Genomic DNA, 53,655 nt, shown 5'->3' on the forward strand with positions numbered 1-53,655 from the left:
TCTAATAAGGTGACTTTACCTGTTTGTTGTGAGATGTGTGACACAGGTCTCGTCCAGAGATTGGAGAACCCCTACTCCCCCGCAGTCCACACGGATGCACGTGTCTCCGCGTCTGGGGCTGTCCAGGTGCCTGCCCAGCCCCGCGCGCGCTGGTGGGCGGGGCCGAGGGTGGGGTCTCCTAGGCACCGCCCCTCACCGTCAGTGGCGCTGAGGGACCGAGAGCACGCAGATGCCGCCGCGGGACTTGGTCTCCGAAACACCTCGCAGAGGTTGAGCGGATCACAGGCGCCAGGCCAGGCGAAGACGGTGAGGACAGGACAGTGAACGGGGGAGGGATCAGAGCGGGGAAAGGGGAGCCCTCTGCGCCTGGCCCATCAGCCTAGAAGGGATTCCCCACTGGCCCCTTGCGGAGACCGATCGCTCAGCGGCTGCCAAACTTCGCGTCTCTCTCTTGAATGCCAACGAGTGTTTGGTGAGCAAGGAAGGTGGGAGCCAAAGAGCCTGTGGGGGCAAATAGTGGCAGACGTGAATAGAGGGGTGGGGCTGTCAGCAGTCACCGAGCCCATGCTGTGTGCCCTTGCCCAGGCTCTTAAAATTCCCCTCCGACGTGGGGATGGGTGTGGGGCCCTGGTGGACGCAAGTGCTGTTTGAAAGAGGGGAAAGTGACAGTAAATTGATGCTTTTCAGAGTCCAAAAAGTGTAAACCTCCGTGTCCTCCCGTGCTGGGACATGTTTGATTTTCATGCTTATAGGCTTTATCTGGGAGAGAGGAAAGGGTATGAAGTAGCATTTGTGATAGCTCCAGACTTCCAGGTGGCTGGTGAGACGCAGTGGGGCATTATTTCACTTCCAGTATTTTCTGAGACCCATTTGTGCCTGGCCAGGACTCTCCTTGGCCTCAAGCCCCCCTAGGCTGAAAAGAGCAACCCCCAAACCACCTGCGAAGAGGGTCTCCATAGCTTACTACAGCGCCCGGCGGGGGTGGGCCTGCGGTAAGTGCTGGGTGGATGGAATGACCCCAAGCTGATCTTGTAGGTGGTGCCTCTGAGGGAGTGGGAGGCTGGTCTAGAAAGGAGGGACAGCACCGCCAAAGGTCTGGAGAAGGGATGCTGCCTGGGGAAATGCAGCAGCTTGGGGGGTCAAGGGAAAAGGTGGCTGCGTGGGGGAATGGTGGGACTGGTGAGGCCAGAGAGCTCAGCAGAGCTTTGAATGCCAGGCTAGAAGCCCAAAGAACACAGGGGAGCCTACAGGGCCCAGAGCTCTCTCCCTCCTGCCCTGGAGGAGAACCTGCATTTTGTTTCCACCCTCCTCTGGCCAGTGGACTGCTGCCCTCCCCTCCCCACTCCCCAGCTCACCAGGGCTACAGTGTTTCCCAGCTGCGTCCTGGAAGAGGCTCCTGGAGACCATCCCTTTGTGCAAGTAAATGTCATCCCCACTGGGTGGGCCATCCCTTCTTGGGCTTCCAGCCCAGTGGGGTCTAGGAGCCAAACAAGGGGAAAGATGACAGAGTGGGTAGTAACGCAAGGCAGGACACTGAGCTGCTTTCCTGTGTTTTTTTCCTTCCTCAGTCCACGGTGGCCATTCTCATGATCCTGGCTGTTCCTCGCCTGCTCCTGCTGGATCCAGAATGGCCCTCTGGTGCTACTGCCTCCTAGCCCTCCTGGTACTTGAACTTCTGGGAGGCAGGACTCAAAGCTGCTAGGGTTCCAAGTGGCCAACTCACATCACGAGGTCAAGGCAGAGGTCACACACGCTAAGCCCTTGGCATAGAAATAGAATAAAAACATCCTTTGGGTGCTAGGAAACAGGCTCAGGGCAATGAAGTGATCTGCCCAAGACCACACTCTGGGTGAACCCTGCAGAGCCTGCAGCCTCCACTGCACTCTGCTGGAGCACACAGTAGGCAATCAATAACTGCACAGATGGAGGTAGGAACATGACTCAGACACCACCTGTCTTCTTCTCTCTCAGATAAGGAGTCTCACTGGGACCCCTCCCAACTCCCCAGGTGAATCAAGGAACCCTTGGGTCACAGGTTGGTATGAGGGATGCCTCAGAGAGGCTCCCCCTTCCTCCAGCTCAGCCAGCCCGTGGTCCATGTGCTGCACTGGCCTCAAATGCAAAAGAAAGGAAGAGATGCCATTTTGTTTTGCTTCACCATACCAGGCCCTGGGCTGAAAGTTTCACTCATGTCCATCTCATTCCTGCCACTATACAGATGACAAAACAGGCTCAGCAAGGGGACAAAACTTGCTAGGTCACAGAGCATAGCCATGTTTCATCCATCCCCAAATGACTCCAGGCCCTGTGTTTCTGGCCCTGCCCACCCCACTCACACCGCAAGGGTCGGATGCCCACACACTGCTCTCCCACACAGACCCTCCTTTTGCTCTGCAGCTCCAGTGGCCCCTGGAGAGGTAGTAGAGACTACAGGCGGGGTGTGCAAGTTTCCAGGGCAGCGACTGAGCTGGTGGCAGGCCCAAGAGTCTTGCGAGCAGCGGTTTGGCCACCTAACACAGCAGCACCCAGATGAGGTCTTCGCGCGACGGCTGCCCGACCCCATCTGGGTGGGCCAAAGACAAGCCCCTCTGCGAAGACCCCCACAGAGGCGTGAGTGTGTTATGGGGTCTGGGAGGTGAAGGTGTGCGGGGAGAGGTTTTGGTTACCTCGAGATGAGAACCCACCGTGACAGTCCTTGCAGACTGAGCCCAAGAAGAAGCGCGTGTCGCATCTCAAATTCCCTTGTCTAGGACTGAGAGTAGAGGGTTGACTCTGAGCACGGGCGCTGGAGCCTGCCTTTCTTCCTTCTTGAGGAAGGGAGGCACCTGAAGCCCAGAAGGGGCCCTACAGCTGCGCCACAGGGTCGTCGGAGGCAGGACGGTGTGCGCAGCTGGGGGAACTGAGGTTGCAGCCCGCGTGTCCCCGCAGGCGCGCGCACCACGTACGCGCTGATGTTCGGCGAGAGGACCGCGGACAGGGCGGCGCGGCTGCGGACGCCCCTGCCGGCGCTGGGGGCGCTGACGGCGTGCGTGCACGTGCAGTGGGACGCCGCCTCGCCGGACACCGCCGCTCTCTTCTCCCTCGCGGTGCCCGCGCTGGCCAACGCGCTGCAGCTGCGCGCCTTCGCCGAGCCAGGCGGCACCGTGCACGCGGCGCTCGTGGCGCGTGGGCACCACGCGCCCTTCCGCGCCGCCTTCCGCTCGGATGGCCGCTGGCACCACGTGTGCGCCACATGGGAGCAGCTGGGCGGGCGCTGGGCGCTGTTCGCCGACGGGCGGCGGCGCGCCGGGGCGCGGGGGCTGGGTGCGGGCCACCCGCTGCCACCTGGCGGCATCCTCGTGCTGGGCCAGGACCAGGACTCTCTGGGCGGCGGCTTCTCAGCGCGTGACGCTTTCAGCGGCAACCTCACTGACTTCCACCTGTGGGCCCGGGCGCTGAGCCCCACGCAGCTGCACCGGGCACGGGCCTGTGCGCCACCCCCGGGCGGCCTGCTCTTCCGCTGGGACCTGGGCGCCCTGGACGTCACGCCCTCACTGCTCCCGCCGGTGCGGGTGCGGCTCCTCTGTCCGGGTACGCACCGCCTAGCCTCCTGCTCGCCAGGCACCGCCCACCTTTTGACTCCACCTCCAGCCCCCTGGCTCCCATCAGTTTCCCTTCCGACTGCTGGACCCAGCCCACCTCTTGCCAACCGAGCCACGCCCAACTCTGGACACATCCTCTCCAGGCCTCCAGTAACTTGGCCTCCTCCCAGTCCCAATGGCCTGAATGGGCTCGCTCCCTGGCCACCTTGCCCTGCCCGGTGCTGGCTTCAGTGCTTCTCCCCCAGGTTCCCAAGTAGCCCACTAACTCCCAGACCAGGCATCCTGGCGCCCCTTCTGGTGTGCAGGCGCCTTCAAGGCCCTACCCAGCTGTGGGTCAAGGGGACCCATGTGGAGCCAAGATGCGTCCCCGACATATCTCCCACCCTGGCCAGTGCCCTCAGAGGAGTGCCCTGCGTGGGACCCAGGACCCCGCACGGAGGGCTCTTTGCTCTGCCTGCAGCCACTGCCATTCCTCTGCTGCTACCGGACAGGTGCGCCCTATCTGGCTGTGCCTTGGGCTCTGCTGAAGTGGACGCTGGGTGTAGACCAGTGTAGGCTGAAGGGGGAGCAGTTAGCAGAGTCCCCCCGGGAATTTAGAATCTTCTTGGACTCTCAAGGCCTCCATGGAGTCTGGATCACAGACAACTGGGCCAAAGGACCTGGGGGTGTGAATCCCAGCTGTGTGACCTCAAGCAGGTGATTTTGCCATTCCGTGCTTCAGTTTCCTCATCTAGGACACCCAAGGCTCCAGACACACAGACTTCAATGTATTCTTCCTCCCTCAGCAGCACGGGGTGGATGGGGCACCTCTGGGCAGGGTATTGCCCAGGACTCTGTCTGACATCCACTCCTTTGCAGAGACCTACCAGCGGCTGCAGGATGCCCAGTCATGGCCTGGCCAGGATGTTATCAGCCACATCAATGCCTTAGCCAAGGCCATTGTGGTGAGCCCCCTCCCAGGCGGCTGGAGAGTCTGGCACTCTGGGTGGCCTCCCTGCACCTCAGTGTCAATGGTAAAGGGGACACCCACCTAATGTGTGTGCAGGAAGTAAGGTTGTTCATGCCCCCTATTTTTGAGCCTTTGAGAGCTGGGGACTTGTGACTAGTTAGACCAGCACCCACAAAGAAGAGTGGCAGAAGCCAAGTATGGGGAGTCCTCTCGTGACAGCCAGACCAGCAGTCAGCGGCCCCTCTGCCCACAGCTCCTCCCTGACCCTCTGTCTGAAGCCCACGGAGACCTGTCCCCGGCCGAGGCCTCCAGCTTCCTGAGTATTCTGGAGAGAGTCCTGGCAAAGGAGGCAGCTCCACTGGGACCAGCTGCGCTGCTGGCTGTCGTGCAGTTCCTGAAAAGAGTGACAGCCCTCGGGGCGTGGGAGCCAGAGCCCATGACAGGGCCCTGGGAGCAGCTGGGCCGGGCCGTCCTGTCTGTGGCCAGCCTGGTCCTAGAGGAGCAGCTGGCTGGTGCGTGGCTGTCAGTCAGCGAGGTGAGGTTGGCAGGGCTGGGTGGGGCAGCCATCTGGGCCAACCTTGCCACCAGTTTATGTCACCACGGGCGGGTCAGCACCCACCTCTGGGCTCCATCTCTCCATCCATCAGGAGAAGTTCCTCTTTTGTCTGTTTCATAAGTTGAACTTCCATATACAATTGCTCTTGAACAACAGCTTCTACAGTTAAAAATTAAGAGCCACTAGTCAATAAGGGCCTCCCCATATCCAACAACCCTCTGACCACCTTAAGTGGGAGGTCCTCTATGCTGAGTGTTCAGCCCTCTTGTCTACCAAACAGCCCAGCTACTCTTTGGAACAGAAGAGACAGATGGTGAGGCTGTCGGAAATCTCATCCTGGCAGAAGTGGCTGTAGGCCTGGGAGTGATCAGCCCAGAGAAGGGAGAAAAATGAGTCCTGAACATTGCTGAAAAGCTCTGGTGCTGAAGGGACAGACATGGTCCCCTGTGACCTCAGAGGACAGAACCGAAACCCAGGCTTAGGGCTAGGGCAGGGATGGCACAACACAGGAGTCTGGTTCTGTGGACTGTTCCCCCGTTCAAGTGGTGCTCCCCATCCTGGGAGGGATGTAAGCCCGCATTTCACTGGGGATCTGAGGCATCATGGCAGACTGGGGAAAGCTGGACTCTGAACCTCAGTTTTCTTGTCTGGAAAATGGGGATGAGCACACCTGCCATGCTTAGACAATGGAGGGGGGTAGGTGTTAATCAGGTGATTTGCCCAGCACAGAGTAGGGGTCCCATCAGTGCACGTTCTCCCCTCCCCGCCCTGTGTTCACCCCCTCATATGGCTTTCCTTTTGGAACCTAAAACTAAAGCACCAGCTACAGATTTAACACCAAGTAACACCAAAGAAGGGAGAGGCATGGCCCTGCCTTCAAAGGGTGCTCTGGTTGGCAAATGACCAGCCAGCAGGCCCAGAGCCCTGTGAGGCCCTCAGCTTGACTAGAGGGCAACATGGTTTAGGAGAGTGTTGGAGCGGTCAGGGAAGACTGGTCAGGCAGGTCCTCAGATGCCAGTCTGAGGAGCCAGCACTTGATCCTGGAAGCCCTATGGAGCCACTGAGGCTCTGGAACAGGCAGGCCACTGCACCGATCATTAAGAATGGTGTTAACCCCAGCAGCCATGGAAGGCGGCAGTGCAGGGGCGTGGAATGTGAGAGAGGGCTAAGATGTGGCCTCCTCCCAGGTGGTTGGAGGACCCATGGCCCTGGTGGCAAGCGTGCAGCGCCTGGCGCCCCTGCTGAGCACTGTGCTGACCACTGAGCGGCCGCGAATGCACGTCCAGCACCGCCACGCTGGTGAGTCTGCCCCCCCACCCATCAGATGCTCCATTCTGTTTCCTGCCTTTGCCCATGCTGTCCCCTTCATCCTGAATGCTCTTTCTCTCTTCACCTCCTAGCAAACTCCTGTGTATCCTTGAGAACCCTGCTTGAGCATCAACGCCCCTAGGAAGCCTTCCCCAATTTTAACTCTCTCCTGACAGTCAGTTCCTCCCTCCTCTGCTACCCCAGTGTCTTGAACGTATCTTTTGTTGCATTTGTGGTCATGACATAACTCCACCTGAAGCTCCCTGAGTGCCAGGGCTATTTCTGAGTCATTTCCGCATTTCAGGGCCAGACCCAAGTACACACTCAGTGAATGTCTGTAGATTGAGTGGGGGAGCACTTACGGTGCAACTTCAGGCAAAACTTGGGTCCTTCAGGTGGTTTCTAGTGGCTCATTGATATTCAGGTCCTGCCCCCCTAGCGACTCCCCCCTTCTCAGTCACCCCCTCCCCCTAGACTTGGAGAAGGCATATTTACCTGGGGCAAGTTGCTGAACCTCTCTGAGCAGCAATAGTGGCCTCCTAGGTGTGCAGCAGGGAGAGAGGAAGCAGACCCTGCCACTGGGCCAGCTCAGCAGAAAGAGCTCCCTCTCAGGGCCCGGCCACTCAGCCCCATTTGATCCCAGGCCTGGAGGTGTGGCATCTACGCTTGAGAGAGACCAATGCGGAGGGCATCGTGTTCACAATGCCTGGTGGGCATCCAGAGGGGCCGGGCCACATCCGCATCCCCACCGTTGAAGTGAGGCGGCTCCTCCAGAAAGGTGAGAGATGGGGACAGGTCGTGGGGGGAGTCGGGTGGTGGGGCCCTGCTGAGTCTGGGTCCAACCTCAGCCCTTACAGTTGCCACCTCCCCATCTTTCAGCACTCTTTCCTCACCCGATGTGAGGTTGTCGCATTAGTCATATTAGTACTTGCCTTATGGGTTGTTAGGAGGTTAAAAGCACCTACCACGTAGTAGGTGTTCACTTAGCCTCCTCCCTGAACCCCATGCATTTTCCTTTGGTGCCACCCAGCGGTGGAGGATGAGGACACGGGACAAAGGGCTTTGAAGATGTGGGTTAAGCACATCAGCTATGGCTGGTTGGAATTCTGACTCCACCATTTATTAACTGTGATCTTTGGGAAGCCTCAGTTTCCCTGTCTGTAGGGTGGGCAGAGCATTTCCCTTGGGACCAACCCATGGTGCTTGCTCAGTCACTGGGTGTGTCCGGGGCCCCCTCCTCCTTCATCCAGGCCTCTCTGGAGTCACCGTGATCCACTGTTGGTTCAGCTCCAGTGTCTTCCAGCACACCCGGGGGGCCCCGGGCCAAGAACCTCAGACTCCTGACAGCTCTGAAGAGGCGAGCAGGATGCAGAGGTGGGTAGGCTGATGCGGGCCTGGATCCCCTCCCGAGGAAAGGCCAGGCCTCCATCCCCTCCCAAAGCCCCAGTTCTGGTGGGTGAATCGGCCCTTGGCAGCCCAGAGCCAGACGCTCTCACCCCTGACACACATGAGTTGCTGGGCCTGCCAAAGATGTGCTGGTGGGAAAGCAGCTCAGCTCCTACCAGGGCTCCTGCTTCAGTGCTGAATCTCAGGGAGGGAACAGGACTTATTCAAGTTACCAGCAAGAATGGAACCCAGGTGCCCTAATTCCCAGGTGAGATGTCCCCAGCCATGTATGACTTCTCCCCCCGCTGACAGCTGGTGCCCTTAAAGCTCCCTCTCTCCCAACAGGTTCCTAAGCACCCAGGTGGGGTCAGCCATCATCTCCTCTGAGGTGTGGGATGAGACGGGGGAGGCCAGCACGGCTGTGACCTTCCACCTCCAACACCAGGTACTCGGTGATGCTTCTGGGAAACAGCCACCTGGTAGTTATCCTGATTTGGTGCCCCCCACATCCCGATATTTGTTCACAAACAACCAAGATCCAAAACTGTTCAAGAAAAATACACATCCACAGGCCATCCCCTTGTCCTCGAGGGAGGGGGAGGGGAAGTAATGCATCACACACTTACGTGACTCGAAAACTGCAAGGAGACGTACAGAGGCTTGCAGTGCAGCCTGCTTCATAAGCATAAAAATAACCTTAAAAGAAAAAAAAATAACCTAAATGTCCATGAGTAAGGGGACTACTTAAAAAGCCATGTAGAGTTACACAGGGGAACAGTCAGCTGAGGTTATGCAAGGAATGAGGTATTTTGTTATAAACTGACATGGAAAGATCCCCAAGATATGTCATTCAATTAATTGCATGTAATACACAAATGCCTTCTCACTTTTGAAACTTCAGAGCATTCCAGGGAAAACAAAAGTCTCTCTTGCTCATAATCACTATTCCTGGACACAGACACACACCCCACAGCTTGTCAGTCTGTTGTATATCACTCCAGACTTCTTAAAAATCAATTTGATTGAAGTATCTAAATCTGCATACGCTGAAGCACCCACCTGAAGTGTACAACTTGATGGGTTTTGACCAGTGTGTGTAATCACGCATCACCGCCCCAATCAACATACAGAACTTGCCCACCTTCCCAAAAGTCTTTTTCATGCCCCTTCCCCAGCAGCCTTCCCACTCTGACCCAGGAAATCGCTGCTCTGCTTTCTGTGACTGTAGATTATGTCTGTCTTTTGTAAAGTTTCATATAAATGGAATCATAGAGCATGTGCTGTGGTCTGGCTTCATTTGCTCAGGTGGTGTTTTTGAGAATCTGTATTGTTGTCTGTTTTAATAGTTTGCTCCTTGCTACTGCTGTGTAGAATTCCGTTAGATGGGTAGACCATAATTTGTTTTTCCATTTACTTACTGACGGAGATTTGAGTTGTCTCCAGTTTGGGCTATCATGAATAGATCGACTGTGAACACTCATATAAAGTCTTTTTTGTGGACGTATGATGTCTTTCTACTGGGTGAAAACCCAAAAGCGGACTTCCTGGGTTGTACAATCAGTGTATGTATACATTAACTTCCTAGGAGACTGTCCAAATGCCTTTTCCAAAGTGGCTGTACCATCTCACGTTCCCACCAGCAGTGTGTGAGCGTTCCAGTGTCCTACACCTTTGCTAACATCCTTGACTGCCATTTTTATATTATCCATTATGATGGTTCTGTATTGTTAGCTCACTGTGGTTCTAAGTTGCAATTCCTTGAAGACGAATGATTTTGAGCATTGTTTTTACATTTATTGGGCATTCTTAGATCTTCCTTAATTCCTTTATTCAGTTAATATAGTAAACTGCATTGATTGATTTTCAAATGTGAAACCAACCTTGGATTCCTGAGATAAACCCCACTTGGTTATAGTGTATTATTCTTTGTATATATTGCTGGATTCAATTTGTTAATATTTGTTAAGGATTTCTGTGTTTATGTTCATGAATAATGTGTTCTGTAGTTTTCTTATACGTCTTCCTCTGGTTTTGGTATCAGATTAATGCTAATCTCATATAATGAGTTGGGAAGAAGTCTCTCTGTTTTCCGCAAGAGTTTTGCAGGATTGGTGTTATTTCTTCCTTAAATGTTTGACAGGCCAGTGAAGACCAGTGAAGTCTTTTGGGCTTGGTGTTTTCTTTGTGAGAAGATTTAGAAGTATGAGCCCCTTTCTTAAATTGATATAGGGTTATTTAGGGTGTTTCATTTATTCTTGAGATGGTTTTGGTAATTTGTGCCTTTTAAAGAATTTGTTCATTTCATCTAGGTCGTTGAATTTCTAGCCTTAAGTTGTTCCTAACATTCACTTATTAGCCATTAACATCTGCATGGTTTGTAGTGATGTTTGCCTTTTCTTTTTAGATCGCTCTAGCTAGAAGTTTAACAATTTGGTTTATATTTTCAAAGGACTAACTTTTGAGATTGTATTTATATATTAATTATGATTTAAAATACACTACAATGAAAAATAAATACAAGTAAGGGATTGCTCATGATGGCAAATTTGGAAAATGCAGAAGAAGGATCAAGAAGATAAACCCTATTATAGCTTCTGTGAACTTTTTCATATATTCCTCTTCAGCCTTTTTCTGGGTACATAACACTATATATATATTTTTTTCCCCTTTTGCAAAATCAAAGCCCATTCAGCTGAGCCAAGTAAACATCTGTGTTTTTCATTTTCCCTGCAGGTGTTTTCTGCATGGTCTCTGTCACAGATACCCCTTTGCCATCCTGTCCTTTCTCACTTGCTATTTGATCCTAGATTTGTAGGCCTTGACTGTGGCCAAGTCCAGAACCACCGCCTTCCCAGGAGGTGGTCCAAAATGAACGTGACCTCCTCCCAGTCATGTGTCCACAGTATCTGCAGATTTTTTAAAAATTACAATTAACCCTGCCTAACCCTGTGAAAATCCTCACTTATAATACATTTTGATTCTGGTGACTGTCTCCTGGGGACATATGGCCAGATGTGGGGCTCCTGGATACTAACAGTTTTTGACTTTTGAGTGTACAGCTGCACTGATACTTCAGTTTGTACCATGTGAAAATGCTACCAGTGGTGTAACGGCATTTAAAAAGTGAACGGCAGGTTTCTTTGTGTTCTCAGCATCTAACATAGTACCTGAGACCCAGGAAAAATACTATGAGTGAATGAATACAGGTGATGATTATTCAGCCAACCCAGGAAATAATGTTTCCCAGAGGCATCGTCACGGAGTGGTAGAAAGAGTATAGAGTGAATCAAGTCACAACCCAGTCTCAGCTCTCTGCTGTGTGATCACAAACAGATTAATTCCCCTCTCTGAGGCTGTTTCCTCATCTGAAATTACGTAACTTCATACCTGTCTACCAGGTTGCTATGAAGATCAGTCACAATAAAGGACATGAAAGTATTTTGCAAAACATGAAGTGTCATATTCTAGTGAGGTGACATTGCCGTTACCCTCCCCATTCGGGACAAATAGCCTGTCCTGGGCTCAGGCTACCTCCCTGCCTGGCCTGGGACTGGTACCACCTGATGTCCCCTTACTGCTTGATGACATCTTATAAAGTCTATATTGCTGTCATTGATCATTACAAAAGAACAAACCTGTGCATTATAACACATTCAGACTGAGATCTAACTATTGTTAAGTTAGCAGCGTGTGTGATTCCAGACTTTTTATGTAGACATTTTCACAATTACATAGAACCTTATTTTTTTCAACCATAAATGCACTCCTACTACACGTAAGGTCATGAATCTTTTTTCTATACTAAACAACATATGGCGAGCTCTTCCCCCGCCAGCAGAGACTAGTATGTGCTTGCCACACAGAGCATCCTGGAGGGAAGAGTTGCTATGATTGAATCACCCCTTAAGGATGGACATTTAGCTCGTTCCCAGGATTTCTATATTAACCACAATGTTGGCATGAACGTCTGCTGGCTTCACCTTCCTCCAGCCTCCCCACCAGTATTTTGCTGCAGCCCTTACACCATGACCCATGCTGGGCAACCCTCCGGTCCCTGAAACACACGGAGGCCTGCACAACCTCTGCATGCTCTGGTCTCTCTCCTGCCCACGTGCACTCACACACCTGCCCACGTGCGCTCACACACCTGCCCACGTGCGCTCACACACCTGCCCACGTGCGCGCTCACACACCTGCCCACGTGCGCTCACACACCTGCCCACGTGCGCGCTCACACACCTGCCCACGTGCGCGCTCACACACCTGCCCTGTCCCTGCTGGCTGCCCTTAGGCTTTCCCTCAGAAGCTGGTGGAGCCTGTCTGTGCTTTCTGGAACTTCAGCATCAGGTGAGTTTCCATTTCCAAGTTCTTTAAATAAGGCACTTTTAAAAAAAAAAAATCCATTCTGCTTGAGGATGAGGCAGGACTGAAGTGTGTCTTGGGCCTCTACCACCAACTTCCTTGCGGGGGTGGCTCCGGGCCCCACTCAGCTGGGGACAAGCTGGGGCAGGAGAGCCTGTTACCCAGGAGGTAGTGAGCTCCCTGTCATTGGAGGTATGCGAACCTACTCTGTGGGGTACCTAGAAAGGGATTTATCTATCAAGTGGGTGTTAGAGTTGATGTATCCAAGATCAGGGAATGAACATCGATTACTGTTGTTCCGTAATTAATGCAGTTAATCAGTGGTAATCAGCCCCATCCTCCTACCCTCCTGAGAATGCTGAGTACATTTTACAGATGGGGACCTGAGACCCAGAAGGGGCAGTGACTTGCCCAAGGTCACATACCTGGTTAGAGGCAGGGCACAGAGGGACCCTAGGCTTTAAGGAGAGGCTTTTCCCTACTTGCCGCCTCCCCACCGCCACCCCCACGTTCAGCCCTTCTCAAGAGCCCCCCTGTTCCGTACTCACCCCAAGCCCAGACTCAGGGGGCTCCTGGGCCACCACTGGCTGCTCCGTGACTGCCCTGTATCAGGACTCGACCGCCTGCTTCTGCAACCACAGCACCAACTTTGCCGTCCTGTTGCAGGTGTACGACGTCCAGGTGAGTGCTGGGGAGGTGGGGAGAGCAGGGAAAGGTGAGGTCAGAACTAAATTTTAAAGGATGAACAGGAGCAGAAAGGCATTCCAAGCAGAGGGCCAGACCGAGCAAGGCAAGGAGGCTAGAAAAAGCAGACATGTTACAATCTGCACCTGCGATGTGTCTGGGCTTCCAGTGAGACGACCAGGATGGAGGTGGATGGGGGGGCAAGGTGGACACGGCTCAGATCACGCAGGCCTGGAACGGCTGGCTCGCGTGCTTGGATCTTGGTCCTGTTGCAGAGAGCAGGTGTGGAGGAGTGTGAAGAAGGCGTTAGATTTGCCACGAGGGAGCCCGCTGGTGCAGGCAGTGAGGCTGGAGTAGGGTGGGGGGTTTTGGGCCTGGCCTAGGAGAGCGGAGAGGCCCTGGACCAGGGAGAAGTGGGGAGACTGGGAGACTGAGCTGAGGAGGGAGTGGCCTGGGCCACTGGGGGATGAGGGACTCACCTCTGAGGAGGCACAGGTGGGCCACAGCTTTGGGTGGGTCCCATGTGTGGGGAGCTGTGAAGTCTGGGTCTGTCTGGTGGACGGGGTGGGCGGGGTCTCAGCCGGAGGTGAAGAGCCCGTAGGTAAAGCCATGGCCTAGATGAGGTCAGAAGTAAAAGGAGATGTGACCAAAACAGGCCCCTGACAGGCACCATCATTTACAGATTTGGGGGGAAAAAGCCAAATTCCAGGAGGGGGCCTAGAGAGGTGTGCTCGCTGGAGCCAGCCAGGGACTCTGAGTGGTCACTTGCCAAGAGATTGAGCAAGACAGTGTCCTAGCCCAGGATGCTGGGGTCACTCGGCATGATGGGGAACACACTAGAGAAACAAGCTCCCTAACACATTTTTCCTGTGAAAACAGAGCATGGACATTTGGCACACCATGAATAATCCATGCCAGCCCCATATACCCCCTCAGTGTTGCTGTCACAAGCCATCCCCTCCCCGTGGGTGTCAGTCACTTCCAATCTAGTGCTCTTAGTGGCTGTGGAATCAGTGAAACCTGGGCCCCAGTTTAGGGACAACCAGCAGGAGAGGACGTGCAAATGCTCCCTTATTAAGTGCCTACTGTGTGCAGGCCTCATCCCTCTGGCAGAAGAGGAGGCAGCGTGGGGAGCCTAGGATTAGCCGGGTGGGGGCAGGTGAGGCCTGGGCTCATCAGGTCAGTGTGATGAGGCTACTGTACTCTGGGGTCTCTGTCCCTCCACAGAGGGGCCCCGAGGAGGAGTCACTGCTGAGGACGCTCTCGTTCGTGGGCTGTGGTGTGTCCTTCTGTGCCCTCGCCACCACCTTCTTGCTCCTCCTGGTGGCCGGGTGAGGCAGGCTCTTGATTAGCCCATTCACCAGGATGCGGGTGGGGATGGGGCTGACAGAGCATGGGGGCTGGTGGTGGCTTCCTGGTTAACCACCTCCTCTGCCTGTTCAGGGTCCCCAAGTCAGAGCGAGCCACCATCCACAAGAACCTTACCTTCTCCCTGGCCTCCGCCGAGGGTGTCCTCATGGCCAGCGAGTGGGCAAAGGCCAGCGAGGTGGGCGGCCAGCAGGTGGGCTTGTGCGCTCAGGGGGCCTGGGAAAGCACCTTCAGCCTTTTCTGGGTTGCTGCCCACATCTTCACTTGGCTCCACTTCTGGGGAGGAGCGAGGCCCTGAGGCGAAAGGCCCTGAACAGTGGAGCTGGGCCCAGGGCGCTGCCTGGCAACCTTTCCCACTCATACTGCTTTGGGTTGACAATGCCAGGGGTGGGCAGGGGACCCAGGGTGGGCTGCACCCATGACTGGCCTCGGTGGGGGTCCCCTACCCCCCACACAGGTGGCGTGTGTGGCTGTCACTGCAGTGATGCACCTGCTCTTCTTGGCCGCCTTCTCCTGGATGCTAGTGGAGGGGCTGCTGCTGTGGAGCAAGGTGGTGGCGGTGAGCATGCGCCCGGGCCCCAGGCTGACGCTGTACTACGCCACAGGCTGGGGTGAGGCCCTCAGCTCCCCATTTTCGCTCTGTTCTCCTCAACTCTGCTGTGTCCAACACCAACCACCCCACACCCAATGCCGCCTAACACAGCCCAACACCCACCTCTGCCAGCTCCCTAATCCGCGACCAGCGAACTCCCAGGCCAATCGCCAGTTTCCACCTCTGTTGATTCCCAACTCTAAGGCCTCAACTCAGTCTCAGCTCCTCCAACTACTTAGGGCTCTAATGCCACCCCAGAAGTATCAGGCCCACCCAATCCTACTCCCCAGATCTCCGAATGTTGCCTCTACGCCTCCTCCTGGGACAGCTGGGGGGCTGCAGCCCTGGGTGGGGGCTGGGTCCCAGAGAGGACAGGATCGGTGGCATGGTCCTGAGGTCACTTCCTCTTCCCCTAGGTGTGCCCGTGGCCATCGTGGCCATCACCCTGGCCATGTGTCCCCATGACTACGTGGCCGCAGGGCACTGCTGGCTCAATGTGCGTACAGACACCATCTGGGCATTTGTGGGGCCCGTGCTCTTCGTGCTGACTGTGAGCGGGGAGGCCTGGTGGCCCTGCAGGGGAGGGACATGTTGGGGGAGGGGGACTCTTTCACCCACTGACACCAGGTCTCCAGGCCAACACCTGCATCCTGGTCCGTGTGGTGATGGTCACTGTGTCCAGCGCCCGCCGTCGGGCCCGCATGCTGAGCCCACAGCCCTGCCTGCAGCAGCAGATCAGGATCCAGATGTGGTGAGGCCGCAGCTCGGGGGAGCAGGGGGAAACGGGGGAGACAGATGTGAGGCTTGCTGGGCATGAGCAGGTGTGAGTCCTGGCCGGGTGTGTGTGTGGTCGGGGTGCTCATGGGTGCAAGGCTGCAGGTGAGCCTGTGTGCAGTGTCTCCCTGCTGTGGGTGCCCGCAGGCTCATGCATGTGGCGCGTGGAAGCGTGTGCCCATGCGTGTTGTCTGTGGGGATGGTGATCAAGCCTGTGTGTATGAGGGGTGGTTAGACACCTGCCACTGTCCTGGGGACTCACCATCTGCAGAAGGCACTGATGGCACATAGGGACAAGGTAGGGGAGCCCCCAGATCAGACAGTCCCAGAAGTTCAGGTTCAGGGTGAAGATCTAAGTCTCTGCTCAGAACCCCCATCACTCTCCAGGGCCATATCCTGCTGGAGGGGGCATCCCCTGGCCTTCCTTTGCCCTGCCCATCCTCTGCCAGGGGCAGGGCAGCCCAAGCCAGTAGGGCCCTGAAAAGCCAGGCAGCCCCAGGGGCCCCTGAGGAAAGGGAAGAGGAAGCCCTTCCAGACTCCATGTCACCTGGACCCCCTGTCCAGGCCTCAGCCCTCCCTCTGGGCAACTGCCACCCCTTTCTTTTGAGTCAGGTGTGGGCCTGGGACCCTGTCTCCCCAGTGTCCCTACCCCTAGGTCATGACAACCTGAGTCACTGAGAAGAGGCTGCCAAGTCTAGCCAAAGGTTCCAGCTACACCTATGTCCTGAGAAGCAGTCCCTGGTCTGCAGCTCTGGCCCCTCTCCAGGCGCTTTCCAGATGCTCCCTCCCCAGAACCCTGTGGGGAGTGCCCTGGCCGCCCTCAGCCCTGCCTGCCGTCCCACAGGGCCACAGTGAAGCCGGTGCTGGTCCTGCTGCCTGTCCTGGGCCTGACCTGGCTGGTCGGCGTGCTGGTGCACCTCAGCCCTGCCTGGGCCTACGCCGCCGTGGGCCTCAATTCCTTCCAGGTACCCTGGGCCCCGGGCCATGTGGGACCAGGGCCCTGACATGCGCTGGAGCTCAGAGGGCGTGGCTGGTTTGTCAGGGGACTGGGGAAGGAGTGTCCTCTTTGCCAGAGGAGGCACCAACAGCAAACGGAAGCGTGTCAAGGTGGGCGAGGGGCGAAGGGGAGCATGGGGACAAAACCTTGACTCGAAGAGCAGTACTTCGGGCAGAATTCTGTAGCCCATTTGACAGCTGGGGAAGCTGAGGCCCAGAAAGGGGATGGCTTGATAGGATGCCTCGCGCCCTGACACTCCAGGGTGAGACAGAAGTTCCAGAACCCAGGCTGTGCTAGAGCCCCGTCAGGCCTCGACAGGAAGCTAAGGTTGGGACGTGGGGCCCCGGGGACCTCTGCCCCCGGGGTCTGTGGGCGGCCTACCGCGAGGCAGCATGAGCCGTTCCATTGTCGAGGACAGCAGTTTAGAAAAGGTTTTGGTTGGGAGGACATGATCCACATAAATGAAGCAGTAACGGTAGGACTTCAGGAACCTTCCTGTGTGCTTTCGGGTCCTGCGTCCTGTCCCCAGAGATGGGTCAGACTAGGTCCCTGTCCTCAGGGAGTTTGCAGATCTATGGGGGACCTGGGCCTGGACACAGACAGCCACAGCCTGGGGGCTGAGTGCTCAGAGGGAGGTGGGAACACGTTATCTGCACCCACTCCTCCCAGCTCTGCCCAGCCCAGGTCCCTCTCAGGGCTGAGAAGCGGGGTGGTCCAGGGGTGGCCAAAGTCAAGCTTAGGAAATCAACTGCAAACTTCATCCAGGGTCCACATGCCCCTAGAACTGGCCCTCCTGGGGACCTCCTATCCTTTCCTCAGAGAAGGAGTGCTGAGGATCCCCGGGGACTGAGCCCTGGACCAGGATTACATCTCTTAATAGACCTTACAAATGGGGAAACTGAGACACCATAAAGTCACTTGCCCAAGGCCTCACAGTAGGAAGGAGCGGTGCTGGGGCCGGAGTCCGAGCCTGTGTGCTCAGCTATTGGAATATTCAGCTTTGACCGCAGATAGGCCTGGCTTGTTCCTGGAAGAGCTGCCGAGGCTGAGGGTGGGAATGCGGAGCCGGGGTCGCAAGGGGCGCCTACACCTAGCACCCAGTTAGTCATCCATGCGTGCAATATTTGTTGAATGCTCACTAGGGGCCAGGCATTGTTCCAGATGCTAGGAACACGGCGTCAAAGGAGGCTGCACAATGCCCTGTTTTTGTGGAGCTGACATGCGGGAGCGAGGCAGACATGCCGCAGACCAGAGAGTGAAGTGTTAAGGGAGGGATGAGGCAGGGAGCGGGGAGGGGTGCAGAGGGGTTTGGTCTCCAGGGTCCTGGTCCATGGTATCATCTCCCCCTGGGCCTTGGGGATGCAGCACTTCTGCCAGGCAGCTGTGGGAATGGAGAGAGGAAAGAACTGGAAGAGAGGGGACAGCTGGGGGAAGATGGAGGTGGTGCCCGGAGAGGGGCCTGGAGAATGAAGGAAAACTGGGCTTCCAACGCTCTTCTCAAAGCAGCACATCTCCTAGAGACCTGGGGGGGCCTGAGCAGTTGGGGACAGAGATGGACACAGAGAAGCCCTTCTTCCAAGCCCCACTTTCCCAGAGCTCCATGGGCTGGAATCCAGCTCAGCCCACTTAGCAGAAAGACCCTGCCTAGGTCTCTCCACCCTGCCAGAGTGGCAAGGGAAGCAGCATCACGTTGCCATGGCAACTACTCCAGCTCCATCCCTGCCTGTGGCCCTCAGGTGAGCAGAGCTGCAGCCACAGAGTCAGAGCTACCATCACCGCCCTTTCTCCCTCCCTCTCATCCTTTCCTCTCTCAGTGTCTCGTTTCTTCGTCTCTGTCTCTGAATTTTCCCTGAGATTCTTTCTCTGCCTCTCAGGCTCTGGCTCTGTCACAGTCTCCTCTCCCTGTCCCCTTCTCCTCTAGCATGGACCCACCTGCTCTTCCTGGGCTTCTCTCTACCTCTCCCCTTCTGTTGAGCTCGGACCCCCTGCCTCTTGGTCTCTTACCCTGCCTCTCCCTCTTTCTGAGTGTGCCCTCTCTTGCCCACTCACAGCCAACCTCAGACCTTCAGATCTGGTGAAAGGAGGGGAGAGGATGTCTTTGGGGTTGGGGGAGGTCAGAAGGCATGAGACCTGGGCCCACTCTAATGTTCCTATGACTGTCAGGTCCTGTGACTGTCGGGAGGGTCCTCTGGGTCCCTCCCCACCACTCCCCTCTCCAATCCTGGCCTCTTCTCTCTCTTCCATCAAACCTGCCATGTCCCTGTGCCTCTCTCTCTCCCTGCCCCACCTCCAGCCCCAACCTTCACTCACTCTGTCTTGGGCATAAGCTGGGCAGTGCCAGTGCAAGGTGACCAGGGAGCAGGCCTGGGGCTGGAGGGGCTGAAATCCCCCCAGGCTCATTCACTCTTGGGGGTGATCTGTTTCTGTCTGGCCCCCTGTGCCAGGATTTGTGGTGGAAGAGCCTCACTTACCCTGCCTGAGGGTCTTGTGGGGAGGCCTGGATAAGTTGAAACAGGCCTCGGTTTCTACATCTGTATAGAGAGGGTCATATTCTCCACCTCATGGGATCGTTGTGGGTTCTGTTGAGATATTGGCAAAGGGTAAAGCATAAAACCTGGCACACGTCAGGAGCGCGGAGAGCTAATTTGTTTCATTCGGTCATTCAGCGTGTACTTACTTCCCCAGCGCCTCCCCTGTGCCCGTGCTGGGCTGCAGACTGGAGAGTGTAGTGGAGCAACAGGATCAAAGAATCCACCCTTGGAGGTCTCGGCCTGAGGGGCCAAAGCCACAGAACCCCAGTATGGCACTACTGAGACTGACAGACCAAGGGACAGTCAGGGCAGTATGCAGAGGCAGAATGGGTACTTCCTGGAGGCAGTTGTTCTCAGCTAATACCTGAAAACTGCATGGAGAGAGGGGAAAAAATGTTTTAAGTCAGGGGAGCATAGGGGATCAGTGGACAGAGACATAGGTAGGGGGAGCTGGTGAGAAACAGGACAGGAGGGGACATGGGAGCCAGACTGCAGGGTTCCCAGAGCTGTTGTAATGAGCTCAGTCTTCATCCCAGGAGTACTAGGGAGCCGTGAAGGACGTTAGGCAGGTGCTGGTATGGTTAGGTCAGAGTTTGGAAAGATGTATTTGTTTAGGTGTGAGGAGAGGGTAAAAGGAGACAGGATGGGGGTGGCTTGTGGGGGCTGCAGAGAGAGCACAGGCTGGGTGGGGGCGGCTAGGAGGCACCAAGTTCTGTCTTAGGGGCTGGGTTGGGGCTGGTATCAACCCAGTTGGTGCCTGGGAACCAGGGGGAGCAGTCACGCTCTGGGGCTCCAGTTCTCAGCCCTGGGAAGCTGGAAGGCCTAAGGAACCCCATGTATCCCCAGCTGTGCCCTTCAATCTGAGCCTCAGTGGGGGACTGTTGTCTTTTGCAATGGAGTAGAGTCTAAGGAAGTCCTAGGCTGCAGAGTCCACCTGCTGGGCCACACTTCAGCCTAGAACTTCATGCTCTGTCCCTTACCCTGGGCCCTAGGGTCCCCCTCCATCAAATGGGGAGAATGAATCCACCTCCCCCCACCATGGAGCTGCTGTGAGGGTCAAGGGTCACCCCAAGTGTGATGCTTTGAGGTGGCCAGGCCCCCATGTCCTCACATGTGTGGGGAGGAGGAGCCAGCTACAACTCAGCCCCCGTGCTGAGTCCTTCACCCACAGCAGGAAGCAAGTCCTGGCCTCATCCCCACTTTCCAGATAGAGGCTCAGAGAGGCACTCAGCTAGAGGCACAGTCAGAATGCAATCATAGTCTGCTGTCCCTGGACCCAATTTAGCCTTGGAGCCTCAGAAGGTGTCCCCTCTCCCAGTCCCCACCCTTGCAGCGTGGAGAGGCTATGAGGATGGGGCAGATCTGAGGTGGGGGGCATGGAGGTATAGAAGGCAGAGAGGCTGCTGGTAGCCAGAGACTGAAGGCATGTGGTCCAGCGGGGCAAGGCCCCTCCTGGTTCTCTCTGCCCTGGAATGCCACAACTGCCCCCTTCCCACTGTGGGTTGAGGGGCAGGGCAGAGTCCATCAGCCTGTGTTTCTGAATGTCTCTGAGTGTGCCTCTGCTGCAGCGCAGCACACCAGGCAGTTGGGGGTAAGGGTGTGGGGCTTCCAGGCAAACACCCAGCCTCACACTGGTCTGTCCTCAGGGGCCGTACATCTTCCTGGTCTATGCCGCCTACAACGGGGAGGTAAGTCAGGGGACACCAGCTGCTGGGGGGTGGGATGGAGGTGGGGGCGGGCAGGGCTTACTTGCAGGGAGCTCTGGGGCCAGTGGGGGTTGGGGGAGGGTCCCAGGACTGACTTCAACCCCACCCCCCAGGTCCGGAGTGCCCTGCAGAGGATGACTGAGAAGAAGGCAGCAGAGACACTCACGGTGGGTAGGCATGGGGGCCAAGGGGTGGGAGGTACCACCCACAGTGGGGCCCCAGTGCCAATGGCCTTTCCTTTCAGGCTCACTCCAGTCCAGCGGTCCCAGGATTCCACCCTAGGCGCTCAGGTCCCTGGGAGGTGGCCCAGGACAACCCTGTAGTCTTGGCTCCACCCCGAAGACACCTGGCTCTTAGAGGTAAGGCCGCACTGCCCTCCAGTCCGAGCGCCACCTGGTGACACAGTCTCCTCAGCACTAAGAAGGCAATGGTAGGTCCTGTTAGCCCATCTGAAAGACAAGGAGACTGAGGCCTGGAGAATTCTGCAATGGGGGAGTGGCTTAGAAAAGTCTCCTTTCCTACCACCATCACCAGGGAACAGGGGCCCCTGGTGCCCAGCCCAGAGGCCAGGCTTGCCCAGGGTCACCTTCCCTGGGTCCCGGTGCAGAGGGGTTTGGGGGGCTCCTGAGGCAGGTAGGTGGGTGAGGTTCCAGGCCCTGCAACAGGACATGAGTTGAATAATTTCAAGGTCAGGCTAGGAATTCAAATCCCAGCTCCTACTTCACCTGCTGTGTGCCCTTGGGCAAGTTACCCTGCCTTTCTGGGCCCTAGTTTCTTCACCACTGATCTATCAGGTAAACTTTGAGTAGATTCTTACGGCCTTTGGTAATAAGATCCCTGTCCAGGGTAGGGGAGCGGAGAGAGATCTTCCTGCCTCAGCCTCCTACAAGTTCACTGCTCAAGTCTTTTTCCCCCACTAGGGACCCATGGCCCCAGAATTCCCACAAGCTTCTCCTCCATCGCAGAACCTGAGAGAACGGTGAGCCTGGGATGGGGTGGCATGGCACTGCCAAGGGGCTAGCAAGCGTGACGGGCAGGGTTGGGGAAACCACAGGGACTAGGGTGGGGCTGGGGTGGGGGCTTCCCCTGGGGATCCAGGCGGCCCCTATCCGTCAGTTACCAGGTTGAAGGGCTCTGGAGCAGCTGGGATGTGCTAACTGCTTGCTGGCAGAACCTGAATGCCAAGGCCACTGGGGGTGGAGGAGTCATCACCAAGGTAGCTGAGGGCCCCCAGGGCAAGGGGAGCAGAAGGAGGGGGGCCGCCCCCTGAAAGACCTCCTCTGTCCTCAGGCCGTGGAGCTGACAGCATTCAAGGCTTCAGGTATAGCGCCCACCTCAAAGGGTTCCCCTCCTCCCCTTGGTGCCTGGACACCCCCTCAGCCCCACTGCCCTGGAATGGAAGTGATTTGAGAAGCAACCACACCCAACCCCCCAAAATTTGAGGGGCTCTTCCTCTCACTCTGCTCCTTGTAGTCAGTGAAAATGCAGTGTCCGTGGGAGAGGCTCACTTAGGGATTAAACTGGGGACCCCTTCCCAGGCCAGTGGTACTGGTAGGGGCAGTGAGTGAGGAGCCTGTCTTATTCTGTGCCTGCACCCCCTCTGGCACCCCAAGGCCAGCTTCCCGGCCTCATCCCCTCTCAGGATCCCCGTCCTGATACCTGATGGTCTGAGAGATCTTCCAAAGCCGGTGCAAGTGCTTTCCCCAGCTGGACAGCTGATGGGTGTGATGGGGGCCTGTGGGAAGCGGGGCAAGGCTGGGGCCACCTACGCCCTGCTCAAGGAGAGGACTGGGCCTGGGGAGCTCAGCCTGGCCCGAGGGGAGCCTCGGGCACCCTGGCATCTTCCAGCCTCTCCGAGCCTGAGTTCCCACAGTCTTAAACCAGAGACAAGTCTATGAGGGGTGGGCTCAGCGCTGCCCAGCCTCCAACCACCAGATTTTTTCCAGCCAGAGCAAGAGGCCTGTTTATGGAGCTGTTACTGGGGCTGGGCTCTGAACTAAAGCCGGGCATCTGCTGACTCCTTTCATCCTGACCTGGGGAAACGGGGTGCTGTCATCCTTCCATTGTGCAACAGGGAAAGTTGAGGCACAGGGAGGCGCTGTGACCAGTCAGGGTCAGTGGCAGAGCTGGGGTCAGGCCCCCGTCCCAACAGATGGGGAAACTGCAGCGCACGGTAGTCACGTGAGTGTAAGTGTAGGCACATGTGAACCCAGGTCTCTATGACCCCCAGCTCCCAGCTGGCCTCCACCCCTGGCAGGTGTCCCTGTCCCTCAGAGTCGCAGCTTCCCCTTCTGCAAAGTGGGCTGGAGGCGCCCCCTGCAGGCCTGCCGGGAGGGCACAGGCACCCCGCGGGCGGCACCCCCACTCCCTCTCCCAGCCCCCCCGCGCCCCCGCCCCCTCAGGCGCAGCGTCAGTGGGAACAAGAGAGCCGCAGGGGCGCCTCTGCGCTCAAGTGACAGCGCCTTTGTCTCCGCTGAATGGGTGCGTTGCTAAGGCCGCTCGTAGCAACGGAGCCGCTTCCACCTCGGCCTGGGAGGGACCCCCAACCCGCCTCGCCCTCCGGACGCCCTAGCCCCGCCTCCTCCCCGCACCGCACCACGCCACCCACTCAGGTGGCCTGAGCATGAAGTGCGGGGGAGTGGAGGCTGCCGGCTGAGTGTCCCTCGCGACGCCTGCCACTGCCCCTCCTGGAAGCCCGCGGAGCCCACCCCCGCGTTGTGGGTGTTCTCCAGATGGAGAAACTGAGGCTCAGAGGGGCTGAGAGAGGCCACTAGGGCCACCCAAATCAGAATCCCACCCAAGGTCTTCCCCCAGCCTCAGTTTCCAGCCCCCTCCCCACGTTGGCAGGGCGGGTCCCCATCTCGGTTCTCTGTCAGCCCAGCTGGCACTGAAGGGTTCACAGGAAGGATGCCCTTTCTTCCCAGGTTTCTAGAGGGAGTGCACAGGAACTTTCCTCCAAGCTCTGCCTGGGGACCCCTGAGAGGCCCAGCTGGGGGCCTCTGATGGACAGACCACAGCATCTTGACCACCACCCACCGCCAGTGGTCTCAGCCTCTCCCTCCTTCTAGTGGGGCCCCTGGTGCTCCTGCCAGGTGCACAGCTCTGTCCCCAGTTGTCTGTCTGTGACAGTCCTTCCCCTCTGCCCCGCTCCTGCCCTGAAGTTGGCAGCCCTGTGGTGTCCCTGGTAATAAATGATACTGTAGTGACCTTTCCTTCTCTGGGGATCACTCTGGCTTGAGGAGGTGGACAGGATACCCAGCTCCCTGGAAGGAGGGAGGGAGGGACAAGGGAAGCTGCCACTTTGGCTTTGGGACTCAAGACGGCCCCAGCTTCATCATCAGGGTAGGTACAGCTGACACTTATTAGCAACTACTGTGTACCTGGCAGGTGCTGAGCGCTGTACCGCCTTAAGAGCTGCAGGTCCTCACCTTAGCCCAGAGATCACCAACACCCCAATTGTACAGAAAAGGAAACTGAGGCTCAGGAAAATTCTCCATGACTCATACCTGCATCTCCCAACCAGATAACATAGAAGTCATGGGTAGCAGTCACTGTGAGTGGGAATCATCCAGGCAGACTGCTCAGAGGAGGCACCAGGGCAGGTGGGACTGGCTTCAGGTCTGATGTGTTGTGCTGCGAGAGGACCCCAACTCAGAGCTTGGCTATGGGCCCCTGTCCTGGTACCACTGATTCTGTGGCCACGGGCAAGATTCTTCTCTGAGTCCCTGTCTCCTCTTGGGTAGAGCCAGTTTCAGCAGTGACGACGTGTTAGGGTTTGGTATCAGGGTGGGCCCCAAGGTAGGGGCCAGGTGAAGGAGAAACCCAGGGGATGGGACCTGGGGCACAGAGGCTGTTAACACTGTCCGGCTGACCTCTGCCTGGCTCAAGTGCTGTGGGGCGGGAGGATGTGGTACAGCTGAGGAGCATCAGAGCAGCCTCCTGGGGCGGCAGCCACTCCAGGTGCAGGTGAGTAGAGGCGCGGCAGGGCTGTGGGAGAAGCGCAGAGACCCAGCAAGGTCCAAGCTGCACCTTGTCCCTCTGTGACCTCAGGATCACTCTCACCCTGGGCCCCACTGGTATTGAATCTGGGACAGAATCTATCCAGGATTTAGTTTGGCCCACCACACAGCACAGGGGTCTGGGTATTTCATTCTGGGAACTGGTATTTCATCCTCAAAGCCCAGTCCATCATCTGGCCCCAGGTGGTGAAAGAAGACACCACGCCTCTGTGGGGAGGAGCACAGCTCCTGTCTGCTCAGGGGAGGCACCGCAGTACCCCCAGGAGGAGGGGCAAGCTGGGCACCACCGCTTAGGTCCACTGAACAGGGGGCTCAGCCTGACCGGTTAGGCAGAGCCCGCTGCCTGTTACTGTGGGGTGGGAGTGGAGGGGCTGGAGCCTGGAGGGGCAGCAAGAAGGTGGCACTGAACTGGGCAGGGCACTTGGTGGCCCCTGCTGCCTGAATTCACAGTGTTCTCTCACTCCTTCCCCTCACCTCCAGAGGGCTCCTGCCTCCCCCCAGACTAATCATATGGGGGGGCAGGGTGAAGACCAAGGAGTCCTTTCCAGTCTCCCCATCCCCTGCTCCACAGTCTTTCTCCCCCCTACACATAGTCTTTACTTTTCAGCCAAAATAACTTTTCTTAGGTCCCCAAACAACGCTGGTTGACATCCCTCCATCCCTTTGCTCACACTGTTCCTTTGCCTCGACCGCCCCCAACTCTTATCTAGCTGGTGAACTCCTGGACATACTTCAAAACCTAGTTTGGATGACACCTCTGCTATGAAGACTTCCTGTCCCCTCTGGGAGCAAAATTAGTCACTTCCTTATCTTGTGCAGTTATGTGATGTGATCTGATTGTCTCCTTCTACAAGACTGAATATCCCCCAGCGGCAGGAACCAGGGTGTCTGCTTCAGGGCGTCTGAAGTTGCCAAGAGGCAAAGGGATGCTTTTTTCCTTGCATAAAAGCCACTGCCAAGCCCTGTGCCAGGGGCTGCCTTGCCCTAAGAGCGGTACCTTTTTCAATTTGCACAGAAGCATTGGGTGAACCAGGAGTGGCCCGGGGGATAAAGTAGTCAGGTTGGTCCAGGTGGGTCAGGGTGACAGAGGGTTGCATCGTGGCTGGCCCTTCTCAGTGTGTGACCTTGGACAGGACACATCACCTTAGCTTCTTCGTCTGTAATCTGAAGCCGCCACATACCCAAGTGGCTGCAAAGAGCTGATGGGACAAGACGAAGGAACAAAGCAAGCAAAGTCCCAGGAGGGCACCTGGAACAGAAGCGCTCCTCCGAGTCGTCTGTGCTCACTGCTGCCACCAAGCGGGGGAAGGGGAGGCAAAGGAATCAGTGAGAAAGGCCAGGCCTGGGACTTATGGGTGGCCACCAGATGGACAGAGAGGAAAGGACAGTGTCCTGAAGTCAGGTGGGCCCAGGTTTGAATGTGCCCCTGCAGATGGCTGACTAAAGGGCACTTACCAAGTACCTCTCCTGGATTATAACCCCTGCCTCAAGGGGCTACTGTAAGGACAGCGAGGTGAGGGATGGCACACAGCAGGTGCTCATTAAATGACTCTTTCCTTCTGCCCAAGATAACAGCTGAGATGCATGTCAGGATGGAACTGAGGCTGAGGCCCCAGAAGGCCCAAGCATCTCCCAGTCCTCCCAAAGGCCCCCCCCTCGCAGTGACTGGTGTCCCCTACCTGGCCCCCATACCCAGCCTGCTTCCCCCAGGTTTTGAACCAAAGGTTATCTGAATGTCGCCACCACCCCACTTGGAGCATGGCCCTGCCCTAGACCACCATAACCACCTAGGAGGTTCTGCTTTGGCCCCAGAATGCAACTAGGCAAAGGTAGCTGGAAACTAATTGCAAAATTTATTCCAGGGCTGCGGGGGCTGGGGGGTTCTTAAGGGCACTTCTTATTTTGGGGCTGGGGGTCTCCAGCCTGGCCAGGGGGGCACATTTCAGAGGAGAGGGGGAGGGACTGAGACAGGGTGGTAGAAGGCAGGGGGCAGGGATACTCAGTCACCTCCAACTGGGCAGGGTCAGCGCAAGCTGCAACAGCAGCGTGAAAGCAGGACAGACAGTGGATGCCCAGCCCGGGGACAGAGGACAGCCGAGGCCTCTCCCTTGTGCCTGGCTCTGGAGAGTGTCTTTCAGGACATAGGACGGGAGGTGAAGCCCAGCTTCAAGAGTTTGCAGCAATGGACCCAATGGGATGGGGCCAGTGAGGCTGAGCTCATCGGCAATGTCTCCGATGTGGAGACCCAGACACCCTCCCCAAGGTCACCTGCATTCCCACCCACAGAGACACCAAACCCCCCACAGGCCACCCTGCTATTCATCTAGTGGGGGGGGGGGAATCGCAACAGCTCTTCTGTGGATTGGAGCAGGGGCTCAGAAATAATCACCCAGCACCACCGTGGGGTACTTGGTATGAGGGTGTTTGGGGAGAAACCACGGGCTATTTGTACTTCATGCTAATCCCCAAATCCCAGCCTCAGTCCTTAAATCTGTCCCCTGTCTGCCCCCTACACACACCTTTCAAAGAGTATCTAAATTAAAAAACAAACAAACAAACAAACAAAAAAACCTGTTGACTACAGCCTTGCAGATAAATACCAGCCTGGACGGGCCACCTGTGACTGGGGCTAGCATGTTGATTGTGCCAAACGTCTCCTCTGGTGGGAGAGGGTTAGAAAGATGATTGTAGCAAAATTCTTTTCAGATAACATGTCAAAGTTCTCCCCTGCAGAAGTCAGTTGGGGTAGAAGGTTTAGGGAGGAAGTCTTTTGTCCTAACCTGTCTCCTACTGTCCTCTAGGGCCCAAGCGTCCCTGTCTAATTTTGCAAACTGTTACCCCTCGTTTACAAAACAGAAGGCTTCCCTTCTGGTCTCTGTGAGGGGGTTTTGGAGACTCTCCCCTGTCCCCCAGTGCTGATGTCCACTCAACCTTTCTCGGCCTCTATTTCCAGGAAAGGGAGAAGGGGTGGCCTGTGATTCAAGGGACATTGAGGCCCACCAGGGAATCCGAACCTCCTCCCTGGGCCTGTGGTCCAGACCCCAGGACAGACAGCTGGGAGCAGGGGGAGGAAGAGGGGGGTTAGCAGCGCCTCCTTGGGGCACTCAGAATGGCAGGCAAGGGCCAGGGGTTAGTGGGGGCCACCCCACCTCAGCCAGGCCCTGCCCACCTTCACCCACCTTCCCAAACACAGGGCTTCAGAAAGCTCAGGGGCAGGGGCCTATGTGGTGGGGTTCCTGGGTCAGCATAATAAAATAAACCATCTGGAGGGCCGTGGGGATGCTGCAGCCCCTCCCCTGGCCCCAGCCTGGGCCCCCACGCCCCTCCCCGGCCCAAGCTCAAGTCTGCTTGGCCTGCAGCATCTCGATGAGCAGGTTGTTTCGGGGCATCTCGTTGCCCAGGTGCTTGTGGTACAGGTATTCCTTGGCCTGCATGCTCAGCGCCCGCACTTCCACCAGGCACAGCAGCAGCTGCTGGAACTTGTCCCCGCAGTGCGGGTAGTGGCACAGGGTGTAATCGAGCAGGGCGGCGTTGGCCTTCTCCTGAGCGTCCTTCACCAGGCTGTGGTTATTCAGGAACTTCACATCTGCAAAGGGAGGAGCTCGGTCACCAGCCCCATCACAGCATCAACACTGTCGCTGGCGTCACCAACATCTCTGTGGTCACCAAAGACACAGGCCCTGCCACCAGCAGCAACAGACCACCACCTCCCCGTCACCACCACAGTGCCATCACTGTTATTGGCGAACGCTGCCACCGCCATCAGTCACCAGTACCAACATCCCTGTCTTCACAGACATGACCACTGCTGCCATCAACAACCAAACCATAATCATTTGTGTCACCACCGTTATCACCGTCACCACCATCACCTTGGTTGAACACCACCATCGGCAGGAGTTAGTAATGCTAACACCCCAGTGGTTCTGACAAACACAGCCACCATCAACCACCCCACCGCAATCACCCATCACCATCACTGCTGCCATTGTCATCATCCCCACCATCATCACCAAGACCACCACCAGCCTCTCCAAGGGTATCCCTGGGCACTCTTAATTTAACCTCTTAATTTCCTCACCTGCAAAGCTGGGTGAGAATAGCACCTACTTCACAAGACTGTTGTGAGGGCTCAGGATGTGGATATGTGGAAAGTGCTCAGAAGAACAGTGTCTGGCACAGAACAAGGCTCTATGGGTCAGTGTTATCAGTATTACTCCTACTCACCATGTCCACGAACAGCACCATCCCCAGCCCCACGGTCAAAACCACCCTGTCACCCTCATCCCCCAGCTGCACGGCACATGGACTGGTGGCCTCATTCTAGAGAATGACAGGCACTCCTTTGGCCCACCCCCTGACCAATCAAGAGGCTCCAGTACTCCAGGGGAATTCTCTCATGGGGCCGTGGGGGGCCACGGACGTTCACTGCAACTGTACTTATGGTGATGGAGAGGTGGCTTGGATGGCCACGTGGTGGCTGCGTCCGAGGGAGTCCTGTGCAGTAGACACAAGTAATAGAGCAGACACGACACAGAGCAAATGGATGGGCCTTTGAAAGCATGGGGCTGAGTGGGGGAAAACAAAAAACAAAAACAAAAACAAAAACAAAAACAGGAGATCCCAAATGAGATCTACATGGTAAAGCCATCTACATAAATTAAAAATGCTTGCACAAAGCACGCACATTATGTAAGAACAGGGACAAACAAGAAGAGCCAAGCTAAACGTGAAGGAATGGTTGCAAATGGGGTGGAGGTGGCTCTGTGGAGACTGATAATCATTTGAACCAGGGACGGAGCAGTGTGATTAATACCTCTCCTACCCCGGAGGTCCAGTGAAGAGACCAAAAATAAAGTGTCTTTAACATGAAGTGGATGATGGTTCAAATCCCAGCCCCACCATCTAGAATCAGTGGCCTGTGCCCTGTCCTCTCCTGACCTGAAGGCCTTCTTCCTCTATGAAAGGGGCGGTTGCCCACCTTGCAGTGGAGGGAGCATGGGTGCACAGGTGGCCCCCAGGGGTGCTCCTGGAGAGCCAGTTTCCCGTCACGGGAGTCCTCCTCACTGCTCCCAGACACTGTTCAGCTCCTGGGCAGTATCTCCAGCTGGTGCCCTGCCTAGGGCCTGAAGGTCAGCAGGAATCCACAGAACCTGTCCCCATCCCCTGGTCCTGGCCACACCTTGTCTCGGATGTGGCACCCAGAGGCTCAAAAAATGGTCGTCCATCCACTTCCCCTCTGCTCCCATCACCCCCAGCCCTGCTGCCAAGCAGGAGTCCAAAGCCCCGCACACGCAGCCCTTGGCCCTTCTAATCCCTCTTAACACCCGCTGCGCCAGGAGGGCCGGATGCTCCTGGCAACCCTGATCCCCAGCCGCCCCCAGCGTGCCCGCCGAGACGTATGTTGTCCAAAGTCGGATTTAGGGAAACCCGAGCTGGACCCAGGGCGTATGGCAGGATCTGAGCCCCTGATCCTCCACCCACCACATCCCCCTCATCTCCCTTCAGTAAGCGAGCCAGGGTCAGATTCTTCCCGGCCTCCCCATGATCATCTTTAGCCCATATGGCATCTTTGTGCCAATTAGAAAGAAGTTCCCCCTTGTCCACAGAGAGACAGCTTGGTGGGGGGCACACAGGCTGGATTTCAGCCTTTACTCTTCCCCTGTCTAGGTGCCCTTGCTCAGTAAATAACCTGTCCAACTGTACACTCACACACACCAGCCCGGCTCCCTAGCCTGGCCCTCTCCAGACACACTCAAAGGTCATGGGAAGTCTCCCCACCTAACTAGCCTCCTGTGGGCAAGAGGTACCTACTGGCCCCATCTCTTTCTCAGTCTCTTTCCATTCCAGTCCTGCCCCATCTACCTTCAACCCCTCCACCATCCACAGAGCAGGGCAATTCTCCTGACATTGTCTTCTGACAATTCACAGTGGGAGGCTGGGGGTCCAGAGAAGAGTGGGGACCAGCTGAAGGCCACACAGCAGTAAAGGGGCCCAGAGGGAACAGTGAGGGTGGTGGGAGGACTGACTAAGATGCTGCAGTGGAGGCAGGAGTGGGAGGGGCCGGGGAGGACCAGACCCTTGGCTTTACCAGGATTTACTGTTCCCAGCAGCAGCATGCCAGGGACAACAGGGTGGAGTGTGGGGTTGGGGGTGCAGAACAAGGACAGCTTTCAGGGACACCCCACTGCTAGCAGCTCGCTGGGTCCTGCATTTCCTGGCAGGCTGGAGACCCTGCTACCACCACAAGGTGGGCTACGAGGCTGGGGAGGGAAGCGCAGTCACTGACTGAGCCCCAGCCGCTGCAGTACAAGACGCTAGAGCCATTTCCCCAGCATCCCCAGCACCTTGCGCCCAGCTCAGTAAATCCCTACAGACACCCAGGCCAGCAGGAAAGGGCATCCCACAGGGACAGTGGAGCGGGCCTGGAGTACACAGTAGATGCCAGAGCCTAGAGGCAAACCCAGACCGCTCTGGCTCTAACGCCCTGTGGGCAAGCAGGGGTAGGGGCAACCCTGGACATGGGTTCCTGCGGGATTGGACATGATAACTTTACGTTCTCTCCAACCCAGAAGTCCTGTCCAAGGGCCCCCAAGTCTGGGGTCCTTGGTTTCCCCAGAGGGGCTACTCTGGACACCAGGCTCGACTCTCTCCTCAGAGATCCCAGTTAAGTCACGCCCCTTCTCCCAGCCTCCCTCTAGAGGGACTGTTGTGAAGATTCTATGGAATGACAGAGGTGACAGAGCCAACATCTCTTGGAACCCCATGCCCTTCCTCCGCACCCACCAAACCTGGAGACACCCCCTTAACGTGTCAGGGGCTCAAATGCCAGCTCCACCACCAGCTGGGTGACCTGGGGCATCTCCCTTCCCCAACCTGAGCCTCAGTTTCCTATTATTTGCAAAATGGTGGCAAATTAATCTCTGCCTCACAGGGCACCCAAGAACTGGACCTTGTCTGCTGCCCAGCTCTGGGCCCTGGGCCGCAGGCTGGAGGTGGGTCTGCTCAGCCCCCAGCCATCCCGGAGGTGGGGGGTGGGAGGGGGCTGGGAGATGGCACCCCCACCTCCAGAGCAGCCCGCTAGCTCTGTAGAGCTGGGGGCCCCTAGGTTCTCAGAAAAGCCCCCTTTTCACGGTTTAATTGAATATTTGAATAATCCTTTCATTCCAGCGAGGCATAAAGAATGTTGTCCCAATAGCGGTGACTCAGGCAGGCGCCCCCGCGCACAATGGCCCCTCGAGTGGGGCTGCTATTCAGGCCGCCTTTTGTTGGCGCGAGCAGTGGGTAAATTGCAAACGCTTAAGGGAATGCTGCTGCCGCCGCCTCAATGCAAGTCAGGAAATCGAATGTTAGGTCAATCCATTAAGCTTCGATTAAGTCCTCTGCAGAACAATGCCAGCCGGGCCCATCTTCATAAACACCGTGATTGCCAGGAGAGAGGCACTAATTTTAATTAAACCTCCTTACCTGCCTTCGCGCCTGCCTGAGACGGCTATTTAGACGCCAAATGGCACCCTTCTGTGGAGGCAGGCGAGAAGGAGGCGCTGAGTGGGCTGAAGGGCGGGGGTGGGGTGGGGCGGGGGACAGTCATCACACGGGTTCAGGCTGCCCAGTCCAGGGAGGCGCTGGCCCGGAGTGATGCCCAGCATGCCAGCTGGAGGAGGACGGGCAAGTAGCCACTCCTCTCGGGGCCCCAGTTCCCTTGGGGACCCAGCCAGGGTGGTCTGGGTGGGCTCATAGGAGTATCCCCCTCCCACCTTCCAGGCTCTGGGTGGGCAAGTCTTCCCCCTCGTCCTGCCCAAATCTGTCCACTTCGCCCCAGCCCCAGGTCTAGCCTCGTGAAGGGCTCCAGGGTGCCACCGGCCATCCTTGTCCGTGCTGCAGTTGGAAGGACCTCTCTAAAATGCAAATTTGATCATGTCACTCCCTGCTGAAAATCCTTCCCTAGAGAAGGTTTAAGGTACTTGGCCTGGCATTCAAGGCCTCACAAAGCTCGGCCCCTGCCCACCTCTCCAGCCTCCTCTTCACCCTCTCCCTGCCCCATAGCTACACCCAAAATCTCAGGATTCCCCATTCCTTTGCACAAGCCGATCCTCCAGTCTGGAATGCACTTGCTGCTGCTTGCTCTGTCTCACCCAAAACACTCCTACTCCTACCACAAGGCCCAGCTCAGAGCCCCTCCTCCAAGCAGGCTTCCCTGATACCCTAGGTGTCGCTGGTTTCTCCTCTGTGGCCCAGCCCTGGTCACACTGGACTGCTCAGGCTCCTCTCCTCACCTGGAACCTGTCAGCCAGCGGCCTCTGCTTCTCACCTGGCCCTCCGCTCACTGCCTACACATGAGCTCAAAGAGGCCCAGGTCCTGGGACCTTCTTCTCCCCTCACAGCCCCAACCTTACTATAGCTTCTGGCCTGCTGGGCAGAGCATTCCCCCACCATCTCAGCCAGACCCATGTCACTGCCCCCAAAGACAAGGCACTGTGCCAGCCACATAGTATGGGATAAAGATGGAGATGGACTGGTTCATTCGTTCACTTCATTCATTAACTTGTTCATTTCTTCATGAACTTAATGATGGTTATGATAAAAACACCACTGATGCATATTCCAAGGGGTGAGGCCATGCACTGCACGCTCTGGGGAATTTTCTTATTCAATCCTCCTAGCAAGCTTAAGATAGTTATGATGTTCATTTTACAGATGGCGAAATAGAGGCTCAGAGAGTGACTTACTCAAGGGCCATAATCAGAGAGTCCAGATTTAGAATCCAGGTGGTGTGTCCCTAGTCCCTTTTCCTAACCACTGCTCCACCCTACCTCTCGTGCGCGTGCGTGTGCACACACACGCACACTCTCACTCCTCTGTCCCACCCCTCCAGCCCATTCCAGCCAAGAACTGTAGACACTCCCAATGTCCCAGGCCCCAACTGCCTCCTCTGGAAAACAGAATGAAGGCTCGCATGTAGGAGGAGCCGGGCACTCATGGTACTGAGTACAGCCCCTCGCCTGGACCTGGGAGAAGAGGGCGGGGCTCAAACAAGGCTGTCCTCCCCGCACCCCAGAGAAAGAGGAGTCCTGGATTTATCGCTGGTGAGGCCAGAGCTGCGCTGGGCCTGGCAGTCCCCAGCGCTCAGGCTTTGGTGGGAAGAGGGGCTGGGGCTGCAGGCACATGCTTCAGGCGCTGGGTTGTCTGGGGAGCCAAGACTCCCCATGGTGCCTGTTCTGCAGGGAGCGCCCAAGGGGAGATGGAGCCCTGGCCAAGGAACCTGGTGCTGGAAGCCCCACCCTCCCCAGGACCTCCCTCGCGGCCTCTTGATTGTGATCAGGTCAAGAACTGTCACCTCACAAACCACCCAAACTGCCGCAGAACGCACACTACAATACGATGTGCCCCCCAGCACCACCCCTCCAAAGCCCACATGTCCCCGGATCTCTCCAGCCACTCCTCAGTCATACACAGACTCCTCACAACACAAGCCTAGGGAAGTTCAGTCTGTACGTGCGTGAAACAAAGACACTAACACAAAGGCACGGACACACACATAACCCCTGGAGCCTCCACACCCTGAACCACACACATCCATGGCTCTGGCTGAGCCAGTTCCTGGAGCTGGTCAAAGATGAGGTCAGGAGGAGGGTACCACTAGAGGCAGAGGAGGGAGGGGGCTTCCCCAGCTAGAGCCAGCTGGGCCCAGGCCCCTGAGGCTCCTCCAAGGGCTTCAGGCTCCTAACTGGCTGCCCAAGATTCTGCCCCTGCTCCCACCATGGTTGTTCCCTACCAACCCCTGCAGCCTTGCAGATAAGCCCTCCAGCAGACCCAGAGTCCTGAGACCCAGCCCAGGCACCCAGTTACACAGCCATGGCCTGAGCATAGGGCTTCCCCCAATCAACACTTCACTAATCACCACCTCCCAGCGTGCTTTTGCCCACTGCTTCTCCTGTTCCCCACACTCTTGAGTAGGCACACCCTTGCCAGACTGTGGCTACGATACCATCTGCCACAAAGACAACGTCTCAATCCAGCCCCCTCCCCAGGTGACAAGGCATCCATAGCCCTCAATTCCGACCTTCCATCCTATCTACACCTCTGCTAAAAGATTTATTCCCCACCCCTACCTAGCCAGCAAACTCCTACACATCCTGCAAGACCCTGCTCAGATGTCCCTCTTCCAGAAAGTCTTCCAGGATTCCCTGGGTTCCCCATCTCTCTATCTCAGCCCTGACGGTGTTGGCTGGAGGCCTCTCCCGGACCGGGAGCCACCTGAGAGCAGGGAAAACCTCTACAATCGCAGCTTCGCTGGGCACAGGAGATGGCTTGCTGGGTGAAGAAGGACAGAAGGAGGCCAGCCCAGCCAGTGGAGACAGAGACGTGAGCGGCCCAGGCTGGGCTGGGGTCAGGAAGGAGATGCCAGACACGTGGGGGAGCGAGTCGGACAAGGCTTGCCCTCTGCCCCGCCCCACTTTGTTTTCCTCACTAGCACTTATCACAGTCTTCCAGGCTATACATTTCACTCACCCATTCACTAATTTTTACATTTTACTAATCATATGCTTATTGTCTCTCTCTCCAGAGAAGGTCAGCTCCATGAAGACAGAGATTTGGGGTCTTTTTTGAATGAGTGAATGAATGAATGCGCAAAGGGGTCTGGGCCCCAAAGATCTCACCGTCAGAATTTAGGCCCCGCTAGAGCAGAGAATTAGGACAAACAGGGACCTCAGGATGGGAGCCAGGGATCAGAAGCTCCTGAAATCACACAGGTATTTTCTGGGGTGGCATGGGTACTTTTCTAGGGCTTTCAGCCAGGAATTTACCAGAGGGGTCCTTGTCCCATAAAGGGCAAGTCTTAGACATTATCCTGGCCTCTGTGCTTCGGAACAGAGAAACTCAGGCCCAGGGAGGAGGCAGGCCCTTTTCTGAGAGCCAGGCCCCCTCACAACCTTATTTACTAAGGGAGGGGTCCTGGCCCCACCAAGGCCTCCCACTGCAGAGTCCCATCTGGGGGTCTCCTGGCCAGCCCAGACATCCACCCAGGCCCCTGTCACCCCAGGGCAGGCCAGGCCTTGCTCAGCCCACTCACCGAGGCTGAAGAGGATGAGGAACTTGAGGCAGACGAACTCCTGGCGGTCCAGCTGCAGTGCGTGTAGCTGCAGCACCAGCTCCTGCGCCCGAAGCACCAGGCTGTGCAGCAGGGAGCCCGCCTGGGCCGCCACCGTGGTCAGCTCCACCTGGGAGGGCAGAGGACCAGGGTCAAGGGCGGGGGCCAGGCCGGAGGCTCTGCTCGGGGACGTGATGGGAGGGCGTGGGTGGGAGGCCCCGCTAGGAGGCTAGGGGGTCAGAGGGGCCCCGCCTGGGAGCTGAGGGGGTGGGGGCAGCATCTCCCCAGGCCGCTGGACCCCTCCAGGCTCCCAGCTCTCCTCCCATTCCCAGAGCTGAGGGCCCCCGCACAGCAGAGCCGACACCGGGCAGGTGGGTGCAGAGGGAGAGCTGAAGGGTCCTTCACGCACAAAGAGCCGCCGCCAGGCCCAGTGGTACAAGCGGCTTTTGTGTTTTGTGTGGCGTCTACAGTGAGTACCATGTCGTGCTGGGGGTGGGGGCAGGGGCAGGGCAGCTCTGCCTGGATACACGTGGATGCAGCCGCATGACTGCCCGGGGCCCACGCACCCACACATAGACACTGGACCGGGGATGTGGCCACACCTCAGCTCACGTTCACACACACGCAGGGACACACTCACAGGGCCATCCCCCCACTTCAGGACAGGAACACACACACGCCCTTGTGTGGGCACATTGTAGGGGAACGCAGCAGACACACAGCCCTGTATGTGTTCCCACCTACGAGGTAATGGGCAGAGCTCGACACCTACCCACTTAGGTGTGTGGAGATATTTGCACAATAAAATACAGGCACACACATGTGCGCGCACACTTGCACAGGACAGTCCCATGGCCTTGGAGACATCCATCCACATGTTGACATGGGCCAACACAAACACATTCACACCTCAGACTCCCTTTTAAGACCACCTTCCCCTGGCCCCGGATGGCCTGAGACACCCAGGTGAGAACAGAGGATGAGGACAAAGGGCCTGGGTTGGAGGTAGGATGCGGAGCCTGACCTCAGTGTCCAATCCTGCCAGCACCTGTCAAACCCACTCCTCCTGTATCCACGCCCCACCCAGGAGCGATGCTCCCTCCACCAGGCTAGACCCTGGGCATCCACCTCCCTTTCCTTCTCCCTTCCCGCCATTTCCCCTACACCCCCTCTCATCTCCCCCTTGCACTGTCCCCTCCCAGATCCCCAGCATTCTGAGTGCTGCCTCCACTTTCCCCTCACCACCTGTCTTGCCTCCTCCATGTGCTTCCTCACCTACAACCTGGCTGTATCCTTCCCCACTTAAAACTCTACTGTGGCTCTCTGTTCAGTTTCCAGAGCCCACCGCCCCCCAACCTATTGCTCTTAATTCTTTGCTCTGAGTGCCCAAATTCTGACTCTGAGCTCTTTAGGGCCCAGAACCATTTGCCCGTCCAACCATCCATCCATCCATTCATTCATTCACTCATTCAGGATTTAGACTTGCAAGGTCTTGCCCACACCAGCCCCCAGCCACCCCTCCAGCCTTACCTCTCACCCCATCCCACCCTCCACGGGGCACCTGTCCCCTCAACCACATCCCAGCACACCAGTAGCCCCCAGTGACTCTACAGTTCTAACCTGCCTCTCTGAGCCTTGCCCATGCTATCCCCTCTGCCTGTGTGGAGAGGGGACTGCCCCTCCACCACCTTTTACCACCTCCCCAGCCCTTGTTTATTCTTTCACTATTCAGCGCCACCATCACCTCCTCCAAGAGCCTCCCTAACTACCAGCCCCACTGCTGCCAACATCCCTGAGCTGCTTCCCCAGAGCAGGGCTCTCAGGGGCTGGCTCTTCTCAAGGCCAAATCTAGGTCAAAGGGAGGTTGCGCCAGTGGGTATCCCACGAACTTGGGGGAATGGCTGATATTCAGGGCTCCCAGGGAGAAGCCTAGGACCGCTTCCGGACCCAGAATTCTGGAAGTGCAAGGTGGGGGTCGGGGCACAGTAGGGCCTGGTCACCTCCTGCCCGGTGACCAGCAGAATGCTGCCCTCCTTGCCATGCTGGATCTGGCGGTAGATGTGGTCGAACACCAGCAGCTCACTCCAGCAGCTCTGCAGCAGGGTCATCTGGTCGGCCACCTGCAGGGGAGAGGCACGCAGGGGGCTGGGATCTGGCCAGGGTCCAGCCAGGGCCCAGCCAGGGCCCAGCCGGGGACCTGCCCTTCACCCCTCCTCCTCCCAACTCGGAGTTCAGAGGCTCAGCTGGGTATGTGACCTGGGCAAGCTGCTCAACCTCTGTGTCCAGTCGCCCATCTGTCCTCTCCATCAGAGTGTGGCGGGGTCTAGCAAAGTAACAGGAAGGTCCGGTGGAAGTGCTCGGGACTTGGACAGCCTGGCTTCAGGCCCCGGCCCTTTCCGGGCCTCAGTTTTCTCATCGGGACCGTGGGCAATGAATTAGAAGGTGATCTGGCACATATAAGCTCTCAGTAAATGTTGGTGGATAACGTGCACGGAAGTGCTTTGTAAAGGATTCCTTCAAATGCGAGAGAAGATTAGTATTAACTTTTCCTTGTGTCCATTTGGCCTCCTGTATCCACGCCCCACCCAGGAGCATCTCTCATAGCCTCAGTCTCTCAAAAAGGACCCGTGTAGAGAAAAGGGAGGGCTGCCCCAGGGCCTTGCGTCGAGCTTTCGGTCTCATGGGAAGAGAGCAGGGCCCGCCAGGCCTGCGGTTCGGCCCAGGGAAGGAGCAGGCGGCTGGCAGCAGTCTGAGGAAGAGCAGGGCACACAGGAGGAGAGTCTGAATCCTCAGGCTGCAGTCAGGGACACTCGGCGCAATGGCAGGGACTGTCCTCCAGTCTGGGGTTCGCCACGTTCTAGCACAGCAAGAGTAGACACTCATGACAATGACAAGAGGGATCCAGGACCATGGGATGCTGGAGCCAGAGGATCCCCAGGGATTCCCCTGGCCTAAACCCCTATTTTTAGATGAAGAATCTGCTACCTGGAGAGGGCAAGGGACTCTCCTAGGATCACAGAGAGGTAGAGCCGCCAGGGCTGGCATCCTCAGTCCACAACTCTCCAGTGACAAGTACTGAACCCTTCTGAGTGTTCAGAACTGCGCTGCATGCTGTGGGTCATCTTACGAGGACACCGTGCAGACTTCAGTCCCTCTCAGCATCCACGGCTCATCCGCCAGCCACCATCTACCCAAAGGGCACTTCCCAGGGAGCCTTCCTGGCCACACCCCGTGGCGAATGCAAATCATGACAGCTAACAGTCACGCTGCAGCTCCACAAGCCTTTGTGGTTGGTACTGCTGTTATCCCCAGTGCATGGGGAGAGGGCACTGAGCTCAGAGAGGTCAAGCAACTTGCCCAAGGTCACACAGCTCTGACTGGCTCATCTGTGCTCTTAACCACTAGGTGTGGAGGAAGACCCACCCTTGCCACCCCGGAGTTTATGGCAAGCTCGCTAACCCCACCACTGAAGCCTTCCCCACTGCTCCCTCTTCCCTCAGTACTTTCGCATCCTCTGGACATGGCACCTGCAACATCTGACGGCACCAGTCCACGCCTCTGTCTTCTCTGACACCTTGGGGTCTGGGAAGGCAAGGCTGGTGTCCAGCCCATCTCTGGGTCCCCAGAGAAGAGGTTGGTGAGCGCTTGATGAACAAATATGTTCTCCCCAAGATATGCGCGGAGGAACCACCCCTACCCTGGAGGCCAGAGGAGTCCAGGAAGCCCCCTTCTCTCTTCTGGTAGGTAGAAGCCCCCTCCTGCCCTCTGCCCCTGACTCCTCTCCTGGGGGTGGCCCTGGGGCCCATCCTCAGGCAGACAGAGGGAGAGAAAAAATGGACAAAAAGCAAAGCGAGCAGCTAGACACAGTCAGGCTCCCTCAGGCCTCGCCTGCCCAGCCCTTCTCCAGCCCACATCGCTGAGAACAAGAGGAAGGGTCTGTCTCTGTCCTGCTCTGAGTCACTGCCTCCCACCCTCCCGTCCTCACTTCATCTCCGAGTCAAGAACCCACACCTCTCCCACCTTCTCCCAGCAGAAGATTCTTCCTGGAGCCCCATTACTGTCAGAACAGGAAACCCAGCCAGGGGGACAGGCTCAGCCACAGATGGCCTGGACTGGACGGGCCAGGAGAGACTGGGAACCGGGCAGGGTGCATCACAAAGACCCCTCTCCTTATCCCTCCTCAGGGAGTGGCCTGTCCCCAGAGAGCCACTGGCAGGAGGCCTCCCCACCACACCACCATCCCTTCCAAGGAGGGAGGCAAGGCTCAGCGAGCACATAGACCAGGCCCCGTTCCCAGCACACCCAGGACTCCACACCCCTGCTCATTACAGATGAGGGGGCAGAGGCTCCCCTCAGGTAACGGCAGGGAGCTGGGCTCTGGGCACTCCTGAAGCCAGGCAGGAGGTGCCTGCTCAGGGAGTCACACTGGCCCAACATGGGCGATCCAGATGGAGGCAGAGGAGGAGGGAGGACATGCGGGGCTGCGCTTGGCCCCCCACCCACTGGGGCCCTCAGGAGCAGACACCCTTGTGCCTGAATTAAAGGAACGGGGGTGGGGAGGTGGAAGCACAGAGATAAGGGGGAGAATTGGAAGATAAGCTGGCTGAGCTTTGGGCAGAAAGCAGAGGGGGTCACAGTGACCCGGTAGCCAAGCCCTGGGAGCAGACTCTGTATCCAGACCTCGGATCCTGGGAGTGGGGGCAGCCCTGCCTGCGGGGCTGACAGGGGCGGCAGGGCAGGGAGGTGCACTATGGTGGCCGAGCCTTGGTGCCCTGGGCCCTCAGATTCCCACTGAGCCACACACCCTCCTCAGCCCTGATTTCCTATTCTGAGAAAAAAAAAGGCGGGGGGTGGGGAGCCTCCCTCTCTTGATTAGAGAAAACTTGTGAGGACAGTGGTGTCAGTCGGGAAGGGTTCCGTGGACACACGGGCGGCTATTCCGGGGATACTGCCCCGGCCCAGGGTCCCCTACCCGCCAGCCAGGCAACTTGCTTTCCCTCTAGATGGACGAATGGATAGATAAAGACACCAAACTCCAAACACTCCCCACACAGATGAACACGCACACACACGCGCGCGCACACACACACACGCACTCCCCTTTTTATTTAAAAGAAAACCAGAAGACCCTGGCCGCCAGCCCCTCTCCATGAGAAAGCAGGTGGCTAAGAGGCTCACTTAACCAAAGAGGGCTGGTTTTCACCTTCAGTGGGTTTCTCTCTAAGCAAAAGGTTCTTCCTGTACCCTTAGGTCGCCCGCCCTGCCACCTTGGGAACAAGGACATTTGCAGTTCGGGCCCTGGGGTCCCTCATCAGCCCGGCCTGTCTGCTCCGCCCACCAGCCGCCCACCCCTCCTGCCACAAATCTTCCCGGAGCCTTGACACTTTGCAGCCTGCCTCGGAGATGGGGTATTTATGGGTGCTGAGATGACCTCCCTCCCAGCAGGCCCCCCTCCGGAGCCCCCTGGGGTCTGATCAGTCTGGCGGCCGAAGGCCAGCGGGCTCCGTAATTCTCCAGTGGCTGACACACCACGGGCTGGCCACGGCGCTCTCCCGGCCAAGTGGTCGGCAGGCTGTCACCTGCCAGCCCAGGACTGACAGAGTGACTGCCCCTTAAATGACACCATATATAAATCTAAACAATTAAATCTGTTGCCCATTAGGGGCCTCGGAGCTGGACGACGAGGGTGAATGGATGTCAAGATGGGTCATTAGGCACCCCTGGCCCTTGTCTCCAGCTCCCTGATTCCTGTCTCCATTCTCCCAGCCTGTCCTTCACAGGACTGTCCAGAGAAGCTGGCTGCCTGGGCCTACACCCTGCGCCCGCTGAGCAGCAGTTACCGGTGAGCGTCTGCTACTTTGCAGGTACTAAGCGGGTTTGGAAGCCCAGGGTGAGGTGGGCCCCATCTCCTCCCAGAGCTCTAGCACTCTCGGGGGAGCCTGGACACAATGTATCTTTTCCCACTCTTCCTGGCCAGGCCTGTCTACCACCTGCAAGGATAGATTAATGGTACAGCAATAGAGAGGCACAGTCAGGGAGGGAGCTGCTGCCCCCACTTGCTGAACACTTCCTGGAGCTGCACCAGTGCTAAGTGCTTTACCTGTCCCAGCTCCCCCAAAGCCTTCCATCAGCCCTGTGGCTACTATTTCAACTCTCCCTTTTTACAGATGGGGAAAACTGAGGCCCAGAGGAGTAAAGTCACCTGCCCAAAGCCACAAACCTGGTAAGTGGCAGAGCTGGGACTTGAACACAGGCCTCTTGGATTCTGGCCTCTGTTATTAACTTCTGGGCCATGTCAGAGTTAACACACTGACTGTGTGCAGTGGAAAAACAGAGACAGTGGAACATCCAAGCTAGGAAAGAAGATGGAGGAGGAGAACCCCAGGAGGACATCTGGAACCCCAATATCCAGGCTGCCAGCATCCCTGACAGCTCAGCAAAGACCCCAGGCCTCCCCCGGGGCGGTAGGACGTCATCAGTATCATAGAAGGCTGAGTGGGCCTCTGGGGAGAGCTCAGGCTCTGTGGTGGGAGCCCGTCCTTCCTCGGGATACAGGGCCCCCGCCAGCCCTGGCAGGCTGTCTGTCACCCACTGCCAAAGGACCTCCTCCTGGTCCAAGCTCTGCTCCGGACCCTGCCAACCTCCCCAGCCCTGCCTCATGGGACCACCTGGGGCTCCCTGACACATGACACCTTTACACCCCTGTGGGCCTCAGTCTACACTGTTCCTACTTTCCAGAATGATGCCCTTAAACTTCTCCGACTGCTTTCTGCAGAGGTGCAGATCAAAGAAACCTTCCGCAACTTCCTTAGAAAGAGCCATTGGTGACACAACACTGTAAACTGCCTATACTTCAAAAAAAAAAAAAAAAAAGAGCCATTGGCTCTCCTGCTGGGCTCCCTTGGTCCCTTTCTGTTGCTCTCAGGCCCTGGGCACCCTGTGCTGACATAAGCTATGCGCATGTCTGTCTCTTCCTCCAGACTGGCAGCCTCCTGGGTCCAATTCATGTCCCTATGCCCAGGCCAAGGGCTGCCCCACTCTCAGAGCTAGGGAGCCCACTCTGCTGCCTGCTAGGATGTGTCCTGCCTGGAGGTGGGGGGTATAAATAGCCAGTCAAAAGGGAGAACAGGGTCACTCAGCTCCCTCCCACTTTTCTACCTCCCTATATCTGGTTTTGCAAACAGACACCTCCCAGAGCTCATTGGTCTAGTGGGAAAGAAATTCCACATGGCTGATGAGCGGCCCTCTAAGGGCTGGGCTGGTACTTATGTGCAAGGCTCCTTTACAGAGGGTAGTCACCATGGTTCATATTCCTAGGCTTGATTCAGAGACTCTGGGAAGGGGAAGCAGGAAGGTTTGGACCACAGAGAAGCCAGAAGCAGGAAAAAACACTCAGCAAAGCTGGGACAAAAGCCCTTCCCATCCTGCGTGAAAAACCCCGAGAGACCAGGAAGGCGGCCAGAGGAAGTGCCCTGCCCCTGGATGCAGGGCTCTGGGAGGCCAGGAAGGCTCTGTTCCTCCTCCCTCTGTACTGGGGGCTCATGGGACGCCTAGAGGGAAAGCTGGCAACCAACCCAAGGGTCTTAGGATCTTCATCCCCCTCCAGGGCCTCCAGCCATGAGTAGAAGGCAGACAGGATCATTCAAGGCCCTGCCTCTTGTCCTATCCATGAGGTCGGCCTACAGAGGGGGCAAGGGTGGAGCCCCAGCCCATGACAGACACGTGGCTCATCCCCAGGCCTCAGCCAGGACAGGCCCTCCACAATAGAAGCAGGAGCCACCAATTCTTGATGGGGCCCCAGTCCCATGATGTCTCAAGCCCTTGTCTTATTCCCCCCCGTACCCGGCCTAGAAGGGCAAGCAGTGCCCCCGGCCCATCCGGCCACATGCCCCCGGAGGAAGCCCAGGCCTGAGTGGCGTCAGCACTGACAATGCTGCTCAAGGCTGCAGCGGCCCCAGCAGGGAGGGCAACAGATCCTGCTGTTCACACCCAGCCCCAAGACATCCAGGGGGCCGGCTTGGGAGAGGCAAACATCCATAGGCCTGGGCTAAAGGCCTATCATGTCTTTGTCCAGGTCCGGGAGGGCCTGGCTTGGGGTAGGCCAGGCTTGGGGGTGCCTCTGAGGTTGGCAGAACACCCTGCTCATAGGGAGCCAGGTCACCAGAGGGGCAGCTCCCCAGTCTTGGGCGCCTCAAATCGCTAGGCGGGATGACTAGCAAGTCCTTCAGCATCTGGCCGTGGTTTCTCCTGCTGCTCTCCCGCTCACTTGAGCTGCAGGTACCTCAACCAGGGGGATGGAAGGCCTTGGAGTCGAGGAAGCTGCCTGGTCTAGAAGCTGAGAGGCAGGCCCTGCAGTCCCCTACCTACCCTCTCACCTAGCTCTCCCTGCACGTCAGACACACACACTTACACATGGGGCCAACCATCACACATGAGAGATGCAGGGACAGTAAGATCTTTCACCTTCGCTGGGAAGGAGAGGGTTCACAAGCATTCCGAACTCTGAGATACTAAGACCCCTTCTGTGACATCTGAGGCTAGCAGGGCACGGGGGCCTCTCCAAATGGGAGGACAGGATGAGCGGGACTCTACAAGACGGTGGGCTGGGCAGCCAGAGACAGTCTCCCAAGGACTCAGCTCCTCTTTTGGGAGAGCCCAGGGTCTCAGAGAAGGAGAGATAAATGTCTATGAAGACCCAGACTGGGAGAGAAAGAGACAGAGACTGAAAGGACTAGAGAATAAGAAGCAGAGAGAGAGCACACCAGAGAGAGAGACAACAGAGACAGGCAGAGATAAAAGAAGCAGAGGCTGTGAGAGATAGATACTCAAGAAATAGAGAAGGAGAAAGAGGGGGGATTGGGTGAGGAGGTGGGAGAGGGACAAGGAAGGCCACAATGAGCCAGAAACACTCCTCAGTGTTCCCAGTGTGGTCTCCCTGCCTGGGGCCAGGGGGCAAGACAGCCCCATCCAAGGAGGGGCCCAGAGGGAGGCTTAGACAGCTGAGAGGACACCCCAGATCCAGCGGCCAGCCAGGTGGGAGGAGGAACTCACCTCCAGCTCCTTGAAGACCATGCACCTGCGTGCCCAGTCCACGATGGAGATGAAGGTCTGGTCAGCCATCCTGCACAGGAGGCTGAAAGGCGCAGGCTGGTCGGGGCGGCCCTTGGCCGGTTCCTGCAGGCAGCCCACGATGCGTGCCCGTACCTGGTCCTCATCTGGCTCCAGCTGCAGCAGCTGCAGGATAAGCTCGGGCACGCCGGGCCCTCCAGAGAAGGGCTCTGGGTAGCCATAGGGTGGCCCAGGCTGTGGGGGGCTGGCGTAGGGCTCCGGGTACTCAGACTTGATGGCACGGCCAGGGAAGGCGGGATAGAGGTAGCCAGCCAGTGGCCCGTGGGCGCTGGGCACAGCCATAGGCAGCCCTGGGGCCCCAAAGTCGCCCAGTGGCCCAGCAGGTGGACCAGAGGCCAGGCTCTTGGGCTCAGGTGCATGTAGGCCAGGAGGCAGCATGTAGTCCGGTGGGGGAGGGGGCGGTGGAGGCACCCCCATTGGGGGGCCTGTCTCCAGCTTGAAGCCATTGGCTCGAATCTGTGCCTTCTTCTGCTGCTTCAGAGCCCGGTCCCGCTTGTACATGGGCCCAAACTTGTTCCGGCCGCCCCGCATGCGGTCAGCGCGCACAGCTGTGGGCAGAGGCAGAGGGGCAGGCTCACCCCCTCCAGGCCACCCGCCGAACCGCCCCACTCACAACTCCTCCCCAAACAGATCTGACTGGGTCACTGCCCAGCTAAGTACCTCTCGGGGCTCCCCCAGTGTCAGCAGACGAAGTCAGCCCCCTTAACCTGGCCAGGTTTTTGCTATTCCTTCTGCCTCAAACCCTTTCCTTCTCTCGTGCCTACTGAACACCCAGAGTGTTCTGGATTCACCCAGCAGCATTCACTGACCCTGCCCCAGATGTCCTGCCCTCACCCACTCTTGTCCTGCTGAGGGCTATCAGGGCCTGGACCCAGGCTGAGAGCTCCTGGGGGCTGAGCAATGGGCTCAGGTGCCCAGCACAGGGCCTGGCAGGGAGGTGGTGACAGGAAGCGGGCCCCGGTCAGCCTTGTTCACAGGTGGCTCCCAGTGTCCAGCTGCTTCTTGACTGACTGCCTGACTCTGTTGAACCCCTGTTACAAAATGACTCAGGCTTTCCCGGCTGCCTTCAAACTTGAAACTGAGTTTAGGGCTGGCCGGGGCTCTTAGCTGAAGGAAGGGACTTCCCTTGCTGACCAGATGTCCCACTGCCTGGCCAAGAATCTGTCACCAGCTGGACCCAACAGGTGTGTCTCTGCAGCTGTAGTGTGGCCCCAGCCCTTGCTCAGACAGGACCCCATCCCGGGCTCCAGGAGAAAGAGAGAGGAGGAGGGAGAGGGCAGTGCTCAACAAGGGATGCGTCTCGGGGCTCCCCCGAGCAGCCAATCTTCCTGCCACGGGGGTGGACAGCCCTGCTCCCTCCCCCAAATCCGAGGATTCTGCGGCTCATAATAACCAGCCCTCCTGGGTCCCTCCACACCTGGAGCTGGGGACATGGGCTCTGGGGACAGGACAGGATATCCCCCTTCCACCAGGAGTCCTTCCTCGAGGTGACAGGACTTGCGGCTGCAGCTCTCAGAGGCACCGGGGCTCTCTACATCATTTAATCACGTTAACCAACAGCTGCCTGCTCGGCGTGCAGCCCGGCTGGGGCCAGCGAGGTGGAAGCCTATGACTGTTCACCCCTCAAAGAGCTTGAGCCTTTCCTGCTGAAATGTTTTCCTCCCCCTCTGGACTGAGAGCTGGTGAGGGGAGCATAAGGATGGGCCTGGGTCCTCTGGGGGGCCATTGTTCCCCATTCCCCAGCCCTCTGGGACCTGGCTAAGAACCCGCTGAGTGAATGAACTGAGTGAATCTTGTAGATGGATGGACAGACCAACAGATGGGTGGGCTGGGTGAGTAAGGGCTGCACAGTGATGCTGGAAGGGTAATAACATACATAATGAGAACAATAATAGTTAACCTGCTGAGCATTTTCTATGGGCCAGGCACCATGCTAGGAGCTTTTTCATGCAATCCTCTCACTAACTCGAGGAGGAAGGGGTTTACTATTAGGCTCATTTTTCAGATGGGGAACCTGCAGCTCAGAGAGGTTAAGGAACTTGCCCAATGTCACCCAACCTGTAAGTGGTGGCACTGGGATTTGTCTAGTAAAGATATTAAAAGCCTTGGCTCTGGCTGGCATGCAGTGCCAGTGGGGCTGTTACAGAACAGCCAGAGGGAGGAGTTCTGTGGGGCTCTGGCCTATGCTGCCCTGTCCCCAAGGGCTGGGGAGAGGGTCATCTCCCTGGGGTTCACTTTTAGATACTTCTCAACCCAACCCAGGTTGGTCGTGCATGCACCCCTTCACCCAGACCGACATCAGTTCTCTCCCCTCCCCCACAGAGATGGGGCCCTAATGTTACATGAGGGGCCAATCGCCTGGTCCCAGAAACTTTAAGAAGGCCAGCGGTGCCCTCCCCTCACTCCTCCTCCCACTCCCACCTCCTGCCCCCTCTTGCCACCAGAGGTCAAGCCACCAGAGGTCAAGGGACGGCAGCCTGGGCGGGGCGTGCACACCTTCCAGGCGCATCCCCACCGTCAGGCACTTCTGGAAGCGGCAGAAGGGACAGCGCTTGCGCTGCGTCTTGTCGATCTTGCAGCTCTGGCTCTCGGTGCACGTGTAGTGCTTGTTGTTCTGCACCGTGCGCTTGAAGAAGCCCTGGGGGAGAAGGGAGTCAGTCCTAAACCTCCCAGCAGGGCTCTGCGGCTTTCCTGTCCTCCTGCAGCTCCCAGTCCTCCACGCCCATCCCCTGCCCGCTCACCTTGCAGCTCTCGCATGTGAGCAGCCCGTAGTGGTAGCCCGACACCTTGTCCCCACACACGGGGCACAGCTCGTCCAGGTCCTCATCGTACGAATAGTCCATACCCGCGGCGTCCGCCTGCGGAGGGAGGAGAGGGTCACCGTGGGCAGGATGGCGACTGGCCGCGAGGCGGACCTGGGTCCAGCGGGTCTTGCACCACCGCGGCCGCGAGCCCCACAGCGCCCTCCTTTTGGGCCCGGCCCTCGGCCCCCATCCCAGTGCCGTGGTCAAGGCGGCCTGTTGCGGGCCACCCACTAGAAGGCTCTGAGCCGCCTGGAGCACATGGGCCCCGGGGAGCTCCATGCCGGGCCCTTGCTGACCCTGTCAGGGCCCTCCCGCCCCGCACACTCCCCGACCCTCCCAGAGGCTCCTCCTGAGCTGCCCGCCTCCCCCGCACCCGATCTGGGACTCGTGGATTCGATGAGCTTTGATCCGCATTCGTTCGTTTGAGAGCAAAACCCCGATTCTGAGAAAACGAGATGGGCTCCGCCACCCGGAGAGACGCCAATGAAGCCGGGCCGAGTGGGGCCCAAGTGTTCTGGGGATCGGACAGGGAGGAGGGAGACAGAGGCAGAGACTGAGAGAGGCGGAAAGATGGGCAGAAAGGAGAGCGAGAGACACCGACCGACGCTGCTTAACGGAGAGAGTACCCCGGGGTGACAGAGAGAACGAAAACCCGAGAGTGACAGAGACACACTGATGCAGAGTCAGAGAAGACCAGGGACAGACAAGAAAGATGGAGAGAGAGAGCTAGAGGTAGAGACAGAGGCAGAGAGGGTGGGAGAGAGAGAGGGCGAGAGTGGACGAACGAGAAAGACAGATCAGAGACACTGAGAGACGCAGAGGCCCCAGGAGAATACCCGGGAGAGAGCTGCAGAGCAGAGACATAGTGGTCGATGAGAGACAGACGGAGACACCGAGAGACGAGAAAAACCTGGGAGAGACCCAGGCAGAGAGAGAGAGAGTGACAGAGACACTGAGAGAAAACCTGCAGAGACGGAGGCGCCCGGTAAGGGGGTCGGGGACGGGAAGACGCACGGAAAGCGGCAAGACCCGGGCGCCAAGCTCAGAGGCGCGGCCCCGCAGAGCCGGACCCCGACAGGGGCTCGAGCCGGGAGAGGCGGACAACGACGGCGCCCGGGCGGAGAGCCCGAAAGCGCGGAGCCGCCGGGCCCCGGGGCCGGGAGAGACAAAGCCAGCGGCAGCGACGGCAACGGGAGGCCGTGCCACCGAGACCAAGACGTCGGGCCGAGAGCCGGCGACGAGGGCGCAGCGAGGACGGCGGGCGCCGGGCGTGGAGCCGCGAGCCGGGCGCAGACCCCGCGGGCCCCGAGAGGCCGAGTCCGAGGCGGGGGAGCAGCCTCGGGCGGAGAGTCGAAGTCGCCGGGAGGGAAGCGCGAAGGGGCGCGACGGCGGCCGCGGCCCGCCCGGAGCCCACCTGGCCGCTCCCGCGAGCAGCAGCGCCCCGCGTCCCGCCCGCGCGGAGTCCCGCACCTCCCGGCCGCGCCGCCGCCGCCGCCGGCGATGAGCTGCACCCGGGCGCAGCGCCGCCCGCCCGCTATGACGGCCGCTCGGGCCGGGGGCGGGGAGGCGGGGGCGCGGGGCTGGCGGCGCGGGGCCTGGGCGCTCCCCCACCCCGCCTCCCCGCCCCCGCCGCCTCCAGGGCCGCGCTTAGGCGCACCTGGGACCAGGGTCCCTCCGCCGCCAGTGCGTGCTGCGCGAACCCGCGGCGCCGGGGCCAGGGGCCGGCCCCTCTATACCGGCGCTTGCGGTATCTGGGGGCGGAGGCCCGGCCCGCGCCCTCCGCTACCACTGAGCCCGGCTCGCGCCTTCACCCTCGCCCTCTCGGTCCCTCATCCCCATCCCGGACCACAGAGCCCTGGCGTCCCAGAATCTGGTCAGGTGCTGGGCGCCTGGGAGCCTCGGGCCACCCGCCTGCGGTGGAAGGGGACGAGTCCCTGTTTGTAAATCCAGTTTAGTTGTGGCTAGGACCACGCTGAGGGTGCTGGTCGTTTTGCAGCGTGGAAGTAGGTGGGTTGAACATGGGGGCCCGTGGCCAAGACATGGGTTTAAGGCTAGAAACTGGGTTCTGGCCCAGCCCAGGCACATTTCCTCATTGGAGATTTAAGTAAATCTCCTCCCCCTCAGTTTTCTCATCTGTAAAGTGGGAATGATGACTGGACTTCCTTAAGGGTGGTCGTACGGATGAACCGAAGTGGTGTTGGCAAAGCACATGCCTGAAACTGCGGAATCGATCCACGGCGTCCAGTTGGGAGACCTGGGACAAACGCTTGAGCTTCAGATTGCTTGGCTGGAAACGTGAGGCGTAATCCCACTCTACGAGTTTTCCAAGGTCTGATGAGGACCTGAAGCCACCAAGGGCGCAGGAGCTGGGAGAACAGAGCCCAGGTGCAGAAGAAACCCCTCTCCTTCCCGTTCTGCGCTCTTACCCGGGATGGAAACGGGAAGAGAGTGCCCTGCAGCACCGGGGCGGGGCGGCGGGGCAAAGGGATTCCCAGGCCGAGCAATTGCCCTGGGCTGGAGGAAATCTACAAGATCACTCTCAATTTTCAAATGAAAAAATTGAGACCCGAGAGAGGAAGGCGCCTGCTCGCATCCTGCCTCCGCCCCCCTCGGGCACCTAGGGTCCGAGAGAGTATTGAGGAAAGCGAAGTCAAAAAGCCGAGATCTTCAAGCCGGGAAATACTACAGCTATGCATTGGCAGCGACGCAGCCGACCAAAAGACCCGAATCTGAAGGCTTGGACCCTTGGCTGAGGCCGGCTTCGTCTGGGCCCCTGCCCCGAGGCCTCTGGCTTTAGTTGAAGCTGGCGCCTTGGTCCTGCGAGCCCGGGCCCAGAAACCCGGCTCGGACCACCTCTCATCTCGCTCACGCTGCGGAATGAAGGGCAGAATCTGCGGCCGACTTGCGGTGCAAGCTAGGGCAGTTCACTTCGCTTCTCTGAGCCTCAGTTTCTCCGCATATAAAATGGAAAAGATCGGCCCTACAGAAGGGGTTCTGCGGTTTCCGTGAGATTCCATGGACGAATCTTGGTGAGGAGGAAGGAGAGAGAGTTAGTTGCAGGCTCCCCACCCCAAGCCCCTGAGAAACAAGAGTGTCTGCAGGAGCTGGGGGGCGGGGGCTACTGCCTCTGAACAGCTCCCCATCAGGGAGGGGCCCTCAGAAAGTGGAAAGCAGGAGGGGCACTACCTCTGCAGCACAGTGAAAGGGACTGAGGGGGAGGGCTGGGCTGGGGAGGTCCCTAGTCAGTTTCCCTAGGGTGGAGCCCACTGGGGTCTCCTGGACATTGTTGAAGAAGACCCAGGCAGTGTAAGAGCAAGTCTGGGCTGGGGGCCCAGGGGGGTGGGGGCTGGGCTCTGAGCCAGTTCTCCCCTTCTTCCTCCACCTAGAACCCCCTCCCTCAGAGGTTCCACTATCATAGGTTAGGAGACCTTCATTGTACCCACCCCTCACAGCCCCACGTTCCAGCTCAACATGTGGGAAATCACACCCCTCACCTATCTACCCAGGGAAGCAAACAGCCCTGGCCTAGCCACAGAACCCAGACTGACAGAAGGATACTGGAGACAGATGCATGAATCCACACAGACTCAGAGACATCCACAGAGACAGCAGGCAGGGAGGCCCAGAGCCCCAAAGACAGACCGAGGGATTCAGGAGCTCAGGACACACTCACAGACTATGAGACTTGGGCCAAGACAGCCCTGTGAGCACTGAGCCACTCGTAGACAGCAGGACACCCACAGACCCCTGTATGGCCTGTCCCCATAGGCCTAGCTCCTCCCATCAGCCACCCAGGGGAAAAGAGAGGGTAGCATGGTGGAAGGGCAGGTCTGGGGAGATCCCTGGCCCCTTCCTTGCCCAGCGTAGCGGGCACCAGTCACTCAGCAGAGCAGGCAGTGGCCGGCCCAGGCCGGAGGGAGGCTCTGAGGAGGGAGGCTGGCCATTAGAGGCCTGGGCCCAGGCCCTCACTTACGGAGCGGAAGGCGAGCTCTCACGCTGGATGAGGGTGGACAGTGGGCACCGGGGGTCCGAGGGGAAGCTCCAGAGGCCCAGGTGGGGCAGTAGCGACTGTGGGCACACGGAAACTCCTTCACGCCACGGCGGGCGGCGGGCGGACAGTAGGCTGGCCCTGTCCGTCCGTCCTCCTCCTCCCCGCCCAGGGGGGGGCCACCAGAGGCCCAATTGGTCTCTGCCCCCACGTGACTCTGCAGGCCTCTCTCCTTCTTTGTTGGTGTTTCTCTTCATTTAGGTCTATTTTTTTTCTTCTCCTAAAAGAAAAAAAAAAATACCCCTATCTATCTCGGGGCCGCGGGTGGGGGCGGAGGCCAAGGCACTCTGGAGGCCTTGGCCAGCTGGCTGTTCCAGGCCGCTGTGGGAGCCCAGAGGCAGGGACCCCACGTAGGCGGGTAGGCAGCCCCGCTTGTTAGCGACTGGGTGGGAGTGGGGCCTGATTTATGGGCAGCTCCCCCACCGGCCTACAGCCCAGCCTCTCTCCCCTTGAATGGCTACCTCCCTGGGGCCTGGCCCTGCGGGGTCCATCCTGGCCCAGACATGGGAGTGGAGTCAGGTGGGGCTGGTGTGGAGGCAGGGTATGGATGACTTGACCAAGTGGCCCTGCTGCTTTGGCCTGGTCTTTTCTACTCTTCCAGAAGGTGAAGGAAGGAAGAGGGGGACGGAAGGCAAGCAGGTGAGCTGACCAAACACCTCCTGTGTGTGCATTCTACGCTGGCTTCTCTGAGTGTTACCACCCACCGCGGGCTGCTGATGCTTGTCAATAGCTAGGAAAGCTGAGGCTGGGCTGAGAATGCTGCCAGGGCCATTTGGCCCAGGGTGGGCCAAGTGGGTAGCTAGACCAGGATAGATAGGGCAGGGCAGAGGGAAGGGGGTTTTGTCTAGAAGGCCAGGCCTCCCCACACAGCTGGGAGTGACCCTGTCCAATCTCCCGGCCCACACAGGTCCTGGTCCTGGAGGGCTCAAATTGCTCTGCTCTGCACCACTCCCATGCATGTCTCTCTCTTTTTTTTTTAATGATTTTGTTTGTTTATTTTATTATTATTATTTTATTTGGGGGGATAATTAGGTTTATTTATTTATTTATTTTTAATGGAGGTACCAGGGCTTGAACCCAGTACCTCGTGCGTGCTAAGCACACGCTCTACCAGTGAGCTATGCCCTCCCCCCATGACTCACTCTTTTGTGCACTCCTTCTTTCATCTCACACTCACTGAGGGCACACTAGGTGCCCAGCACTGGTCCAGGCACTGGAGAAAAGGGAAGAAAAGGAAAGAAGTCTCTGTCCTCAGAGGATTGGCTTCCCAGCCTTTCATCCTATGGCGTGGGGAGGAGCACTGGGGGACCATGGGCAATCACTGTGGCGAACCCACACACAACCCTCTCCTCATTTGAGGAAATAAGTAAATCACACAGAACACTTCGCTTGTCTGGCTTGGGATGAGAGGGATTTTTCTGGATAACTAAAGCCAACTATATTTAAAACCCAGTGTGTCTTCCTCAGTGTGCCACTTAAAACATTTTTTCCCAGTTTTATTGAGAAATAATAAACATACATCACTGTATAAGTTTAAGGCATACAGCATGATGATTTGATTTACATATAATGTGAATGATTGACACAATAGGTTAAGACTGTTTTTTTGTGTGAAAATACAGAAAAAACAATTTTGCTGACAATCATAACTGACTCAATATATTCTAATTCTAATTCTACCTCTGACATAATTTGCAGCTTGTTCTCCAAAGTGCATGGTCTCATAATTATGTCTTTTTTACCCCTAGGATTTCTTACAAGATGCTCTT

At 57.7% G+C, this 53,655-nt stretch overlaps 2 protein-coding genes and 1 long non-coding RNA gene across 6 annotated transcripts; 1 reads left to right on the top strand and 2 right to left on the bottom strand.

The window, feature by feature from the left end:
* Positions 1-222: 222 nt before the first annotated feature.
* On the top strand, positions 223-24,001 carry ADGRD2 (adhesion G protein-coupled receptor D2). Its single transcript, XM_072960110.1, has 25 exons — positions 223-306; positions 1,569-1,663; positions 1,972-2,035; positions 2,398-2,610; positions 2,929-3,570; positions 3,974-4,072; positions 4,440-4,525; positions 4,784-5,065; positions 6,274-6,385; positions 7,038-7,172; positions 7,645-7,768; positions 8,126-8,232; positions 12,669-12,823; positions 14,054-14,157; positions 14,270-14,372; positions 14,652-14,805; positions 15,203-15,336; positions 15,422-15,537; positions 16,405-16,525; positions 20,735-20,776; positions 20,908-20,961; positions 21,039-21,153; positions 21,715-21,773; positions 22,085-22,115; positions 23,719-24,001. The coding sequence occupies exons 2-25, from the start codon at positions 1,628-1,630 to the stop codon at positions 23,724-23,726; spliced, it is 3,096 nt and encodes a 1,031-aa protein (XP_072816211.1). The 5' UTR covers positions 223-306; positions 1,569-1,627; the 3' UTR covers positions 23,727-24,001.
* On the bottom strand, positions 7,484-23,118 carry LOC140696161 (uncharacterized). 3 transcript variants are annotated; one of them, XR_012072264.1, is made up of 11 exons: positions 22,828-23,118; positions 22,454-22,529; positions 20,961-21,210; positions 19,235-19,459; positions 19,029-19,136; positions 14,312-14,729; positions 13,306-13,440; positions 12,973-13,092; positions 12,691-12,830; positions 8,407-8,476; positions 7,484-7,743 (listed from the first exon to the last, which is right to left on the bottom strand). It is a non-coding gene; the product is annotated as an uncharacterized lncRNA (long non-coding RNA). The 3 variants fall into 3 exon arrangements; XR_012072263.1 differs by having other exon boundaries at positions 14,312-14,732; XR_012072265.1 differs by lacking the exon at positions 20,961-21,210 and having other exon boundaries at positions 14,312-14,732.
* Positions 24,002-26,643: 2,642 nt separating the features above from the next.
* On the bottom strand, positions 26,644-51,936 carry NR5A1 (nuclear receptor subfamily 5 group A member 1). Of its 2 annotated transcripts, none has more exons than XM_006205525.4 (7): positions 51,812-51,936; positions 47,776-47,892; positions 47,531-47,672; positions 44,957-45,582; positions 37,906-38,025; positions 35,888-36,035; positions 26,644-28,399 (listed from the first exon to the last, which is right to left on the bottom strand). In XM_006205525.4, exons 2-7 carry the CDS (start codon positions 47,875-47,877, stop codon positions 28,152-28,154), a joined length of 1,386 nt encoding a protein of 461 aa, XP_006205587.1. In that variant the 5' UTR covers positions 47,878-47,892; positions 51,812-51,936; the 3' UTR covers positions 26,644-28,151. The 2 variants fall into 2 exon arrangements, with proteins under 2 accessions (XP_006205587.1, XP_072816212.1); XM_072960111.1 differs by lacking the exon at positions 51,812-51,936 and adding an exon at positions 49,253-49,319.
* Between the last annotated feature and the right edge of the window lie 1,719 nt (positions 51,937-53,655).

Source organism: Vicugna pacos, chromosome 4 (genome assembly GCF_048564905.1).
Source record: "Vicugna pacos chromosome 4, VicPac4, whole genome shotgun sequence".
Lineage (NCBI taxonomy): Eukaryota > Metazoa > Chordata > Mammalia > Artiodactyla > Camelidae > Vicugna > Vicugna pacos.

What these genes read in the sequence shown, in the direction of transcription:
- ADGRD2 (XM_072960110.1), top strand. Translation starts at nt 1,628, where the DNA reads ATGGCCCTCTGGTGCTACTGCCTCCTAGCCCTCCTG. An exon ending in ACTGCCTCCTAGCCCTCCTG is followed by an intron (nt 1,664 to 1,971) that starts GTACTTGAACTT and finishes CTTCTCTCTCAG; the next exon opens with ATAAGGAGTCTCACTGGGAC. An exon ending in TCGCAGAACCTGAGAGAACG is followed by an intron (nt 21,774 to 22,084) that starts GTGAGCCTGGGA and finishes CTCTGTCCTCAG; the next exon opens with GCCGTGGAGCTGACAGCATT.
- NR5A1 (XM_006205525.4), bottom strand. Translation starts at nt 47,877, where the DNA reads ATGGACTATTCGTACGATGAGGACCTGGACGAGCTGTGCCCCGTGTGT. An exon ending in TCACATGCGAGAGCTGCAAG is followed by an intron (nt 47,673 to 47,775) that starts GTGAGCGGGCAG and finishes CTTCTCCCCCAG; the next exon opens with GGCTTCTTCAAGCGCACGGT. An exon ending in TGGTCTTCAAGGAGCTGGAG is followed by an intron (nt 38,026 to 44,956) that starts GTGAGTTCCTCC and finishes TCTCCCCTGCAG; the next exon opens with GTGGCCGACCAGATGACCCT.